The sequence below is a fragment of the Centroberyx affinis genome, unplaced genomic scaffold (assembly GCF_046629955.1).
Source record: "Centroberyx affinis isolate AG114_WGS23_722 - 3 ecotype Tasmania unplaced genomic scaffold, CSIRO-AGI_Caff_v1 ptg004783l_1, whole genome shotgun sequence".
NCBI lineage: Eukaryota > Metazoa > Chordata > Actinopteri > Beryciformes > Berycidae > Centroberyx > Centroberyx affinis.
Genome location: NW_027282322.1, coordinates 3,734 through 69,263, shown reverse-complemented (window position 1 = coordinate 69,263; position 65,530 = coordinate 3,734). Strand labels below are relative to the sequence as shown.

The window sequence follows — 65,530 nt, the reverse complement described above, 5'->3', positions numbered from 1 at the left end:
CAGCGGCCCCACCAGCACCCATACCTCCAAAGCCTGTTTCATCTGCCCCATCCGTCACCTTCCCCATAACCAAGGGCATCGATAAAAAAGGCAGGCCCGTCATGCACCAAGGAGGTCGCACCATATGCAACAACTTCAATGATGCCGGTTGCAACATGTCCCAGTGCCGCTTCCTCCACGTCTGCTCCTTCTGCGGTGGTGGCCACGCTCGCCCTGCATGCCCGCACAACCCCACTCCGCAGAAGCTAGGTAGGCACCTTTCGACACCTATTAACATCCCTGCCTTGGCAGCAGCTCTTCGCAACCACCCCGATCTAGCTTTCGTCAAGTTCCTCCTAAACGGATTTAAAGAAGGTTTCCACCCCGGAATTTCCGCACAACCTTCCATTTCTTTCGAGGCCAAAAATCTTCTGTCGGCCTCAAACGAGCCAGAGTTAGTCGATAGTCTGCTCGCCAAGGAAGTTAAAGAAGGCTTCATGATCGGCCCATTCGCTCATCCTCCTTTTCCTAACTTCCGCATCAGCCCCCTCGGTATCGCAACCAGGAAATACTCCGGAAAGAAACGCATCATCATCGATCTTTCAGCACCCCACGGCAGTTCCATCCCTAGCATCAACAGCTTGATTCCGAGCGAGGACTTCTCCCTTAACTACGCCACCATCAACCATGCCATTGCCCTCATTAAACTCGCCGGCAAAGGGTCGTGGCTCTCAAAAGCGGACATCACCAGTGCCTTCAAGGTTCTCCCTATTCACCCCGACTTCTGGCGGTTCTTCGGTGTCCGCTGGCGAGGTGCATACTACTTCGCGGTCAGGCTCACTTTCGGGTGCAAAAGCAGCCCCAAAATCTTCGACACCCTGTCCGAAGCCCTCTGCTGGATCCTGTCCAACAACCATAAAATCCCGTTCCTCGTCCATCTCTTGGACGATTTCCTTATCATTTCCCCTCCCTCATCGCCACCCGCTTCTGGCCTGGTCACTCTGACTTCAGTTTTCTCCGACCTCGGGGTTCCCCTGTCTGCAGAGAAAACAGAGGGCCCCTCCACATCCCTCGAGTTCCTCGGAATCACTCTCGACACAATCCTGTTTCAGGCTTCTCTCCCAGTCGAAAAGCTTAATCGAATCAGCCTTCTGATCTCAAATTTCCTGCTTGCCCCGTGCTGCTCCAAACGCCAACTTCTCTCCCTCCTAGGCCATCTCAACTTCGCCCTTCGCATCATTCCTCAAGGGCGGGCCTTCATCTCTCACCTGCTATCCATCGCTTCTTCCGCCCCATCTCTCTTGACCTCCATCTCCCTGGACAGTCCAAGCCGCGCCGAACTCCGTCTGTGGCTCAACCTCCTCGCCAACTGGAACGGGATCACCTTCTTTTATGATGACCATCTGACTCACCCGCATGACATCAACCTGTACACGGATGCAGCTCCTTCCGCCGGTTTTGGGGGTTTCTACAACGGCAGATGGTTCGCAACAGAATGGCCCCCAGAGCTCGCAAACGAATGCCAGGTCGCTTCCTCCGCTCTCTTCGAGATCTACCCCATAATAGCCGCTGCTATTCTGTGGGGTCACGAATGGTCCCGCAAGGCCATCCTCATCTACTCAGACAACCTCGCAGTCGTTGACATAATCAACAAAGGACGCTCCAACTCTCCATCCATCATGCCGTTCATGCGCCGCCTCGTCTGGCACTCCGTTACTCACCAATATATTCTCCGCGCAGCTCACGTTCCTGGTCATTCCAACGCCATCGCTGACTCTCTTTCTCGTTTCTCGTTTCAGAAGTTCAGAAGCTTGGCACCTCATGCAGATCCCTTCCCAACACCGGTTCCTCCATATTCAGCACTGACTTTCAACTTGTAAATCCTGTCCTAATACCCCTGATCGTCGAATCCCAGAACTCCATCATCAACAGCCTATCACCCACAACCCTATCATCCTACTGGACAGCTTGGAAACGTTTCCGCTACTTTCACGTACAGCATAATATAACCTTCCCGTCATTCGATCTCATCACCCTGACTAGCTTCATCACCTACGCCCATTCCGCGATGGCCATCAAAACACACACCATCAAAGTTTATCTTAGCGGCATCAGCTTCTTCTCCAAGCTCATAACCGGCAGTCCAAGCCTAGCTTCCAGCCATCCCCAGATAACCTCACTCCTCAAAGGACTCCTACGTCAAGAGCCAGCAAAAGATCCTCGCCGCCTTCCTCTAACTGCCGACTTACTGTCAGCCTGCATCCACACCATCCGCTCCGGATATGGCACTCCCCACGTAGCTCGAACCCGAGAAGCCATGTTCCTACTCGCTTTCTTCGGTTTCCTCAGATGCTCTGAATTCACCACCTCAACCATCCACTTCGACCCACGTCGCCACGCTTGCATTTCAGACTTGTCTCATTTTTCAGAAGACACCATGGTATTCTACCTAAAACAAACCAAAACCAACCAATCCGGTCCGCCTACACCCATCTTCTACTTCCAAGCCCAATCGCCACTGAATCCCTTCCAGACCCTCGCAGACTACTCCGCGTTCCGGAAATCCCAGAACGCAACACCTTTAGATCCTCTCTTCATCTCCGAATCCGGACAAGTGGCTACTCGATTCTGGTTCCACCATCACCTCCGCCACGTACTCTCCTTGTCCGCCATTTCTCCCGTCCACTACTCCGGACACTCCTTCCGGATCGGAGCCGCCACTTCAGCCTCCCGCAATGGCGTCCCAGAACACTTCATTCAACTCATGGGCCGCTGGTCTTCCCAAATATATCACCGCTACATCCGTTCAGATCTCAAAGATCTCAGATCCGCCCAATCTCATCTCCTTAAGTAACTGGAGGTTTTTGGGGGTCCGTCATTGCCCGGGCGCTGCGGCGGATTCCCCAAGAAGCCTCCCCACAACGCATGCGACTACCAGAACCACGCTCATCATCGTCCTCAATAAATCATTTAAATACATCTTGTTGATGGTGTGGTCCTTGCTAGTGAATTGAAGCTTACCTAGCGAGTTTCAGGAGCAGGACCACACCTCAACCGCGCCTCTTCCGGCACCCCTTAAATATACCATCCTAACCCTCTGTTCCCCTTTCGCTCTCGTATTCTGCGCCCCTCCACCCCGCCCTATTCTTTCTTCCTCTCCTTCCTCCTTCTTATAGGGTCCTGAGGGGGTCCGTCATTGCCCGGGCGCTGCGGCGGATTCCCCAAGAAGCCTCCCCACAACGCATGCGACTACCAGAACCACGCTCATCATCGTCCTCAATAAATCATTTAAATACATCTTGTTGATGGTGTGGTCCTTGCTAGTGAAATCACAAATTAAGAAACTCATTCGCTCACATTTTTGCTACAGTTGCTGCAGTGAATATGGTGCAAAACACATTCACACATCATATCAAATAATGTGAAGTTACAAAATTTGCACATCTGCAAATTTGTATGTGAATTCATGCAATGAGAGTTGCACACCTGTAGAATATTTTCTCACAAATACATTTTTTTTCTTGGATATTTTTCTAGCACAAACTCAAGTCAATAACTACAGCTGCTTGAAACTGCCACTACGAATCTCAAATGCTGTTTTTTCGCTCACAAATGACAAGTTCCGTGCATTCTCACTTTTGCACCACATATCTCAGTGAAATCTGGATTTGATGATTTGTGCACCTGTAGCAAGCCCCCAGGAACAGCTCTGGGCTGTGCGGCGATTTTGGCATAGTGGCCAAGCTCGGTATTGCAAGTCACGTGACGCCATGGGGCCCAAAAAGACTGTTTCCCATAGAGATACATGGGAAAAGAAACGCCTGTAAAACTGGGAAATCTGGGAAAATGTCAAAATGGAGTCTTAGAATTATCAATTTTTAAATCATTGGGTCTGTTTTTCTTTGGAAGCCACCAAGAGCCGTATAAAGCTGTATTTTCTGGAGGTCCGTGAACGCGCCTCTGGGCCACGGGAACGCTCCGTGCGCATTCACCGCTTTACTTCCACTGTTGGAAAGCTATACAGCTAACGTTAGCTGATTGTTAGCAGAGGCTTTTAGCTGTTTGTGATCAAACTAGATCACATTAAACTGTAATAGGCAAGACTTCAGACCAGTAACGGATGGTTTCTAATTTGTTTTTGTTTCTCTCCTGATTAAATAGGTCGCTTACAAGCTAGCTAACGTTATAACATTGCTGTAGTTAACCAGCATATGCAGTTCTATGCACCTACTTACTATTGTATATTTATTTACATCTCGAAATTCTCAGTTTACAGACTATGCCTATGTACTTTTCTTTATCCTATTAAAGTTATGAATATTTTTGGGCTTTGATTATTCTAATTTCTTTTACTGTCTGTAAATTTATATTTAGATGTCCAATTTGAGTTAACCTGCTTGAGTTACTGATAATGTCTATTATGTAAATGACATTGAGTCTTCTTCCAACCAGAAGTGTTTCTGGGCACTGCATCAAACTTATAGAAATTTAGCTACAGAATCTAGATAGTATAACACTTGCAAACTCAAGTAAACATTGGTGTGACACAACAAACCTAGAATATTCCTAAATAACTAAATATCTAGGACTTTTCAATGCAATATGGTTTTAATAGGATAAAAACTTGGTAAGAGCATCATGAGTTTGATTTCTATAATCAGTTTCAACTGATTGAATTTCAATAAATTCAATCATTCCATACAAATTCAGAAAACAGAATTTAAATTCAGTCGTCTGCTGGAACAAATCTCATCACTTTCAATCTAAGTCATTTACACAAACACAAGATCTCAAGTCAAGACTTTAGAAACCTTTTCAAGTCATCAAAGTACAAGTCAGAGTCAAGTCCCAAGTCACCAGAACCCAAGTCAAGTCTCAAGTCTTCTCTTCATGCGTCATGTCAAATCTCAAGCAGTTAAAATTGTGACTGAAATTGTGATTGTGAGTCCCCATCTCTGCCTGGCAGCCGTGAAAACATTTCAAACCAAAGTGAATAATTGCCTGACTGTGGAGTTTTCACTCTGCTGTAAAAGTGAAAGTTTATAGGAAATGTGCTCATCAGCCTCATGAAGCCCTGATCAGCTTCATACAGATCCAACCTGCAGATTCACCATGAAAACTGGACTGGTTCTGCTGGCAGCATTCTGATTCAAAATAATTAAATCTAGTGCTTTAACAATCAAATAAAATCAAACCTCAAACTCGTAAAATGAATTAAAAAGTAAAAACAAAAAGGCACAAGATAAAAGGATAAGAAAAAGAAGGATAAGTAAAACAAATATAATAGTAAAAAGAAGTGATTTTAAAGATGATCGATATTCTGCTGGTCTAAGATCCTCAGGCAGGTCGATCCGAAACCAAAAGTCCTGTCGGTCCCGTCTTCAGACTTTGGAGTAAGGATCTCAGGATGATCTGGTTCATAGGAAGTGAGGCTCTCATGCTTGTCTAACTAGCTGTGTGTGATGGTAAAGTATATTAAGCGTATTGTGATGGTGAAGTATATGCAGTGTGTTAGTGTGAATGTGTGCTGTCTCTCCAGCTGTGCTCAGTGTGTGTGACGGCGTTCGGTCCGGTCCGGTCCGCTCTGCAGTGGAAACCCGACCAACCGGAGGAGAACTAGTGACCGCTGGGTGGAAGGACGCTACGGAGCCAGGCGGTAACGCAATGCACAGCAAATGCAGCGCAACGCAACGCAACAACGCAATGCAACACAGCGCCGGAATGCAACAGCGCTATGCAACATTGCAACGCGACACAACGCGACAAAAGACAACGCAACACCGACTTGCAAAACCGCACCACAATGCAACACTGCAATGGAACACAGCACCGGACTGCAATGCATCACATCACGTCACATCGCAACACCGCAGTGCAATACACCGCAACGCAACGCAACGCAACACAACACAACACAACACAACACAACACAACACAACACAACACAACACAACACAACAACGAGCTGTATCACACAACCCAATGCAACGCATTGCAATGCAAAGCATCACAACATAACACAACCCTAACCCTAACCCTCATAACACAACACATCATAACACCTCAACTCATCTCAATTCAACACAACTCAACAGAACGTAACAACACAACTCAACACAATAAAACTCAACACAACTCAACAGAACGTAACTCAGCCTAACTCAACACAACTCAACCTAACTCAACATAACTCAACAGAACGTAACTCAGCCTAACTCAACCTAACTCAACCCAACTCAACCCAACTCAACATAACTCAACAGAACGTAACTCAACCTAACTCAACACAACTCAACAGAACGTAACTCAACCTAACTCAACCTAACTCAACCCAACTCAACCTAACTCAACATAACTCAACAGAACGTAACTCAACCTAACACAACACAACTCAACAGAACGTAACTCAACACAACTCAACCTAACTCAACCCAACTCAACATAACTCAACAGAACGTAACTCAACCTAACTCAACACAACTCAACAGAACGTAACTCAACACAACTCAACACAATGCAACTCAACATAACTCAACAGAACGTAACTCAACACAACTCGACATAACTCAACAGAACGTAACAACACAACTCAACACAACTCAACAGAACGTAACTCAACACAACTCAACACAATACAACTCAATACAACTCAACAGAACGTTAACTCAACACAACTCAACTCAACACAACTCAACAGAACGTAACTCAACACAACTCAACACAATACAACTCAACACAACTCAACAGAACGTTAACTCAACACAACTCAACTCAACACAACTCAACAGAACGTAACTCAACACAACTCAACACAATACAACTCAACACAACACAACAGAATGTAACTCAACACAACTCAACACAATACAACTCAACAAAACTCAACAGAACGTAACTCAACACAACTCAACACAATACAACTCAACACAACACAACAGAATGTAACTCAACACAACTCAACACAATACAACTCAACAAAACTCAACAGAACGTAACTCAACACAACTCAACCTAACTCAACACAACTCAACATAACTCAACACAGCTCATCACAACAGAACTCATCTCAACACTCAACACAAGGAAAGTGGACACGATTAAGAGCTAGGGGAGAGATAGAAGGGATGTTTTGCACAACTGACACAACACAACTGACCTGACCTGTTGAAGAGGTTGAATCTGCTCTGTCTCAGGGGAAGGCGGCTACATAAAGGTCTGGATATAGAGTGCAAAGGTGGAGCGACTGTCTATGCTCCGTTTGACATGACGCTCAAGGGCAAGGTCATCGTTTACACCGACTGGCATCAACCTCAGCGGAGAAGGTCGGCTCGTCTCAAATGTCTTTACAGAACATCTGAAACCAAATCGATCCGTTCCTTCAGTCAGCTTCAGATCCTAACACTCATTTCACCAATCAAACCCAGAACAAGGAATTGTTACTGGAGTCAGAGTCACTTTAATCACCAAGTAGAACAGAGTTTTGTTGTGTCAAACTGGGAATATGTCTACACATTACAAGTTCATTCCAAATGAAAAGTCCACCATGTGAAGAAAATCACTACTGATCTCAAGTCATTATGAAAAAGCAGCAGCTTATTGGCTGTGACAACATCGTCTAATTTTAGAAAATGGGATCAGATTTTTTTGAAACTCGCAGTAATTAAATTGAAGTTTCTGAAAATGGATATATAGCACTTGAACAAACACTAAATACTAGAGCGCTCTATGAAATGACTGCCTTATCAGAATCAGATTTATTGCTAAGTAAGTTTTCACAATACAAGGAATTTGCCTTGGTATGGAGGTGCATACAATAAACATATAAATTGAGAAAAATAATAGGAAAATAATAGGGATAGGTTAAGAGGAAGTACTGCAAGTCAAAAAGTCAATAAACATAAATAATACAGATTATGAAAAAAAAATACAATAAAAAATATAATGAAAATATAATAAAAAATATGTGCAATATATCTGTTTTTTAAAGTGAATGAAAAAGATGTACAGTTTGTACAAGAATGTGCAAAATATTGACCAGAGAATGTGCAAAGGTTAACAGCATGGAGTATAGAGGGGGGGATAAGGGTCCGTGTCAGTGGGGGTCCCGGGGCTTGTTGATGAGGCCAGCTGCAGACGGGAGCTGTGGCGTTTTTTTTTGGTACTGATGGACCGCAGCCTCCTGCCAGAGGGGAGCGTTTCAAAAAGTTTGTGTCCAGGGTGGGAGGGGTCGGCCACAATCTTTCCTGCTCGCCTCAGGGCCTGGAGGCGTACAGGTCCTGGAGAGAAGGTAGATTGCAGCCAATCACCTTCTCAGTGGAGCGAGTGATACGCTGCAGTCTGCCCTTGTCCTTGGCAGTGGCAGCAGCGTACCAGATGGTGATGGAGGAGGTGAGGATGGACTCAATGATGGATGTGTAAAAGTGCACCATCATCATCTTTGGCAGGTTGAACTTCCTCAGCTGCTGCAGGAAGTACATCCTCTGTTGTGCTTTTTTGGTGAGGGATGTTCAGCTCCCACTTGAGGTCCTGGGTGATGATGGAGCCCAGGAAGCGGAGGGACTCCACAGTGTCGACTGGGGAGTCACTCAGGGTGATGGGGGTGAGTGGGGCTGGGTTCTTCATGTAGTCCACAACCATCTCCACTGTCTTTACAGCGTTGAGCTCCAGGTTGTTCAGTCCGCACCAGGACACCAGGCGGTCGATCTCCTGCCTGTAGGCTGGCTCATCCCCACCGGAGATGAGCCCAATGAGGGTGGTGTCGTCCGCGAACTTCAGGAGCTTGACAGACTGATGACTAGAGGTGCAGCTGTTGGTGTACAGGGAGAAGAGTAGAGGGGAAAGAACGCAGCCTTGAGTGGAACCGGTGCTGATGGTCCGGGAGTCAGAGACGTGTTTTCCCAGCTTCACGTGCTGCTTCCTGTCTGACAGAAGATGTCAGACAGCTGTGTGTGACATTAATCACACAGCAGAAGAAACTCATCAGTGGTTTTACTTTCCAGGCGATCAGAGAACTTGTTTATCACTGAATGTTGTTGAAATATCAAATATTGACAAACCATGTTTGTTTGCTAAACTGTGTTTCCAAGGGTTTGCAATAAAAGTTGCAGAATTACAGAGTTGACCCAGTAAAGCAAAGCAAAAACGGAACATAACAGTCCAAATGTTGAGCAACAGACAGACTCCACTGCCAAAATACTGTGTGAACCAGAACTGACAAGGATCAAACGGAACATTGTGTCGATATAAGAGAGGAGTGAAGACAGACTGGATTAGATCACAACCAACAAACAACAGGATCTACAGAAACAACATGCGTGCAGCAGGCTTCCTGATCACAGCTCTCCTAGCTGGTAAGAAGGATTTTAATTTACCCTCCACTTTTCATTTTTTGCATCATATACCATTTCCAAATATATATACCATTACCATACTATACATATTCATATACAGTATATATAACATAAAATATATAGACACCATCATATACCATGCTATGTCATTATTATCATAATATCATCAAGGAAAACAGCAGTTGCTCAGAGGGAGTCAGGTCGATATTTCAGTCATGATGTTTTAATTGAAGCTTCAAACATCGTCATCATCATCATCATCATCGTCATCATCATCATCTGAACAACAGTATCATTTGACCTCTACTTTTGTTCTTCTGTTCCCAGCTTTGATCACAGTCAGTGCCGGTTTACAGTTTGGTCAGTTATGCAGTGGAAACCCCACAAACACCATCAGAGGTTCAGACATTAAGGGAAGTGGACACTATGGAGCTCCTCGGTAACTTTACACTTCCTGATGTGGTCATCCATCCAGTTCAACTGGTCTAGTGCAAATGTGTCCTTTGGATTTTACATTATTGTATGAATTAACATTATTGTTGTTGTTTCAATTATATAATACATTATTAATTTAACAATAATATCTTTTTTAATAATGAAATAATCTTTTTTATAGCAATTACAAACTGCTTTACGTGATGAAATAAAAATCATAAAAAAGACCGTAAAATAAAAAGAGAGATTTTAGACATGAAATAAGCCTAAAATTGATAAGACAGGCAAATACAGAAGCAAATTCAATAACAAGCTGTCTATGAAAATGTGATGATGCTGCAACATGTAAGTTTGCTGTTTTCCATTAACTGAAGTACTGGAGGGGGAAAACACAAAGGAGTTGACATTGAGTGTGCAGACGGTTCGGACGTCTATGCTCCGACAGACTTGAAGATCACCAACGCAGCTCGTCCTTACGTCGATGTGAACAAAAATGCAGCCATCAACAAAGGCCTCAATATCACTGCAGGAGGTCTGTCTGTTTCCACCATGTTGTTCTGAAACACCTTTATCTCTTTAATCCTCTCCTACAGAGTGAAATGAACAGGCTGAAAACTGACATTGTCACAATTAATTGAGATCTCCAGTTATTAGTAATTTCTAACTGAAGGCTAACAGTGATGATGATAAACTGTTTGGGTAATGATTTCCAGATTGCTGATTTTGGATTAGTTGATTGTTCAAACTTTAGCACAGTGGTTTTCCACCAATCAGGTTTCATTCCTACCGATCACTACAGCAGCTCATTTCACTTATTAGCGCACCTTCAGCCATACAGGAGGAACTAATTGGTGAAATGAGCTGCTGCAGAGAAAACCTGCAGATTGTTGGACCTCCATGGATCATGATGGAGAACCACTCTGCTCATTAGAACCACTGCTTTGTACCACCATCTGCTTTGTCTCCTCCAGACATTTGCTTTAAGCTGTGGTACATCCGACCCGTGAAGACCTACGGCACGGTGCAGAAGGGTGAGAAGATCGGCACCATGCTGCCCATGCAGAGCGTTTTCCCAGGAATCACCTCGCATGTTCACGTCGAGATGTGTGACAAGTCTGATCCCACAAGCACCATTGACTTTCTGAACACGGAGGATACTCAGGACAAAGGATGGCTCCACTGGGATTTCGGGCTAGATTACTCACGGTGGGTTTGATGGTTTCCATTGAGACAGGGGGGGAGGCTGCCAACCAAAACATCACAGTTCAATCCCTGCAGTAACCAATGTTTGTTCATCAACAGCAATGTGTCCTGTTGAAGTGTCCTTGAGCAAGACGCTAAAATTTAAAATATATATGTAGAGGATGATAGAACCAGTTAAACTCAGATGAACCACAATTTCATTTGTGAAATAGTTGATCTGTTTCAGCAGATATCTAATGAAGATTGTAGTAAGTAACATTAGAATTATGCAAGTTACACAGCAAAGGCTCTTTTCAATAAAAGCATTGACAGTATTCCTGACATTTTTTTTTCTTGTTGGTTGCTTTTTGTTGGTGATTGTTGTCTTTTTGGTGATCATTGACTGGAGGTTTGGGTCGGGGTTTGGGTGAGGTTTATATTGATTTTTGTCTAAGGCCCAAAGGCTCTTGGGTCTAACTCCACTCCGACAAAAAAATATTAGTCTTTTTATGGCATTTGCCAGTTAAGGAACAAATGTCCCGCAACTGGTTGGACTGCACAGGAGGGGCAGCGGACGATGACCCAAACCAAACCAAACCAAACCAAACCAAACCAAAAACAAACCCCACATCCCAGTCAGGTGTGTACAGTCAAAAAACATGAACGCACCACAGGACCAGAGTCCAAACCAAACCAGAGCCAGACAGGCATCCAGATTCCTTACTGAACACAGTAAAGATAAATTATTGATAACAGAAGAACTGTTAGACAGTGACAAATAAATGTTAATTATATGGGTTTCAAAATTGCAGTCCTAAGTTGAAAACTATCGAAGGCTCCAGGTAAGCAGGACCTCAGAGTCTGGATGAGTTCAGCTAAAACACAGGAGGCAGACATAAGGGCTTTGTGGATAATAAAATATAGACAGTACATAAGCACAAATACACAAAACTAAAGTCTAAATCTAGTAGAAGTCATTCAAACCAGCAGCACTGTGCTTAACAATGCTTCACTGTAACCCCAACCATAAATAAAAACAAACAAGCAAACAGTAGACATGTTGTCCCACCAGTGATGTAGTTCCACCCTTGGGTCAGTCAGTGATTGCTGAGTGTTCTTGAAATATGAGTGAAACTGTATAAGCATTTTCGTATTTTGGTATGGGACAATGAAAGGACAGATTGACCATATATTTCTGTTGCCTACTCTCCTCAGAATTAGGCTTACAAGTTATATCTTGAAATGTAGTAACTGTAATTGTCCTGTTTTTACTCAATACAGTACAAAATATAAGAACTACAATACGCAATAAATACAATCCGTATATTACACAATGTACACTACAATACAATTTATAATACATTATACAATATAACATACAACACCAGGAGCGTGAGTGTTATGAATAATATAAATGCTAAATGATAAGTGATATATGGTATTGCACAGTAGGTAAGTGGTAATATGATATAAGTAGTAATGAAGGTTGCATTGCCTCTCATTGACCTTTGAGAGGATTGTACTTGCTGCCTTGGAGTGAAGTTGTCATTTAGTTGTGTTTGTGCATGTTTCCTTTCTTTAGGACGTGCATCAAGTGTTTTTGAAAATGGTTTTTGTGATGGTGGATCTGAGGAACTGAGGTAATTGTTCCTTAACTGATTGTGATTTCATTTCTTTACTGTAATATGAATTAATTCCATCAGATGGGGCGGAGACACTTCCCACTTCACTGCTTTCCAGTATGGCTAGTTTAGCCGTAGTAGCAGCCAATTCAGTTTCCATTTCCAATTGTTCCTTTTTTCTTCTCAATCTTTCCTGCTCCAAATGCAAAAAAGGCTTTTTCAGCCTTTGTTCTTAAACATGCAGAATTTGTGGTTGAAGCTTTAGAATTAGATAATAATGATAATAATAATAAAAATAATAATAATAACTTTATTTGTATAGCACTTTTCATACAGACTATGCAGCTTGATGAGGACCATCCTTCTTTTCACTCTCCATTTCACAACATTTTTTAGCATCCACCAACCATTTCTTTATATCATGCAAGAAATTCTTATTTGCTTTACTTTTAGGTTCAAACCAAGGTTGTTGCCTTTTGTATTCTTCTTCAGGCCGTGGAACTCCATCAGTGAGTTGTGGGTTTCAGCAGCATCATCACACAGCTTATTAAACTCATTTTAATTTAAATTTAAATTACATTTAAAAGTTTTTCAACACTGCAAACAATATCAGTTGTTATTTGGAGAGATAACAGATTATCAATCCATAGCTTGATTTTAGAGGCTTGATTTAGGTTTAACTAAGCATAAAACCTTTTGCAGTTAATTTTCTCTCTCTTTTTTCAACATTACTTTTTGCAACACTCTCAATAGGAGTAACATCTTCAGCGTCAGCCTTTTTTCCAAAATCAGCAGAGCCATCTCATTCAATCACAAACGGCAGATAATTCCTCCACTTTCCATTCCATACACATAGGCACGCAATCCAGCCCAGCAACAATGATATCCAGCGCCACAATCCAAAGCACCAATGCAGTCCAATTTCCTTATAAACCAGTAATCATTCAAATAGGCGCAGATTACTCGCAGTTTAATTCCGCTTCAGACAAACAGGCAGCGATAAAACAGACTGGATTATCTGCTGTGTCTCGTTTACCTTGCTCTTCCTTGTTTGCAGCGCTGCTTGGTGAAGAGAGGAGTTGTTCGCAGTTCCTTTTGACCCATGCGATGCCAATCCAACCAACAGCCTCCTTCCAGTAGTGCCGTTCATTCCTCCGTACAATACGGTTCTTACTTGTGTAGTGACTATCCAAAAAACAAATTTAATTAATCACTTAACGTAAGGAATGTTCTTCACTCGTATCCACTTAAAATAAACAATGTCAAAAATAACTGTTCTTCTTTGGGTGATGTTCTCATTTATTGCAACAATTGAATATTTACAAAAACAGTACTTTACCACTTATGAATGAAGTCTTGTTTGATGCTGGGTTTGAGACAAAGACGGATTACGGTAAGAACCGTGTGCTCCCCGTCACCTACAGGTTCATACTGATAACCTGTTCATTTAAAACACCTGTTGCTGTGCTGCCTGTCACCACGTGAGCAGAACCTATACCAGGCCCTAGTGGTCAGAGTGAGCTATATACAAACACATATAATATTCAAATTCAAATGGCTCCTACAGTTGGTATGGGTCTTGGTCTTGTCTTGGTCTCGACTACAACACTAGATTTTGTGTTTGTAACATCATTTTCTGGTAGATGACAAAACATGAGGCGAAAGCATGAGGATTTTGAATGCGAGTATGTGGGCTACATAGTATAGATATACAGTAAATATAGATATAGATACACATAGATATAGATATGAGTATAAATATCTATTTTCTGTATGGGTTTATTGAAGGAACAGGTGCATACTAAAATGTCTTTTAGGTTTGATAGGCTGATATTATCCTGTAGGGTTGCTATAGCAATCATTCAAAATATCCATGCGCATTATCATCTAATAGTTTGTATCAGCTGCTAATTTCTTCTTGGTATCTGGGTTACACAAAGCATTTTTAATGAAATCCATACGCTTATTTACTCATTGCAGCATGCCTTATGGGAAGATTTTAGTTCATACAGCATTCAGTATAATTTCCCTGTGATGGATTACTTGAATCTGTGTTAAAGTAAGTTTTGGTTATAAATTGAATGGGGGCACGTCCCGGTCAGAATTAGGATATAAAGGGTTAAGGTTTGGAGAACGATTGGATATGGACAGAGTCTCTCTGCTGTTCAAGATTATGAATTTACTGCTGAAATGTAACATTCTGAATCAATTGAACGGGACCACAATCTATCTAAAGTCGATGCAGTTTTGTGGAGGTTAAAGGTTAAAGGTTAGCGCTTCCAGAGAAGGGAGCGACAGCAGGATCCAGTCAGGTGGTTGAAGATTCGGACAGTTTGCAGAAGACGTACGACGGCTCTCCAGGTAAAATCCTTTTTGTTGATTTCAATACATTCCATTAAGAGGTACTGTATCTGCTCCATGTGTTCTTACACAAGAGGGACCAACTTTGCTCTACAACTACCGACACTCGAGCCAGGTGTGTGATAGAGCAGTGGTTCTCAACGTGGGGTCCAGGGACCACCAGGGGTCCTTGAGGGGGTTCCAGGCGGTCCCCAGCAAGTTGATCAAGTGTTAAACTTCAGAAATATACACAATTAGAGAATGAGTAGAAGAATGATAATTTTGATCAGTTTCACTTTTATCTCTTTACCTACAGTACAGTCTTGGAATTCTGGACAAAATCGTATCTAACAATAAAAATATTCTCAGTTTGGGTCAGAGAAACAAAATCTTATCAAATCTGGGTCCATGGCTCTAATGTGTTCTAAATTAGGGGTCCTTGATATGAAAAAGGTTGAGAACCATTGTGATAGAGAACTGCTTTGGTGTTTTGGTGTGGTGGAAGATCCTTGGTCGGCTCTTTGAATTTGAGCACAAAAAAGTGGTTAGGGTCAATTCATGAATGAACTCATTAAATCCAATTCAACTGAAGAGTTGAAATTGGAATTTGAAAAAACCTACAGGAAAGAGTTTGAATTGAATTGGAATTTCAGGAGGGATTACACACAGTGTTATACTGTATATTATCAACACTGAATATCAACAACAATAAATGAAAATGAGTTGAGGATTGATCCTGCAGAACATATAATCATCATAATCATCAATCATAATCCATACATTATGATTGAATGTGTTTGACTTTTTGTACTGTCTTTTATTTGATTCATATTGTTTCGATTTATAATGTTTAGCGAGTCGAGACAAACTCTCTTAGAAGTGGAATTTCATGGAATTTAATGGAAATCAGTTCTGTTTCCTGTCATTCCAATTCAATTCACATTCTGTTTCCTTACAGCTAGGAGACTTTCACACTCACACTGACACTGCAGGAGCTTAACTGAGTTTAACATGAATTCTCTATTCAGTTCATGAATGGACCGAACGCTGCTGCAAACATCACAGACTCCTCGGACACTTCTGGGTTTCCTCAGCAGGAGGGATTACTGCAGCAGACCGGGGGCCAGGGACACAAATCTTCTGGACCTTCATCAGCTGTCAAAGTCCAGAACAACAAGAGCCTCCATCAGAGAGTGCAATGACCTGATGGCGATCTTCCAGTCACAGGAGGGACTCGTGTTCTGGCAGAACACTGTCACTAGTCAAAGCCTGCAAATCATTATCAGCTGATCCCTTTTACTTATAGATCTGACATTCTATACTATTAAATCGTCAATGTTTTACTAATAAATTTGACATTGTCTTACTCACTGTGTTTACTTGGATCTTACCAAGATCCCACGCTGTTTCGTAGCAACAGACCACAAAAATTGAAACTTCTCCCAGTTTAATGCCAAACAGAATTTCACATTCAAATCAACAAACTCAAGTAAATACAAAGTCAATAAAATTCAGAATTGAGGTTTCCAGTATTAAAGAATGCTATATTGAGAGTGTTTGAAAGGGTTTCAGTATAGAAAAACAAATAAATTAAGTTGTGTGCATAGAACATTACCTGCTGGTAAATAATTATTAATTCCATTTTTTATTAATTACAAGAGTGGTAAAATCTGATGCTTCGGGGAACAAATGATTTCTGATTTCTTGTTTTTGCTCCAGGCATTTTGAAGCTCTGTCCGGACTGTGCAGGATGTGGGCGGGATCGCTGGTGGCGTCCGGCTAGGTCCAATGTGAATTTGTCACTTAAAGCGGTAAAGGTTGTGAATTTGACAGTGGCAATTTTGCATGATATGACTGATGCTGATGATTTTGCGGAGTTTGTTTTTGCTTTGAACCGAAAGAGATCCTCCCCAAGCTGCAATGCAGAAAGTCAGGATGCTTTGTATAAAGCTTTTAATAAGCAGGGCAAGCAGTGTCTGATCAACATTATGTCAACATTAGTTCAACTTGATGTCAACAAAACGTCTGTTGAGTTTCCATCGTTCATTTGAATTCAAACCTTAACTCTCCACACATGAGGAATGCAGTGCTGAGCGCTTCAGATCCATTCTTCATGTAGAGGCACATTTTGTCAATAAAAACTGCCGGCCTCCCTTCATATACTTCTCTTTCAGGTTGAAGATTTAACAGAGAGCATGATGACTTCATCACACAAAAATAAACACTGAAATTAAGGGGATTTTTTTTTTATGAAGTAATGAAATTCCTGCACCTACTAATCACAAACACTAAGGCCTGTGGCAAATTTGGATTCAACAAACTGTATGTTTGTGCACACACCTCGAGCAAAATTGACTTGGTCACACCTCAGCTGTGTGACCAAGTCAATTTTACTCAAGTCTATGAAGGTATTATTGGAGCAAAACAACTGAGCACCTGTGACAGTGGAATTTGTAGTTGTGGAAAATAGTCACACGTGTGTATCAGTAAATTTGAAGTCACAGAGAGAAATGCTTTAGGAGTTGCAAACTTGTAGAATTTTTTTCTCTCCCACAAACACAACAGTTTCACCTTCTCAAATTCTTCATTTACAGGTGCACAAATCCTGTTCTATGAATCACAAATTAAGAAACTCATTCGCTCACATTTTTGCTACAGTTGCTGCAGTGAATATGGTGCAAAACACATTCACACATCGTATCAAATAATGTGAAGTTACAAAATTTGCACATCTGCAAATCAGTATGTGAATTCATGCAATGAGAGTTGCACACCTGTAGAATATTTTCTCACAAATACATTTTTTTTCTTGGATATTTTTCTAGCACAAACTCAAGTCAATAACTACAGCTGCTTGAAACTGCCACTACGAATCTCAAATGCTGTTTTTTCGCTCACAAATGACAAGTTCCGTGCACTCTCACTTTTGCACCACATATCTCAGTGAAATCTAGATTTGATGATTTGTGCATCTGTAGCAAGCCCCCAGGAACAGCTCTGGGCCGTGCGGCGATTTTGGCATAGTGGCCAAGCTCGGTATTGCAAGTCACGTGACGCCATGGGGCCCAAAAAGACTGTTTCCCATAGAGATACATGGGAAAAGAAACGCCTGTAAAACCGGGAAATCTGGGAAAATGTCAAAATGGAGTCTTAGAATTATCAATTTTTAAATCATTGGGTCTGTTTTTCTTTGGAAGCCACCAAGAGCCGTATAAAGCTGTATTTTCTGGAGGTCCGTGAACGCGCCTCTAGGCCATGGGAATGCTCCGTGCGCATTCACCGCTTTACTTCCACTGTTGGAAAGCTATACAGCTAACGTTAGCTGATTGTTAGCAGAGGCTTTTAGCTGTTTGTGATCAAACTAGATCACATTAAACTGTAACAGGCAAGACTTCAGACCAGTAACGGATGGTTTCTAATTTGTTTTTGTTTCTCTCCTGATTAAATAGGTCGCTTACAAGCTAGCTAACGTTATAACATTGCTGTAGTTAACCAGCATATGCAGTTCTATGCACCTACTTACTACTGTATATTTATTTACATCTCGAAATTCTCAGTTTACAGACTATGCCTATGTACTTTTCTTTATCCTATTAAAGTTATGAATATTTTTGGGCTTTGATTATTTTAATTTCTTTTACTGTCTGTAAATTTATATTTAGATGTCCAATTTGAGTTAACCTGCTTGAGTTACTGATAATGTCTATTATGTAAATGGAATTGAGTCTTCTTCCAACCAGAAGTGTTTCTGGGCACTGCATCAAACTTATAGAAATTTTGCTACAGAATCTAGATAGTATAACACTTGCAAACTCAAGTAAACATTGGTGTGACACAACAAACCTAGAATATTCCTAAATAACTAAATATCTAGGACTTTTCAATGCAATATGGTTTTAATAGGATAAAAACTTGGTAAGAGCATCATGAGTTTGATTTCTATAATCAGTTTCAACTTCAATAAATTCAGTCATTCCATACAAATTCAGAAAACAGAATTTAAATTCAGTCGTCTGCTGGAACAAATCTCATCACTTTCAATCTAAGTCATTTACACAAACACAAGATCTCAAGTCAAGACTTTAGAAACCTTTTCAAGTCATCAAAGTACAAGTCAGAGTCAAGTCCCAAGTCACCAGAACCCAAGTCAAGTCTCAAGTCTTCTCTTCATGCGTCATGTCAAATCTCAAGCAGTTAAAATTGTGACTGAAATTGTGATTGTGAGTCCCCATCTCTGCCTGGCAGCCTTGAAAACATTCCAAACCAAAGTGAATAATTGCCTGACTGTGGAGTTTTCACTCTGCTGTAAAAGTGAAAGTTTATAGGAAATGTGCTCATCAGCCTCATGAAGCCCTGATCAGCTTCATACAGATCCAACCTGCAGATTCACCATGAAAACTGGACTGGTTCTGCTGGCAGCATTCTGATTCAAAATAATTAAATCTAGTGCTTTAACAATCAAATAAAATCAAACCTCAAACTCGTAAAATGAATTAAAAAGTAAAAACAAAAAGGCACAAGATAAAAGGATAAGAAAAAGAAGGATAAGTAAAACAAATATAATAGTAAAAAGAAGTGATTTTAAAGATGATCGATATTCTGCTGGTCTAAGATCCTCAGGCAGGTCGATCCGAAACCAAAAGTCCTGTCGGTCTCGTCTTCAGACTTTGGAGTAAGGATCTCAGGATGATCTGGTTCATAGGAAGTGAGGCTCTCATGCTTGTCTAACTAGCTGTGTGTGATGGTAAAGTATATTAAGCGTATTGTGATGGTGAAGTATATGCAGTGTGTTGGTGTGAATGTGTGCTGTCTCTCCAGCTGTGCTCAGTGTGTGTGACGGCGTTCGGTCCGGTCCGGTCCGCTCTGCAGTGGAAACCCGACCAACCGGAGGAGAACTAGTGACCGCTGGGTGGAAGGACGCTACGGAGCCAGGCGGTAACGCAATGCACAGCAAATGCAGCGCAACGCAACGCAACAACGCAATGCAACACAGCGCCGGAATGCAACAGCGCTATGCAACATTGCAACGCGACACAACGCGACAAAAGACAACGCAACACCGACTTGCAAAACCGCACCACAATGCAACACTGCAATGGAACACAGCACCGGACTGCAATGCATCACATCACGTCACATCGCAACACCGCAGTGCAATACACCGCAACGCAACGCAACGCAACGCAACGCAACGCAACACAACACAACACAACACAACACAACACAACACAACACAACAACGAGCTGTATCACACAACCCAATGCAACGCATTGCAATGCAAAGCATCACAACATAACACAACCCTAACCCTAACCCTAACACTCATAACTAGACCCAAACCGAATCTGCGGCATTTTTTTGCATTTTCTGCGCTTATTGTTTTTTAAAATCTGCGGAATTCTGCGGAGTGGATTTTTTTGCTGCTTAGGTGTACAACAACCATATCGCAACATAAAAAATGTGTTTTAGAAGTTCTAGCTACTTAAAATGTGTTAAATCAAGATGGGAATACTTCAGTATTTGTGAAAATTGAGAGAGACAGCACAATAGCCATGAAGTTTACAATTTGTATTATCAATATTATTTTAAAGTGTCCAATATTATTAAATATTACTATCTTTAAAGTGTAAATACAATAAATATATTATAAATATACTATAAATACTTTAAATAAAGCAAAAGTTGCATCAATAAATAAATAATCTCATGTACAAACAGGAATATTAACAAGCAAACATTTAAGCTGTTTAAGAAATACAATTGTGTGTGATACAGAGACAGAGATGGATGGGAAATGTTTTGGAGTGTAAAATGAACACTGAATTTAAAACTCATACGAATACAGTAAGTAAGTAAGTAATTTATTTTTAAGTGTCATGCGCCAAAGGTGCTCAGCCCGCATGGCCTTACAAGACACTACAAACATAACAAAAAGAGCAATAACATAGTGAGCGCGAAAGAACAAATATAATACACCTCCATACATGTCAAACAATGTCAAACCAAATATGAGCACAGTCCTGCTTCTTAAACATTACAGCTATAAAACATAACTTAGACACATCTGAGGCACAGACTGTGCCTCTAACACATCAAACATAAAGTGCCCCCCTACGCTGTTGGTAGGCATTTAACACAAACTGAACTGCATTTCATTTTCAACCTCTCCCAGATCACAGAGGTAACATTTTCTATTCTCCTCTGGAATTGAGTGGAGAACATATGAAAGACAATAACAAAGAAAACAAAAGTTTACCCAACCATCCATTAAACAAAGTTAAAGCTGCATGTCATGGTGTGAGTGTGTATGTGTGTGCAGTTATGTGTGGGGGGAGAGAAAGAGTGAGGAGAATGGGGGGGAGATGGGTGGATCTCAGTGCTACTGGGTGCTGTTGAATTTTGCAATGAGCAGCATTTTGACATTGTTTTCTGTCAGGCTCCTTCTGTACTGGGTGAGAAGCTTCGCATAATGTGAGAACAGCCTCTCAACATCCACTGAGGTAGTAGGGAGGTGCAAGAAAATTGCAGCGAGTGGGGCCAAAGTTGGCATCCTGTCCTCCCTCGCAGCCCACCACTCCATCTGCATCTGATTTGTCCATGCAAATGTAGCGGTGCCATTCCTCTGCTGATACCTGGCTGAGAACAGGGATGACCTCCACATAGTCATTGATGTTGTTCCTGCCACCAGCCACCTTGGTTGGTTCAAAAACTGGGAGCACTTTGAAGAGGTCCATGCTGGGGTGCCTCTCCAGTACTGCGTGCAGCTTGGTGGAGCAGCTGGCCATGGCCTCCTGGAAGAGCACTGAGCAGGAGAGCCGCTCCTCCTCTTCCAGTGTGCTCAGCATCTCCCTGGTGCCAGGACGCCAGTCCTCAGCCTCTGCACTGCGCCCATACTCAAACAGCATCTGCAGGTCCTCCAGCTGGCTGAAGATGGTGGTGGCAGAGGGAGTAGAAGTCTCCTCCAGTCTGGTGAGCATGGCCAGGATCTCTGTGCTGTGCTCCACAATGAAGACAGCTTTGGTCTTCAGTTGAGCTCTCTTCTTCTCCAGCAGCAACTTCAGGTCCTGCACTGCCTTGGAGGAGAGTGGCAAGGTGGCAGTGAAGTCACTTAAGACATCTATGTGCTCTGCCAGATACTGCACCGCTTTGATCCAGGAGCCCCACCTGGTCTGCACAGCAAAAACAGGCATTACAGGAGAAAGACCCTGCTGCTCCATGAAGGCTCTCAGCCCAAGGCGACGCTGAGGTGCCTGGCAGAAAACCCTCTTCACCAGAGCACACAGCTGGTTGACATCTCCAAAGTTATCTGGAAAGACCTCCAGTACCAGGTTGAGGAGGTGAGCAAGGCAGGTGACATGCCTGGAGTTGGGGAAGAGACCCAGAAGGATGGTGTTGTAGGCCTTCTTCATGTAACTGGCTGAGTCTGTGACAAATGCCCAGACATCACTGAAAGCGACATTATTATTATTAAGGCAGGAGATGATGGCCTGTGACACTCTGCTGTAATTCACAGTGTCTAAAAAGACCAGGTCTGCTGCCACAGGTTGCTTTCCTACGGGCTGGAGGAGGATGGCCAAGACACACCGCCCACACGCATCTGTAGTCTCATCTGCAATGACATAGACTGCCTGTCCCTGAACAGCATCCTTAATGTCCTGTAGGTACTGTGGGAAGAGCTCTGGGAGGTAGTCTGAGCGGAGATGGGATGCCGCTGGAATGGACCCTCCCTGCTTACAGTGCCTTTTCAGGAAACCAGCAAACTTGGAAGCTTTCTCTAGGGGGACATCTGCTTCTATAAGGGTTCTGGTGAAGTCCAGCACAAAGTTCTTCCTCTCCACAGTAGATGGGACCTTGGAGAGACATGAGGCCAGAGTTTGTGTCCTAGATTGGACTGAAAGGAAGAGAAAATATGGGAATAGGAATAAAGGTTAAACTTGAAACATTTATTTATATTTTGAGTGCAACAGTTTAGATATGAGGGGTGGAAGTAATAATAAATTAAACACTGAATCGACTGAATAGCTATCAAATTCAATGGTGGATTGAATAAAATGTTATCATATTAAATGTTGTATCAAATAAAATCCAATTAAATGAAATATTTAAGTGTTAAAACCTACCAAATTAAATGATTGCATGATATGTTAGTGTACATATACATATGTGTGTGTGTGTGTGTGTGTATATATATATATATACACACACACACATATATACACATAATATTCTTATTGTCTTACTTTCTATTTTTATTGTCTTCTCTTTAGTTTTTCTTGGCATCAGAGAGGACAGCAAACTAAGAATTTAATTGTCCAGGGCAACTTGTTTTTCTCTGTGCATATGACAATAAAAGAACTTGAACTTGAACGTGAGGAAATTAAATCATTTACAGGTCAATTTATCATTGTATTTGAGTGACATTTATTTATTCACAAGCAATTTAAACAATTCAATGTACTGCATTTCTAGTCACCACTGCTTCTTATAATGAATTGGTGCTTTCACTACCATGTTTAATTCAGCGCTGCTTTCAGCACCTACATCAAAATCACTTGCAAGGACCATGGTAGGAGATGGTGAGGGTCAAGACAATTTGAACGATACATGGTGAAACCACGACTGAATCAAATAAAGTGATGTTTAAATTCCATCACTGTGCAATCATTTAATTTGGTAGTGTTTTAACAGCCAAATATTTAATTTAATTGCATTTTATTTGATTCAACATTTAATTTTATTGGTTTTATTTTATACAACATTTAATATGATCACGTTATTCAATCCACCATTTAATTTGATTAAGTGTTTAATTTATTATTTTTGTTACTTCAGTATCCCTCGGCCTACATGACCTAGCGCACACACACACAAACATACACACACACTCACTCCCCCCTTTCCCATCCACACCACACACTTTCCACCTAGCCCTGTCACAGGATAGATTGAAAACGACAAAACCCAGCACCATCCTGTGACAGAGCTAGCTTTCCATCCAAGCATGTCAATAACTATGTAAATGACTTCAGTTAGGCCTACTGTACAGCCACTATTCACTCACTCCCAACTATACACTCCACTAGCTAGCTAAATTCATTACTGTATCTCAGTTTCTGTAGCATTCAAAATCTTGCCAACTGAACTTATGTTGGTTGTACATAATTAACAACAAAATCAAACAAAATCTAAGTAAGTTAAGAATGTAAATAAAAGTGCTGCTTACCCAGCCCACTGGCCTTTCTGTTTTTGTGTCTCAGAGATCTCAGATGCTCCAACACAGTTTGCCTCCTCAGGTAGTCCACAGAGTGCTGACACACCTTACAGAACAGAACCCCTCCATCCTCATACATCTCACCGGTGAATTCATTGGCCCTGTCCTTGGCTGTTATTTTAGTTGCCAAATGCCTCTTCCTCAGCTCCTCGGGAGTAAATCTGATCTTTGACATATTTTTGTTTGATTTGGTTATGTTTTCTCCGTCTTCTGGACTCTCTCTGTCTCTCTCACCTATGTGTGTGTGTGTGTGTCTGTGTGCGCGCGAGTCCCGCCAGACGCGCCAGACGCGCGAAAGTCGAATTCTAAAAGCAGCGAGATGGTAGCGTCAGTGTTGCCTAGAAACATTAGGCGAAGAAATTGGAGGACGATTTAAAACATATAAATTCAACACAGGGGCTTTAGACGGTCTGCTGACTCCCTGATATTTATTTTGACAGCAGTGCGTTACCTTTCAAAGGATGGCTCTGTAACGGTAACCTGTCTCACTCCCTCCGTGTGTGTGTGTGTGTGTGTGTGTGTGTGTGTGTGTATACCTTTCAACACCATGGACAGCGCCTCAGCAAACGAAAAATGTTGTCTCCAAAAATCCACCAAAACAGACGCGTGGTTCATTGTTTATGTTTTTTGATTGGGTTAGGTATTAATGAGCGGGACAGAACATGATAAACATCTTTGTAAGCGCTGAAAACAAGTGTAATACTATTATTAGTAGGCTATTTTAATTGTGGTGAAAACCGGGACAATTTGGTAGTAAATGTTGAAAACCGGGGCTTTTAGTGTTTTACAGATAGGCCTATTTGTCGGGACTCGGGACACCCATCTTGAAACCGGGACAATCCCTGACAAACCGGGACGTTTGGTCACCGTAGTCTGTGTGTGTGTGTGTGTGTGTGTGTGTGTGTGCGTGTGTGTGTGCGTGTGTGCGTGTGCGTGTGCGTGTGTGTGTGTGTGTGTGTGTGTGTGTGTACGGGCGTCTGTCTGTGTGTCGCTGTCGCTATGCTGCCTCCTCCTGTAGCACCAGAAAAAACACTAAAACATTAAATTAAAGTGAGTAGTGGCGGTTTGCATTCTAATTCCGCGGAATTTCTGCGGAGTCCTCGTCGGAGCTCTGCGGGCGCAGATTCCGTGCGGGCCTGCTCATAACACAACACATCATAACACCTCAACTCATCTCAATTCAACACAACTCAACAGAACGTAACAACACAACTCAACACAATAAAACTCAACACAACTCAACAGAACGTAACTCAGCCTAACTCAACACAACTCAACCCAACTCAACATAACTCAACAGAACGTAACTCAACCTAACTCAACACAACTCAACAGAACGTAACTCAACCTAACTCAACACAACTCAACAGAACGTAACTCAACCTAACTCAACACAACTCAACAGAACGTAACTCAACCTAACTCAACACAACTCAACAGAACGTAACTCAACACAACTCAACCTAACTCAACCCAACTCAACATAACTCAACAGAACGTAACTCAACCTAACTCAACACAACTCAACTCAACACAACTCAACAGAACGTAACTCAACACAACTCAACACAATACAACTCAACACAACTCAACAGAACGTTAACTCAACACAACTCAACTCAACACAACTCAACACAACTCAACACAATACAACTCAACACAACACAACAGAATGTAACTCAACACAACTCAACACAATACAACTCAACAAAACTCAACAGAACGTAACTCAACACAACTCAACCTAACTCAACACAACTCAACATAACTCAACACAGCTCATCACAACAGAACTCATCTCAACACTCAACACAAGGAAAGTGGACACGATTAAGAGCTAGGGGAGAGATAGAAGGGATGTTTTGCACAACTGACACAACACAACTGACCTGACCTGTTGAAGAGGTTGAATCTGCTCTGTCTCAGGGGAAGGCGGCTACATAAAGGTCTGGATATAGAGTGCAAAGGTGGAGCGACTGTCTATGCTCCGTTTGACATGACGCTCGAGGGCAAGGTCATCGTTTACACCGACTGGCATCAACCTCAGCGGAGAAGGTCGGCTCGTCTCAAATGTCTTTACAGAACATCTGAAACCAAATCGATCCGTTCCTTCAGTCAGCTTCAGATCCTAACACTCATTTCACCAATCAAACCCAGAACAAGGAACTGTTGCTGGAGTCAGAGTCACTTTAATCACCAAGTAGAACAGAGTTTTGTTGTGTTAAACTGGGAATATGTCTACACATTACAAGTTAATTCCAAATGAAAAGTCCACCATGTGAATGTCATTATGAAAAAGCAGCAGCTTATTGGCTGTGACGACATCGTCTAATTTTAGAAAATGGGATCAGATATTATTGAAACTCTCAGTAATTAAATTGAAGTTTCTGAAAATGGATATAAAGCACTTTAACAAACACCAAATACTAGAGCACTCTATGAAATGACTGCCTTATGTGACATTAATCACACAGCAGTAGAAACTCATCAGTGGTTTTACTTTCCAGGTGATCAGAGAACTTGTTTATCACTGAATGTTGTTGAAATATCAAATATTGACAAACCATGTTTGTTTGCTAAACTGTGTTTCCAAGGGTTTGAAATAAAAGTTGCAGAATTACAGAGTTGACCCAGTAAAGCAAAGCAAAAACAGAACATAAAAGTCCAAATGTTGAGCAACAGACAGACTCCACTGCCAAAATACTGTGTGAACCAGAACTGACAAGGATCAAACGGCACATTGTGCTGATATAAGAGAGGAGTGAAGACAGACTGGATTAGATCACAACCAGCAGGATCTACTGACGCAACAGGATCTACTGAAGCAACAGGATCTACTGAAGCAACATGCCTGCAGCAGGCTTCCTGATCACAGCTCTCCTAGCTGGTAAGAAGGACTTTAATTTACCCTCCACTTTTCATTTTTTGCATCATATACCATTTCCAAATATATACACCATTACCATACTATACATATTCATATACAGTATATATAACATATCAAATATATAGACACCATCATATTCCATGCTGTCATTATTATCATAATTTCATCAAGGAAAACAGCAGTTGCTCAGAGGAAGTCAGGTTGATATTTCAGTCATGATGTTTTAATTGGTGCTTCAAACATCGTCATCATCATCATCATCATCATCAGAACAGCAGTACCAACCCTCTGACCTTTTGACCTCTACTTTTATTTTTCTGTTCCCAGCTTTGATCACAGTCAGTGCCGGTTTACAGTTTGGTCAGATATGCAGCGGAAACCCCACAAACAGCATCAGAGGTTGGGACCCCTGGGGCGCTGGACACTATGGAGCTCCTCGGTAACTTTACACTTCCTGCAGTGAGATCTGACGTAAATATCAGATCGAGAGTAGAATCAGGAAGGACAGGGGAAAAGAAAATTACAGAAAAACATGGGTTCACTCACAATGTTTTTGCTTTTATCTTTTGTATCTCGTCTGTACTTTTGCACTTTTTAATTGTAAATCTTTTACCTTTACAGTATTTTTATCACTCTGTAAAGCACTTTGAATTGCCCCAGTGTATGAAATGTGCTGTACAAATAAAGCTGCCTTGCCTTGCCTTGATGTGGTCATCCATCCAGTTCAACCAGTCTAGTGCAAATTCTCCTTTGGTTTTGACATTATTGGATAAATTAACATTATTGTTGTTGTTTTAATTTAATAATACATAGTACAAACTGCTTTACATGATGAAATAAACATCAGAAAAAAGCTGGTAAGATCAAAGAAAGATTTTAGACATAAAACAAGGCTAAAATTAATAAGACAGACAAATACAGAAGCAAATTCAATAACAAGCATCTATGAAAATGTGATGATGCTGCAACATGTAAGTTTGCTTTTTTCCCTGTAAATCATTAACTGCAGTGGTTCAAAAACACACAAGGGAGTTGACGTTGAGTGTGCAGACGGTTCGACGGTCTACGCTCCGGCAGACTTGACGATCACCAGGCGGTCTCGTCCTTACGGCGACAGTTCAGCCATCGACAACGGCATCAGCTTCACTGCAGGAGGTCTGTCTGTTTCCACCATGTTGTACAGAAACACCTCCATCTATTTAAATCCTGTCCTACAGAGTGAAATGAACAGGAAAAACTGCCATGGTCACATTTAATTATTAGAAATCTGCAATTGTTAGTAATTTGTAACTGAAGGCTAACAGATGATGAAGTCAAACTGTGTTTGATTGGGGAATGATTTACACTTTGAATTAATTGATTGTTCAAACTTTAGCACAGTGGTTTTCCACCAATCAGGTTTCATTCCCACCATTACTACAGCAGCTCATTTCACTTATTAGCGCACCTTCAGCCATACAGGAGGAACTAATTGGTGAAATGAGCTGCTGCAGTGAAAACCTGCAGACTGTTGGACCTCCATGGATCATGATGAGAACCACTCTGCTCATTAAAACCACTGCTTTGTACCACCATCTGCTTTGTCTCCTCCAGACATTTGCTTTTATCTGTGGTACATGGAACCAGACAAGACCTCAGGCGAAGTGAAGAAGGGTGAGAAGATTGGCACCATGCTGAACATGCAGGAAGTTTACTCAGAAATGACCTCGCATGTTCACCTCCAGAGATGTGACAAGTCTGATCCCACTAGATACTTATGATGGACTCACCGATGACATGATGGATTCACCTTGTCTTTATATTATGTGTTTTAATGTGTCTGCTAATTGCATCATAGCGATCTGTGGCAGGGTGTCTGTGTGTGTGTGTGTGTGTGTGTGTGTGTGTGTGTGTGTGGTTTCCATCTTGGTGTTTGACCTGAACAAGTTGGCTTAGCAGGATTTTTATGTATTTTTTCTGTTTTATGTGAAGCACATTGAATTTGCCTTGTGTATAAAATGTGCTGTATAAATAAAGTTTGCCTTGCCTTGTCCAGTTGGTTGGCTGGTTAGTTTTTTTTAGTGCAGGGAGGACCAGATGGGTGGAGGTCACTGCTTCAGCTCAGATAGTGTTGATCACACCATACAAACAATACTATTTGACTGAGCTCCGATTGATAATTTCATTAATTAAAACTTGACCAGTTGATTAGAACTCAGAACCAAAAAAACACTGAATCAGTGGGTTGATTCACTTGAAGAGTTGATTCACTTGAGTTGCTCATCTTTTCCAGGCCAAACACACACGGTACAGACTAACACAGTACTACAGGAAATACATGCTGGTAAGAAGGATTTTAATCCACACACCACGTTTCATTTTTCCTACATTTACAGATGCTGTGTTACATTCAATTCAACTTTATTGTCCCTCAAGGGAAGCTTGGTTTGCATCACATACCAATTCCATATATATCTATCATCATATTCCATACTATGCATATTCATATATATATATATATATATATATAACATTAAATATATTACATCATATACCATGCTGAACATATATCATTGCCATAATATCATCAAGGAAAGCAGCAGTTGCTCAGACCAGAGACGGAGTCAATATTTCAGTCAAGATGTTTGATTTAAGTTGGAGCTACAAACATCAATTTCATCATCATTTATTTATTTGTATATCACATTTCATACACAGAATACAGCGCAATGTACTTAACATATTGTACTTCAATAACATTGAGGTGCATTACTACACAAAGTAAAACCACAGGCATATGCCCATATTAAAAGCAGGAGAAAAGTCAAGTCTTTTAAAAGTACAGTAAGTAAATCCTAGTTAAAAGCATTGTTAAAAAGATGGGTTTGAAGTTGTCTTTTAAAAGTGTTTCAATAGCTCTAAGTGTTACGTGTGAGGAGGGGGGCTGGACCCAAACGCAAGACCGGCTCAGAATAGGGGTAACGAAAAGGCTTTAATGATAAAACAAGGCAACTAACAAAACTAAGGCAAAATCCAAAGACAAAACAAACAAAAGGCTAACCAAAAACAACCACAACCAGGCTGGCAGAACAAAAGGCAAACAGAACCAAACCTGGGTGGTGACCATCAAGGAGGAAGACAGGGTAACAAGGAACGAGGCATGAAACAGGCATGACAACAGAACACATAATAGAACACGACGAACTGGCATGGAGCACAAGGAACAAAGACAAGTTATACAAACAGACTGATTACACACGAGGGGCAGCTGGCTGGCAGGGGGAGAGTCCGGAAGGTGATTGGTTGGAAAGCAGGCTGGTGAAGGGGGAACAAGGTAACCGGGCTAATGGGCTGACGGAAGACAGGTGTGGTGGAAGCAGGAGGGGGAGAACAGGTGAAGAGGGGAAGTCAGAGGACATCTGGTGGACAGGTGGAGAATGACAGGACTGGGGAGTGAAGAGTGAAGGGAGAGAGGCAGGTCAGGAGGTGAGACACAAGGGCAGACAGGAAACACAGAAACAAGGAAAATACACAAACACAAGGGCAGGCCAGGGCAGAACCATGACACTAAGACTTTCTGGGAGGGAGTTCCAGAGTCTCAGGCCTTAAGAGCTGGAAGTTGCCTCAACATTTGGATTGGATTCTGGACCATTAACAGGTTGGAGTTACATGACCTGAAAGATGCATGACCTGCTGGGAAACATATCTAACAATCATATAGATCTAAAAATCTGTAAACAAATCTTAAAATCAATTCTAAAAGTCACAGGCAGCCGATGAAAGGATTTAAGAGCAGGTGTAATATGATGATCTGTCATTTTAGTGCGTGTCAGAATTCTGGCAGCGGCATTCTGAACTTGCTGTAGATTGGTAATTGATTTTATGGACAATCTGGCAGAGAGAAAAGCATGAACATGTTTTTCAGTGTCAGCATTGGAGATAAATTCATGTACTTAAGAAATATTTCTAAGGTGGTAATAGGCAGTTTTGCAGACATTGCTAATGTGGTTTGTAAAATTTTGATCAATGTCTAAGACAACTCCCTAAATTTATCCTTAAGAGAAAGAAAGTCTAGACAGACAGTCTTTCTCTGAGCTTTGTTGCCAACGGCAAGGACTTCAGTTTTATAGCTGTAGGAAGTTCTGAGACTTCAACATATTAATGATATCTATACAATTGATCAGGTTTATAATAGGACTCTGCTCATCAGGTGCCAGTGACATATACAATTGGGTGTCGTCTGCATACTGGTGGAACCCAATGTTATATTTGTTATTACCTCCGCCAAGGAGGTTATGTTTTCGGTGCCGTTTGTTTGTCTGTTTGTCTGTTAGCAGGATTACGGAAAAACTACTGGCCCGATTTTCATGAAACTTCGTGGAAGGGTGTAGCATGGGCCAAGGAAGAACCCATTACATTTTGGAGCAGATCCGGATTCGACTCACAAACAAGCAATAATAGCACAAACCTTGGCGGAGGTCTGCGCTCTCCAAGTGCCCCTCTAGTTACAGTATATGTCCCAGTGGGAGCTTATACAGATTAAATAATAAAGGCCCAAGAGCTGAGCCCTGTGGGACACTACATGATATGTCAACATGGTTACAGACAAAAGTGCCAAGTGCAACATAATATTCACAACCACTTAGATAGGAACTAAACCAATCCAAGACTGTGCCAGATAGGCCAACCCCGTTCTGTAGCTGATCAAGTAAAATCACATGGTCAGTTGTGTCAAAGGCAGCAGTGAGATCTAAAAGAACCAAAAAAGTTGACTTGAGTCACAATTTACTCTCAGGTCATTAACCACCACCACCATCATCATCATCATCATCATCATCATCATCATCATCTGAACAACAGTATCATTTCTTCTTCTGTTCCCAGCTTTGATCCCAGTCAGAGCCGGTTTACAGTTTGGTCAGATATGCAGCGGAAACCCCACAAACCGAATCAGAGGTTTGGACTTGAAGGGAAGTGGACACTATGGAGCTCCTCGGTAACTTTACAACCACTAACACTTCCTGATGTGGTCATCCATCCAGTTCAACCAGTCTAGTGCAAATGTGTCTCAAATATGATTTTTACATTATTGGATAAATTTGTGTTTGTGTTGTGTTTATTGAATTGTATTATCAGGCGGCTGGGCCTATGGCCTTTGCAGATTGGTCTAGTCCATTCCAAAACTACATATACTTGAGTTTGGGGTTGATTTCCCTAATGGTGGCGCTATAGCAACTGTCCAAATTTGAATCTTCAAAAATTCATTAGAAAATCAGCCGCACATGCTACAGGTGTGTAATTTCGTAAACTGTAAAATTAACTCTTTCAAGTTATTGTTTATTCAAATTTCACCAACATAAGTGTATAGCATCTTGATACATAGACAAATAATTCTATAAGATTTAAAATTTCAGCAAAAAATAAGCTTACAGTGCAAGAAAATGTCTAATGGTAAATGGTACTGTATCTACGACAAAATCTCACTTAATAAATGTCCAATCTTCATGAAAACAGATTAATCACTTTAGCAGTCATGGTAGATGAAGCATGTCAAATTTCAGAATTATATCTCAAAAAATGAATTTTTGACTAAATTTTTTATTTGGCTGTCATGTACACAATGGAGGTCAAGACAAATTCAATTAAAAGTTATTTTCAAACATTTTTACAAAAAATTGTGTTTAAAACATGGCATAATTTTCAGAAGCAAATTAGGTAACAAGCTGTCTATGAAAATGTGTTGACATTGCAACATGTAAGTTTGCTGTTTTCCTGTAAATCATTATCTGAAGCGCTGGAGGGAGCAGAAACCACAGCGGAGTTGATTTTGAATGTGAAGACGGTTCGGAGGTCTACGCTCCGTTCGACTTAACGATCACCAACCGGACTCGTCCTTTCGGAAACCCGACCATGGCCGCCATCAACGACGGCATCAGCTTCACTGCAGAAGGTCTGTATGTTTCTGCCATGTTGTACTGAAACACCTCCATCCATTTAAATCCTCTGTTACAGAGTGAAATGAACAGAAAAACTGCCATTGTCACAATTAATTATTAGAAATCTGTAATTATTAGCAATTAGTAACTGAAGGCTAACGGTGATGATGATGAAGTCAAACTGTGTTTGATTGAGGAATGATTTCCACTTAGTTGATTGGATTAGTTCATTAGTTCATTCCCACCATTACTACAGCAGCTCATTTCACTTATTAGCGCACCTTCAGCCAGACAGGAGGAACTAATTGGTGAAATGAGCTGCTGCAGTGAAAACCTGCAGCCTGTTGGCCCTCCATGGATCATGATGGAGAACCACTCTGCTCATTAAAACCACTGCTGGGTACAATCATCTGCTCTGTCTCCTCAGACATTTGCTTTCAGCTGTTCGCCATGAAACCACACAAAACCTCAGGCGAAGTGAAGAAGGGTGAGAAGATTGGCACCATGCTGCCCATGCAGAGCGTTTTCCCAGGAATCATCTCCCATGTTCACTTCCAGAAGTGCGACAAGTCTGATCCAACAGAGATCATCAGCTCTCAGGACTCCTGCTGGGACAGACTGTTCAACTTATTGTTGTTGTTTGGTGAAAAAGTTACATCCAAAATGTTGAGTTTTCTGTAACTAAGAAAATCATTCATTTTCAGCTGGACGACCATGCATTTCTCAGTTTATTCAATGGGTTTTGAAAAGGTTTCATTAGCCTGATGGTAGTATAACTTTGCCAACCCATAGAGGAGCATGTAAGGTTTTCACCTGACACTAGTACAAGTACACCAGTACACAGTACAGCACCAGTACATTCACACACAGTAACCCCCATGTCCTTTTGGTGATCATTGATTGGAGATTTGGGTTGGGATTATTCTTTCGATGGCATTTTCCAGTACAGGAACAACCATCCTCCAACTGGTTGTCCCGCCCAGGAGGGGCGGCAACAAGTAACCCAAACCCAACCTAACCCAAACCAAACTCAAACCAACCCCAAACCCAAACCAAACCAACCCAAACCAAACCAAAACAAACCCAAACTAAACCAAACCAACCCCAAACCAAACCCAAACCCCAAACCCATGACAAAAATACCATGACAGTCTGAGCTCCTTTCAGTCTGAGATGAATCAGCTTCTGCTGCTCAATATAAACTTCTCAACAAAGTCCCTTTCAACGAAAGTGGTATGGATTATGTTCTAATTTTTCAGGATTATCAGGCGTCTCAATATGAATATTTGGTGCCACCAGAGTTCAAAGGTCGTTGTTCTCACCTGGACAAACAAACTGGAGTAAAGGAGGAAACACAGTTCAGATAAACCGATCAGAACCTGCTGGCTGTGAACGCAGCCTCAGTTTCTTTGAGAGAGCAAGGAGATATGGGCATCCTGGTATTCCTTTATACATTTTTCCATTTTTGTATTTTTATGTGTTGTATTATACATATTATACAATTGCATTGTTAATAAAATCATATTTAATGAATGTCTGGTTTAAGGAGGTTTTACTTCCTTTTCTTGAGTTGGTGACTTGACATGGTATTTTCGAATCCTGCTGTACATAAAGCAGGTTTCATTTTACACTGTTTCAGTGTTAATTAGATGTTTAATCAATGACTCAAATCAATGAATTTGAATCAATGTTAAATGATTCTCATGGATTCTACATAGATATTATATTAGTTTGCTGTTGTTTCTGGGTCACATTTACAGTTTTTAACCTGCTGGACCGTGATGCTGCCGCCTCCAGCCTGGTCACCATCAGCTGGTTTAAAAAATATTCTTGGAAATGTATAAAACTAAGGATGGGATGATCATTTGTGATGTAAAATCATGACGATGTACATCGTGACATATAACAATGTTCATCGGACGTTCACCCTGTGAGCTCACTGTCTGCTGCTTACTGTAATCTGCTGCCTCTGCCCTTCCTTCTCCTTCTCCACCCATCACACAGTTTGACCAGCAGTGGGTGCAAACACATTGCAATGCAAAACTGTGAAGCCAAGAGGCAGACATAGCGGACAAGGAAGAGGATATTTGAGTAGAGCTTGGCCGGTGAGATGAGTGGCAGCGTTCTTTCACAGCAGCTCTGCAGCGACCAAACAGACCGCTGCAGCCGCCACAGCCAAACTCATGATGGATGTTCTGGATCGATATCTGCAGCAACAACAGTTACAGCAGCTCTGATGAGCCCAGACATCCCATCAAATGTGAGAGACTAAAGAGACAAACTAAAGATGTATATTTTTTTTAAACATTTATTTCACCAGCTAAGTCCATAGGGAGGAGGGGGGGGGGGGTCTTGTTCACTCTCTGCATTGAATACTCATGCTGCATGTTATTCTTGAACATGTGAACAACCACAGATCCTGTAGCCTACAGGCCCACGGTGTTCACTTCAAATTCAGTTCAATTCAATTCATTTCAATTCAATTCAATTCAAAAATTCCACTAACGTTACTTAAATACCGCAAGGTAATAACGTGACCTACCGTTAAGTTTGTAGGGGAGAAGAAGACGAGTTATCAGGTTACTGTTTACAAACAGTAGAGAGGAGAGTTTGGAGCAAATTGTGGAATGTTTCACTTTAGTTTTCACAACAGGAGGCTCTGTCTCCCGTTGCTCATCTCTGAGCCACAGCTGCCCTCTAGAGGCCGTCTCAGGAAGCGTTACTGACTGCTGACTGACTGACTCCTTGCCTGACCTGAATATGCCTCTCGATGCCCTCGCCTGCACGGTGGGAAAACTATCAAAGCGACTGCACAACTTTATAATCAGTACATATTACATACTATTGTGTATATACACAAGTTTTTATCCAAGCACGTGATAACCTCTGGGGTAAATGTGTGATGTGCACACCAAATGTTACACATAACCTCAGAGTAGATACCTACACAAGTGCATTCAATTTAGTGAAGATAGCACAATGTGTTCATGAGTTATGGCAATTTTCATATCATTGACCCCGCCCACAACATTTGACAAAAGTTTGGAAGCCAATTATAGAAAAACGGTTTGGAATATCAAAAATCTTTTGATTGGTATCATGCGAGTCCAGAGATGATGCATACCAAATTTGGAGATGATTGCCTCAATGGTCTAGGAGGAGTTTGCAAAACAGGTTTTTGAGAAAATTCAAAATGGCGGAAAATTTAGTCAGACGGAAATGGGCGGGGCCTATATGGATAGATGCGTAATGAATTTTGATCTATGCATTATGGTTCAGAAGTTATTGCCCAAAATGCAACACTGGTTGTTATAGCGCCACCATCAGGTCGATTGGTGTCGTTTTTTTTGCCTGAGTAGTGGCTGAGACTTTGAACGTGTCTGGCAAGTTTGGGACCTGTAGTCCTCACGGTTTATGAGACCCAGATACTTTTACGGCAGAAATTGAATAATAATAATAATAATAATAATAATAATAATCTGAACAAAAACAATAGGGTTCCCAGCACTACGTGCTTGGACCCCTAATAACAATATTCAGAAACTGATACTACGCAGGGCCCAGCCATTGAATAAGATATTTAGGTTAATGGTGTTTAGAGGTAGAAGGACGGCCTGGTGTTACATTTACTATTGTAAATTGCGAGCGATCTCGATCTTGATCTTGATCTCGTACTCTTTCAGTCTCAGTCTTGTCTTGGTCTTGACCATAAAAAGTCTTGATCTTGTCTTGGTCTTGGTTGGTATGGGTCTTGGTCTGGATTTGGTCGGTCTTGGTCTTGGTTGGTATGGGTCTTGGTCTTGTCTTGGACTTGGTTGGTATGGCTCTTGGTTTTGTCTTGGTCTTGACAGAGACGGTCTTGACTACAAATCTGAGATTTTGGGTTTGTAACGTCATTTTCTGGGTTTCCTCAGCAGGAGGGATTACTGCAGCAGACTGGGGGCCAGGGACACAAATCTTCTGGACCTTCATCAGCTGTCAAAGTCCAGAACAACAAGAGCCTCCATCAGAGAGTGCAATGACCTGATGGCGATCTTCCAGTCACAGGAGGGACTCGTGTTCTGGCAGAACACTGTCACTAGTCAAGGCCTGCAAATCCCCATTTGACCCCACATTGAGAACCACTGAAGTAATGCATGCTCAACAACCTTTACTGTATGAGATGTATCCTAGAGCAGTTGCATGCTTTTTACTATTAAATCATCAGCTGATCCCTTTTACTTATAAATCTGACATTCTATACTATTAAATTGTCACCTGATCATGTTTTACTAATAAATTTGACATTGTCTTACTCAGTGTGTTTACTTGGATCTTACCAAGATCCCACGCTGTTTCGTAGCAACAGACCACAAAAATTGAAACTTCTCCCAGTTTAATGCCAAACAGAATTTCACATTCAAATCAACAAACTCAAGTAAATACAAAGTAGACTTGTGACATCACTACTGCAATTAAATCAAAAGCACTGGGCCTCATTCACAAACTGTGCTTATGTACAAATCTGTGCTTAAACTGTGTGTACGAACGTTTTACACACAAATCCAGGATTCATCAATATTTTCTCACCTGAATTTGTTAGTACTCTGCGAACAAATTTAGAACTGCCTCAGACCATGCGTACGCACAAATGATTGAAGGCCCGGCTGTCTTGGAAAATGCAAACACACACCTTTTAACTAAATGCATAGCATATTAAAACCGCATTCATTAAAAAAGGCTTTAATAGACAACAATATTTAAAACCGTTAATTTACTAATGCATTGGCCAAATGTATTAAATAACCATGAAATTGATGCCCTTTCATCCTCATCAATTATTGTCATAATTAAAATATTCAACTATAAAAACTGAGTGTCCCAGTCCTAGCTTACAATGGAGTATGAGAATGTCCATATTGAAATGTAACAGTTTTGGTTTTCATTGTTTTTATTGACTTGGCCTATAATGATCAGCTACTCCCACCAATTTCTAGTGCCATGAAATTGTGCATATGTAGCCAATGTTAATTGGTAGCCAACTGGTTAATTGGTTACCTATTAAAAGGCATGCAGGGTATATAAAAGATTCCGATTTACCTCCAAGCAAGTGTTAAAATGGCATATCTAGCCTCGCTGGAAGATATTGCAGCCCGTGCCTTCAAGAGAGAGCGCATCTTCAGAGTCCCACCTTGTCTCCTCCCAGAATTAACTATGCAAATGATTATAAATACCCCCCCTCTTGTCACCTTCTTGTCAAAAACGATGGTGAATGTGCCTGTGTTCAGTGCCCCCCTCTCCAAATATTTCCAATGTGCTTTTACGCATGCAGTGTTTTTGTAAATAAAAGTAAAATTGCACAATTTAACTGATTCAAAGATTAAAAACAAAACCATATAATGAGACATGTCCCAGTGTTCGCAGCATTGCCGCTCCAAATATGGCAATGTGCTTTTCCATTTGTGGCATTTCTTTCTACACTATTTTTTTTTGTTTGTTTTACGCACGGATTGCCTTTCCTTTCTTACCGTTCAGTCCCGCAGACAGCGCACAGCTTCGGTGGTTTGTGTGAGCAGGTACTACACACAAATCGTTCGGACATCACACAGTTGTTACTGCTTTTTCTTCCCAGGAGAGATGGATCTGTGCGCCTCACCTCCTGTGTGCCATGGATCTCTGTGCGCCTCAGCAACCGTACAGTCCCCAACGTTCGTTAACATCTCCATGTCACATAAACAGCGATTTTACTGCCAATCTTGGTTTTGACATTGTGAGTTAACGCCTGATGTCATCTGTGGGAAATTAGTTTCACTAGGTTTTCATTGCGCTCAATTATGAAATAAATTACTTCTGGGTGAAAGTCCTTGCTGGATGTCATCACTTTCACCCTCATTTCTTGGAAGTATCCCACTTATGGACGCTTTCTCCATGATACACCTCTAGGCAAACGTATTTCCTTATATAGAGAAATGGGGGCGTGGCAGTATGCTGATTGCAAATAGCGGGCATGCGCCTGTCAATTTAGAATGATTCTGATTCACTAACATACGCACGCTGGTAAGAACAAAATTGGCCGGTGCGCACGTGTCATGAATCCGACAGTAATTTTGCGTGCACACTTATTTTATGCACAAAGTAAAAACATTTCTACGCACATATTAGTGAATGAGGCCCATTGTCATCTCAGATAAAGGCAGAATGGTAGACTGTTTTAATAAGCATTTGGCCTTTGTAGCTGCCAGGCGACAAGTTAGACCTCAATTGTTACAGGCCCATATCCATCTTGCCTTGCCTCTCCAAAGTCTTTGAGAAATTGGTCAACAAACAGCTCACCCACCACCTGTAGTCCCACAGTATTCTCACCACCAGTGAGTGCAGTCTGGCTTTAGAACCGGCTATGGGTGTGTCTCTGCAACACTTAAAGTGTTAAACAACATCATATGTGCCATTGACAGCAAAGAGTAGTGTGGCTGTATTTATTGACCTGGCAAGGCTTGACAGGCTCAAGGAGATGGGATTCACAGAGGAATGTCTGGCACGGTTCAACAGCTACTTCTCTGGTCATGTACAATCTGTGAGAGCTGAGGGTTTCCTGACCCACTGTCCCTGTCCATGGGTGTCCCTCAGGGGTCCATTCTAGGTACAACCCTATTCAAGATCTACATAAATAATGTTGCTCATGCTGCTGGCAGCTCTCACATCCACCTGTATGCTGACGACACCATTTTGTACACATCCAGCCCCTCCCTGAACACTGCCCTGACTTCCCTGCAGCACAGCTTCAACAGTATCCAATATGCCTTCTCCAACCTTCACCTTCTCCTAAATACTAAAAAAACAAAATGCATTGTCTTCAACCGGAACCTACCCCAAGTTGCCTGCCCCTTCAAAATCTCCTCTCTGGATGGATCAGAACTTGAATTTGTCAACTCTTATAAATATCTGGGTATCTGGCTCGACAGTTCACTCTCCTTTCAAACTCACATCAACACGCTGCTCTCCAAAGTCAGAGCAAGAATTGGTTTCCTGTACCGTAATAAAACATCTTTCACCCATTCTGCAAAGCACACCCTGGTTAAGATGACCATTCTCCCATGCCTGGATTATGGCGACTTAATCTACAGGATTGCACCCAAAAACTTTCTCAATAAACTGGACAACATCTATCACACTGCCATCCGCTTTGTCACCGGTGCCCCTTTCAACACTCATCACTGTAACCTGTATTCTCTAGTCAACTGGCCATCACTCCATACCAGGCGTCAAAGCCACTGGTATCAGTTCATTTATAAAACTATCACTGGCAAACCCCCCCCCCCCCCCATACCTCCGCTCACTACTCAATATTTCCATCAGTAACCGCAATTTACATTCTGACAAATTCATTATTATGTTCATTCCTAAAGTCTGCACCTCCTTTGGCCCTCACTCATTCCAGTTTTCTGCTCATAGTGACTGGAATCATTCCGTTACCCTCCTTTAATAACTCATTACAAGCAATAGTTTCAGATCACTGCACCTGCTTTTGAATTTGCTTCTTCTGGTCCATAGTACATAGAATTTTGTAGTTGTATATACTGTATATATTGTGATGTCTTAAATTTGACTAATGTTGTTATGTACTTGCTGTATTTATGTGTTAATGTCTTGCACCGACTTGCCTTCTGTTTCAGCCTCTTGGCCAGGTCGTCATTGTACATGAGAATTGGTTCTCAACTGACTTATCTGGTTAAATAAATAAAAAAAAAAAGTCTGTTGCACTCTAGCTTGCCTTCTCTGCCTTCTGCTCTTGCGCGGTTGACCAACTCCTACGACACTAGATAGCTCAACAGCATAAGGCAACTGATCCCAACCCAACTCTAACTCTGGTTCTGACTCAGTCTGGCCTTGGACCTGGTGACTGCTGCCATGTCCTCACTGATGACACTACTTAACCTTCTGGCTGGCAATGAGTTCCAGCAGAACTAGCACGTCCCTACCTAGGACAACCTGGTAAGGGAGACTGTCCAAAACCGCTACTGGAATACAGGGATACTCTTGACTATCAACCTGAATGGGAACATTGGCTATCGAGTACTCCACCTGTCACCATGAGCACACCAGACTTTAACTTTCCCTGCCAAAACATGACATCCCTAGGAAGACAGTCCGGTCTGACAAAGGTGCGGTTACTGCCTGAATCTAACAAGGCTACATAGGATTTGTCTTCTATAAAGACATGGGTTGTATACTCTTTCCCATCTCTGCCTGGCAACTCAACCTGATCTAGGTGCTCAATAGGGAACTTGGGAGAGAAACACATGTATGTTCTAATCGCTGACCTGGACAATCAGCCTTAAAATGCCCTGGCTGACCACAAGAGTGACACACAAAGGAAGGATTGAGTCTGGTGATGAAGTAACCTTTTCGGGTGCGGCGGATGGCAAGAAAAGCTTCGGCCATTTCAGCTGCTTGTTTTGATGTTCTGGGGTCACGCTCCTTGATCCACGTGTGCAGATCTGGGTTAAGGATTTTCAAAAACTGCTCCATGATGATGGCATCATCAATCTCCTTCATCTTTGTCTTCAGAAGCATCCACTCCTCATACAATTCTTGCAGGCAGGGCTGTAGCTCTTTGGGAGTTTATTCACTCCACACTACACAAGAGCGGAAGCGCAGCCGGCAAGTCTCTGGGCTGATCTCGAACTTGTATAAAACAGCCGCTTTGACCATAGCATAGTTTAGCATAGTCCATTGACTCATTCATGTCCATACCGATATAGGCAGCTTGTGCCTTGCCAGTGAGAGGAGATGCAAGTTGCAGGGGTCATGCTGTTCCTGCTGCACTTCCTGCTGGAGCTGGGTGAACTGGTGCTGGACTCTTTTCCAACGGTCCTCCTGGCACCTGCCCTCCTGCTTCCATCTGATGTCCCTGTCAGACTGCTGCTGCTAGAGCAGACCTGGGCATTATATGGCCCGCGGGCCGGAACCGGCCCCCATAATGGTTCTGCCTGGCCCGAGAGGTCTAAGACAAACCACACCATTTTACTTAAGAATGTAAAAATGAGATTGAACCTAAATTGGCTTTTATTTTGAAACGCTTGTGTCGTGAGTGTGCTTCTTCCTGTCACCGTTGACATTGACGTGAGTGATGTTTGAAGTCATAGCGTCATCTGCTGACGAGAGGCGGGCCGGCTGAGGCTCTTCTCATTTTGTTCGTGCAACGCAGTCGATGGCGGTACAGTTTGGGGTCGCCTTCCACACAGAATAAGCGCTAAAAAGCAAAAGGTTGATGCCGAATGTAGACCGTTTAAGAAATCATGGACTGGCAACATGGCTTCATACAACGAAGCTTATTGTTTTTTGGCATTGACAATCCACAGTGGATTATCCAACAAACAAACTCAAGTTCTCATATATTGTGGAAAAAAACTAGGCTAACGTGTGCATGTGTGTATATGAGATGGTGTACTGGTTTGGATTTTTTTTTTTCATCAGGTTTGTTTGGTTTTATTTTTCAACCTTGCTTTTTGGACCTGCAGTGCATGTTTTATCTTTTGGCATGCTGAGAGATTTTTTGTCCATTCCTGACCATTTTTACCCAAAATGGTCAGTCCTGTACAGTAGGTTCAAAGACTCCTGCATATAGCTTAATTTTCTTAATAAGATGCTGTTTGGAGTGATTTTCAATATAATAAATGCTTTAGAATAAGTGCACAGTATGTTTTTCTATAATTTAATCTAGTGATAAAATTAGAGGTTACGGCATGACAAAATTTGTTTGGCCCCCAGCAACAATCTGGGTTTCTCATGTGGCCCCCCAGGGAAAATAATTGCCCACCCCTGTGCTAGAGGGTCCTCAACAGGCTTGACAGTTCAGAGATGGTCTTTGGTTCCAGGGGTTGACCACCTGTTGCCCCCTGCTGGTCATGATCATCTACGGGTTCCTCTGTCTGAGTCTCCATCGCATGCTGACCTCTTCTGCCTTTAATCATGTTGCTCTTTACCACCCCCTACAGGCCTGGAGCCACCACTGCCACCACTTGTAAAAGAGCGGCCCAGCCAAAGGGTCTAGGAAGTGTTTGGACGCAGACTCAGGACAAGGTCTTAGAGGCTTATTGTTTATTATTGTTTTATTAGGATCCCCATTAGCTGGCAAGTTAATGACAGCTAGTCTTCCTGGGGTCCTCAGAAAAAGCAATAAAATACAAATAATCAATAATAAGATAAGAGAATACTTAAGACAACAATAATAATAAAAGGAAACAAATGAATTTAAACTAAATCCATTGAAAAAACCAAATAAATAAATACATGTGTAATTACACGTGTAACATAGGTAAAAGAAATGAAAAATAACAAAACACCAGGTGTTCCACGTCATAAAATCTTCTTACAGCAACAAAAGAAAACAAGGCATGTGTAAACCCGATGACTGATTAACTTAGAAGAACTGGAATCAACGGAAATGTGTGGAATGAATATATACATACAAACGGATTAGAATGGGAAATAAGATATATACATGACAAGTGTTGGCCTCCCGACCACTTTGTCACAGGCAGCCATTAACAACAGCATCAACCTCAGCGGAGAAGGTTGGCTCGTCTCAAATGTCTTTACAGAACATCTGAAACCAAATCGATCCGTTCCTTCGGTCAGCTTCAGATCCTAACACTCATTTCACCAATCAAACCCAGAACAAGGAACTGTTACTGGAGTGAGAGTCACTTTAATCACCAAGTAGAACAGAGTTCTGTTGTGTTTCTTAAAGTGAGATAAAACTGGGAATATATCTACACATTACAAGTCATTCCAAATGAAAAGTCCACCATGTGAAGAAAATCACTGCTGACCTCAAGTCATTATGAAAAAGCAGCAGCTTATTGGCTGCTGACGATCGTCTCATTTTAGAGAATGGGATCAGATATTTTTGAAACTCTCAGTAATGAAATTGAGGTTTCTGAAAATGGACATAAAGCACTTTAGCAAACACCAAATACTAGAGCGCTCTGCGAAATGACTGCCTTATGTGACATTAATCAGACAGCAGTAGAAATGCATCAGTGGTTTTACTTTCCAGGCGATCAGAGAACTTGTTTATCACTGAATGTTGTTGAAATATCAAATATTGACAAACCATCTTTGTTTGCTAAATTGTGTTTCCAAAGGTTTGCAAAAAAAAAAATTACAGGATTGCAGAAACGATCCTGTAAAGCAAAGCAAAAAAAGAACATAAAAGTCCAATGTTGAGCAACAGACAGACTCCACTGCCAAAATACTGTGTGAACCAGAACTGACAAGGATCAAACAGCACATTGTGCTGATATAAGAGAGGAGCGAAGACAGACTGGATTAGATCACAACCAACAAGATTTCCACTGGAAGCAACAGGATCTACAGAAACAACAGGATCTACAGAAACAACAGGATCTACTGAAACAACATGCATGCAGCAGGCTTCCTGATCACAGCTCTCCTAGCTGGTAAGAAGGATTTTAATCCACACTCCACTTTTCATTTTTTGCATCACATACCATTTCCAAATATATATACCATTATATACCATACTATACATATTCATATATACTGTATATATAAAACATAAAATATATAGACACCATCATATACCATGCTATGTCATTATTTACCATAATATCATCAAGGAAAGCAGCAGTTGCTCAGAGGGAGTCAGGTCGATATTTCAGTCATGATGTTTTAATTGAAGCTTCAAACATCGTCATCATCATCATCATCATCATCATCAGAACAGCAGTACCAACCCTCTGACCTTTTGACCTCTACTTTCCTTTTTCTGTTCCCAGCTGTGATCACAGTCAGTGCCGGTTTACAGTTTGGTCAGATATGCAGCGGAAACCCCACAAACAGCATCAGAGGTTGGGACCTAAAGGGAGCTGGACACTTTGGAGCTCCTCGGTAACTTTACACTTCCTGATGTGTTCATCCATCCAGTTCAACCAGTCTAGTGCAAATAAATGGATAAATTAAATGGATAAATTAACATTATTGTTGTTTTTTAATTTGCTTTACATGATGAAATAAACATCATAAAAAAGCTGGTAAGATCAAAGAAAGATTTTGGACATAGAACAAGGCTAAAATGAATAAGACAGACAAATACAGAAGCAAATTCAATAACAAGCTGTCTATGAAAATGTGATGATGCTGCAACATGTAAGTTTGCTTTTTTCCCTGTAAATCATTAACTGCAGTCGTTCAAAAACACACAAGGGAGTTGACGTTGTGTGTGCGGACGGTTCGACGGTCTACGCTCCGGCAGACTTGACGATCACCAGGCGGTCTCGTCCTTACGGGAACAACGTCGCCATCGACAACGGCATCCTCTTCACCGCAGGAGGTCTGTCTGTTTCCACCATGTTGTACAGAAACACCTCCATCTATTTAAATCCTGTCCTACAGAGTGAAATGAACAGAAATTTGGCATGGTCACAATTAATTATTAGAAATCTGGGTAACACTTTAAAATAAGGGTCACTAAGTTAAGGGTTAGTTAATGCTTAATAAGGGTTAGTTAATGCTTAATTAACAGTTAACTAATGTGTAATTTACTAATGGTGTTCATGTTAACTAAGGTATTAATTTATACATTATTTAATAGTTTATAAAGATGACTATTAAATAATGTATAAATTAATACCTTAGTTAACATGAACACCATTAGTAAATGATTACCAGACACATTAGTTAACTGTTAATTAAGGGTTAGTTAATGCTTATTAAGCATTAACTAACCCTTAACTTAGTGACCCTTATTGTAAAGTGTTACCGAAATCTGCAATTATTAGTAATTTGTAACTCATTTGTAACCACCATTACTACAGCAGCTCATTTCACTTATTAGCGCACCTTCAGCCAGACAGGAGGAACTAATTGGTGAAATGAGCTGCTGCAGTGAAAACCTGCAGCCTGTTGGACCTCCATGGATCATGATGAGAACAACTCAGCTCATTAGAACCGCTGTTCTGTCTCCTCCAGGCGTTTGCTTTAAGCTGTGGTACATCGAGCCGGTGAAGATCTCCGGCACGGTGCAGAAGGGTCAGCGGCTCGGCACCATGCTGAACATGCAGAGCGTTTACCCAGGAATCACCTCCCATGTTCACGTGGAGAGGTGCGACAAGGCTGACCCCACAGCCATCGTCAGTATTTAGGACACTTGACACGTGTGTCCTGTTCCAGCAGATATCTGATGTAGATTGTAGTATATAATTATGTAAGTTACACAGCAAAGGCTCTTTTCAATAAAAGCATTGACAGTATTTCTGAAAAATCTTTTTCAGTCTCTTATTTGTTCATTTTGTTGGTGAATGTTGTCTTTTTGGTGATCATTGACTGGAGGTTTGGGTCGGGGTTTGGGTGAGGTTTATATTGATTTTTGTCTAAGGTCCAAAGGCTCTTGGGTCTAACTCCACTCCAACAAAAAAATATTAGTCTTTTTATGGCATTTGCCAGTTAAGAAACAAATGTCCTGCAACCGGTCAGGCTGCACAGGAGGGGCGGCGGACGATGGCCCAAACCAAACCAAACCAAACCAAACCAAACCAAACCAAAACCAAACCAAACCAAAACCAAACCAGACAGACAGGCATCCAGATTCCCTACTGAACACAGTAAAGATCTAGATCATGATAAATTATGGATAATAAAAGAACTGTTAGACAGTGACAAATAAATGTTAGTTATATGGGTTTCAAAATTGCAGTCCTAAGTTGAAAACTATTCAAGGCCTCAGAGTCTGGATGAGTTCAGCTAAAACACAGGAGGTCTAAATAAAGTCTAAATCTAGTAGAAGTCATTCAAACCAGCAGAACTGTGCGTAGCAATGCTTCACTGTAACCCCAACCATAAATACAAATAAATAACAGTGATTGCAGGGTCCAAGAACACTTTGAAGAGACAGACAGACAGACAATACATTACAGAAGGAAGACAGACAGACAGACAGACAGACAGACAAAACATTACAGAAGGAAGACAGACAGACAGACAGACAGACAGACAAGCCATATTGCTCATTGCACTTTGTTCAATTTATTCACAATGGCCAAACTTTCTATTGGAAAATAGTATGCCTCTTGTTCTTTACACAGTTTATGACTTTGGAAAAGACGAGCCTGGATGTGAACCAGACAGATGCTTCACCCACTGAGGCAAACACTTCTGATAGCTTCTTTAAAGACAAAATAACTAAAGGGAGAATTATTATAATACTGCAGCATATTATTGAAAGCGCTAACTTTATAGCACGTTATAGCTCTCTCCATTAAAGAGTAAATTAATACTAAATCACATGGGGCAGAACACTGCTGCTGCACCGCTCTATGGGTTTCAAGTCATGTTTACTCATATCGCCCTTTATCACAAGCTTGTCTCAAAGGGCTTAAAGGAATAGTTCACCCAAAAAAGAAGTCATTATCTGCTCACCCCCATGCCAGTAGAAAATCGGGTAAAGTTTGTTAGTCCATACAACAGCCCCGGAGATCCCCAGAAGAAGTACAAGCAGCTTTCTCCAAAACAACTGAAGTTGCAGGGGAACTGTCTTCAGACTTCAAAAAATAACCATAAATTGCCTCCGTTCTTACAGCATAATCCAAGTCTCTTGAAGCCAGCAGATTTACACCATTATTTAGCTGAAATCGCCACTCTAGCTGTTGTTTCAAAAAACGTCACGGTTGCACAACCCGGCCTCAATAGGTAAGACTAGCTCGAATTAGCAGAAACAAGACTTCTGGTTTGGCTGTTTAGCCTTCAAAATAAAAGCGCGAGATCTGAAAATATGTAGAAATACCGTTTTAAACCAATTACTTTGTATTTAATTGTCAAATTCAATAAGTGTGCACCCATATTAATGTTTGATGCCGTAATAATAATTATAAAAAAAAGTGCCATTTTTAACTATAAACGCTGCATGTATTACACTGTGCAGAATACATATAAAATGGAGACTGTGGGCATTGTGGACTAACAAACTTTACCCGATTTTCTACTGGCATGGGGGTGAGTAGATAATGACTGAATTTTCATTTTTGGGTGAACTATTCCTTTAACATACCCATTATATACCATACTGGATCATATACATACTACAAAGACCTCATATAAAATACACAGACAGTCACGCCTATGGGCAAGTCAGAGTTTCCACTCCACCTGACCTGCATGTCTCTGGACTGTGGAGCGAAACCCAAACAGACAGGAGAGACAAACTCCACACAGAAACGCCCGGGGCGGAGATTCAAACCCACAACCTTGTTGCTGTGAGGCGACCAGTCTGGGAACCCGTCGTCTATCGGTCTGACGACGATCAGACTCTGGGGGCGACGGCCAATATTTCGGGGTTGCCAGCGGACATCCGGGCCAAGACTTCCTCTTCCGTGAGCCGGTCATCGTTTACAGTCCGATTAGCAACTTGAGACGCGAGAGTCGAATGTTTCTCCACACAAAACACAAACATTGATACTTTCTGTAGGTGTTTTAGAGCTGGGAACATTCAAGACGCTAGACAGGAGTTGATGAATGTGTTTCTGCTGTGAGGCTGAGACACAGAGGCATGTTTGTCTGTGTGAGAATACTCTCTCTCACACACACACACACACACACACACACACACACACACACACACCGTAGCTATTTCTTATTTTTCTCAGAGCAGTGTTGAAGTTTGGCATCCTCTGCCGTGGAAACCGTCCAATAAGATTAGAGGAAGTGACAGATGGGGACAAGGACACTATGGAGACTCGCACTGGAAATAGTATGGTGTGTGTGTGTGTGTGTGTGTGTGTGTGTGTGTGTGTGTGTTAGTTAGTACTCAGTTGATCAGCTAACAGCCCTGCAGATACGGACCAGGCTGCTGCTCCTCAGAGACAGAAGGTTCCTCAGTGACGCAGCATCAAAGAACGAAGCTTTCCTAAAAATATTTCCTTCACAGAACTCATCTGTTCCTTTCATTTCACCGGGAGGATCCGGGGGGTCCAGGACATTATTCCATTCAGGAACAAAACAAGTAAAAAATGTGTTACAACAAAGTAAAACGCTCTTGCTGCTCAGAGTGCCAAACACAGAAAAGCCTTTTCTGTCTTTTTGTCTCTAAAAATACTTCTGACAACTCACTCAGGCACCAAACTGTCCAAGTTTCAAACAGTCAGCTGCCACGAGCTCCTCAGCTTCTTCCTCACTATCCATTTCCTGCCAAAGCAGGAAGTGAGCTCAGGTGGGTCGAGGGCGGAGCTTCAACACTACAAACACCTGACAGCACTGACAAACAGGAAGTTTATAAAGAAAAGATAGTAGCTGTGTGACGGCTGCACCAAATCGCAGCACATAAAAGTGTCAGTAAAGTCCGATCTCACTCCCTTACCTCACCTCTCTTTTCCTTTGTTCACATTTGGTTAGTTTGTGGCACGTTTATATTCACAATACACATACACAAACCACATAACGACACGACACATAGGTTTTGTTTCAATAACATGCTCAAACTTTATTAGCATTATCGATATTACATGTTTCTAATTTGAGTGCACGCATTTTAGTTAAACATGGTTTTATCATTTTGCTGTTAATTACTTTGCATTTATATAACCTTAACTCTCTTCCATCCAAAGTGTCAAGACGCACTGAACATTTGGACTGCACTAGTGTACCGGAAGAGGGGTGTCGCCTTTGTTTTAGTTGTGTACATGTATTTATTTAGTAGTTAAAACTTGATTGATAATTAATTTAAATGCAAATGTCTTTATATTAAGTAAGTTATTTACTTATGCTAAATTTATTTGAATGTAGTCATCTTTTGTTTAAATTAATTAATCTGTTCCCCTTTTTGTGTAAATGTACCTGGCCAGGTCTATATATACTCTCAGTTTGCCATTTGTGAGTAGGCCTCTTGTTCAGTTACATTTTTTTGTTTAGTTACTTGCATTATATTTTGGGCCCACAACAGTTATGTTTTCATTATCTTTTTGTAATTCACAACTGGTTTTGTTACCTTTTTGCCTTTTTTTGAGTAAATAAAACCCTTAATTTTGCACTCTGTTTTGCGTCCTCGTGCCTGCTTGCTCGGTCCATCACAAGCTGATTATCAGATCCAAGGAAGCCGAGTCGATACTTGTGTTCTTGTCGATAAAGTTCTTCCCGAGTCGTCTTGTGGAGACGATCTTCTGATGAGAGAGAACAGAGAAGCTGTGTGACTGTGTGACTGTGTGATTAATGAAGACACACAGCTGTTCATTTTCCCACCTGTTAACTGGCTCTGTACTCTGAGGGGGTTAGAGGGGGTCCCCAGCAAATTGATGAAATGTTAAAATTCAGAATTATTTCATTTACAAGAAGTTAACACAATTAGAGAATGTAGAAGAATGACAGTTTAGATCATAGTTTCTCTGTTATCTCTCTGCCTACAATACAGACAGTCATGGAGTTCTGGACAAAATCATATCTGACATATCTGATTTTGTCCGAGAGACAAAATCTCATCAAATGGGGGTCTGTGGCTCTGATGTGGACTAAATTAGGGTCCTCGATATGAAAAGCTGCTCGGAATCTTGGGGCTTTCGGTTCGTTCTCGTCGGTCAAGTCTCCATCCGATGCTTCCTCGATATTTTAAGGTTGGCAAGGAAACTTCCGGGTTTCCTATCCGTCTTCGGTCCAGTCGTTCTTTTGTTTTGGAGTCGTGCTTCAGCGGTTAGATATTACGTGAAATGCGTCACGGAGGACACGAGAACGCACAAGAACGTGTCTTGATAATCGGCCAGTGTGTTGAGCGTCCTGCTGCAGAGCGTTTGTTACAGGTTGTTATTTGCTGAGACGGAGATTCTGTGCGTACTCCTTGAAGAATTCTCAGAGCATACTCGCCAACTCTCCCGATTTTCCCGGGACACTCCTGATTTTCATCGCCCTCTCCCAGTTTCCTCCTGGGTCACAATTCTCCCGTATTTCTCCTGATTTATGACAATTTTTTTTCCTTTTTGTTATCACAACCTGTTTCTGGCGTGTATAAGCCCTACGACTCTAAAATTCTACTGTTTCCATCCGGACAACGATACAGCTACACTGAATGTATCGTTTCCATGGCGACGAGAGCGGCTCGCCTCGTCCTCCTCCTTCTTGACGGAGAGAGAAATGGAGAGTTCGAAGAGAAAGAAATACTCGTGTAAATTTCAGACGTCAGTCCTGGAAAGAAGAATTCCCATTTGTTACGGAACGTTTTAAAGGAAAGGGGCATTTTGTAAAATCTGCCACTTCGATTTTTCTGTCGAGCACGGGGGGGGGGGGGGGGGGGTCGCACCGACGTGAATCACCATGGAGAGGCTGAGGAACAGAAGAAGGTGATGACAGGGCACCAGGGCCAGCAGAGCATCAGGCCTGCTTGGTAAAGGCAGACCTGATGCAGCAGTATATGCTGAGACTAAGATGGCTGTTAGTGGCCAAACAGAAAATCCCCTTCACCTTCACTGATGAAATAAGTATTTAACATAAAAATGCTGTTGCAGTCTACTTATTATTTTGTTATTTTCATTCTTTAAAAGTCACCAGAATGCAGGAAACAAAGTCTATGAAACTCAAACCCCCAGACCCCCCACTTTGGTTTTGAATTCCTCCCTGTTTTTGAGGTCTCAAGGTTGGCAAGTGTGTCTCAGAGCCGATTGGGCATCTGTGTGACAGGCGTTTGCACGCAGCCAATGAAAATGCAGAATCAGCCTGAACGGGATCAAACGAACCTCAAAAGCCGTTTCAAAGCGCTTCACGCCGTCGGGAGCAAACAGTTTGCACCGTAGCTGCAGGGTTTGAACGAGGCTCGGGTCAGATCGTCTCCTAGACTCCAACATGAAGACTTGTTTAGTTGGTCGGCAGGTTAGTTATTTACTGCAGGGAGGACCAGATGGGTGGAGTTTACCGCTTCAGCTCAGACAGTGTTAGATCACACAACAGTGCATCAAACTGAATTTCAGATTCTCTCTGTCTAAACTTTCTGGTGCGCACTGCTCCACCCATCTGACACGTACAGTGGACTGAAACAAACCATACAAACAATATTATTTGACTGAGCTCCGACTGATAATTTCATTCATTAAAAAGTTAGATTAAAACTCAGAACCAAAAAAACTGTCACTGAATCAGTGGGTTGATTCACTTCAACTTAAAGATGATAAAACAGAACAGATAAAAACAGCAATAAAAATAAAGATGACAAAGGAAAAGGTCGATCCAGCGGAATCAAATGAATGGAGTCGTTCATCTTTTCCAGGACAAACACACACATGGAGACTAACACAGTGCTACAGTAAATACTACATACCATGGGCAGTATACTATATACTGTATCACAGTATCACAAGTAATATATATGTACATTTCAGATCATGTTTCATTTCCAGCAATAAAGTCGATTTAAATAAAGTGATTTCTTTGCCTGACAGGTTTTTCTCTTTGTACAGCTAAATGTATTTGCTCATTTGACATTCAATGATATGAAATTCAAGTCAGTAGCTTCATAATTTGTCCCAAGAGGGCTTCCATATGCTGCAGATGTGGAAGTGTTTTGGCTGACACACACGTGGGAAGAGTGAACAGTGAAAATGTACAAACTGATATCATAATTATCCATGAAGCAGCAGGCAGCCGGTGGAAATCTGTCCCACACACACACACACACATACACACACACACACACACACACACACACACAGGATCCGACTGGAAACACTGGAGGGCAGCAACGACCAGCGGATCAACAGCAGCTCAGCAGCAACATCCAGCTGCAACACAAACAGGCTGCAAACAGGCTCTGAACAGGCTGCAAAAAGACTTCATGTAAGAGTATGTAAAGCCTTTTGAGACATGCTTGTGATAAAGGAAAGGCAAAGCGAGTTTATTTATATCGCACATTTCAGCAACAAGGCAATTCAAAGTGCTTTACATAAAACATTAAAAGCAGCGAGAGTTCATATATTGCATTAAAAGAATCAAAGTAAAATAGAAAGAAAAAAGAACACAACCAATACTCCCACTTTTAGATGCACATTGTGAGTGAACCCATATGTTTTTCTGTAATTTTCTTTTCCTGTCCTTCCTGATTCTACTCTTGATCTGATATTTATGTCAGATCTCACTGCCCAAGGCAGACGAGAATCATAGATTCTCCTCTTGGTCAGAAACCTCACCATCCACAGATGGAAGAGAATCATACAGGGTAAAGCTCTGTCCCTCCACATATAGTGTTCACTGTGCAAGTAAGCTTTACCTGGACGAGACCAATGAAAATTTGTACTTGCCCGTGTCAGCTCTGTTGGGATCCTGAACAGAAAGAGTTAAAATGAGAATAAGACGGGTATAAAATACAAGAATAAAAGTTACAGTGCAGTGTAAGAAATGAATAATTATTTGATTTAATAAAAGGCAGCGGCGAACATAAAAGTCTCCTCTATCAGGGCTATAAAAATAAACAAGACTAGATTAGACTAGACTAGGCTACAAACCGGCGGCAAACAAGTTGCAAGCAGGCTGGAAACAGGCTGCAAGCATCTTACTCCAGTAGAAGTTCTGTTACTTTGCTGATATTTGACTTCAGTAGAAGTAAATGTACTGGTGTAAAAATGTCCTTCAGTAAAAGTAAAAAGTGTGTGATTTAAAATGTCCTCAGAGTAAAGGTTCCTGAGTTCGTCTTTAGAACAGAGAACGTTGTCAGCTGTGATCTTTTCCATGTGATTGAAAGCGATGGGCAGAGCATCTGAAATCATTGGCTGTAGTCTTTCCTCGCTTGCATCACTTTATTCCACCAGAATAATCAGGAAGGCTAAAAATATCACCACAGATCCCTCTCATCCGGCATATTACCTCTTTAATCTGCTCCCATCAGGTAGAAGATACAGGAGCATGAAGTGTAGAACATCTCGCTTCAGGGAGAGCAGCTGCCTCAAAGCCATCAGGCATCTGAACTTGCACTGATAATCTCTAAATGCACTTAACCAGCACTTTACCACGGTGTGCACTTTACTATGTGCTGGATAATGTGCTGCTTTCTGGGTATTGTGCTGTAAATGTAATTTCTGTGTGTTGTATATTGCTGTTTTACTGTTTTACTGTGTGTATATTGTGTGCTGCTATTGCACTGTTGTTGTAGGAGAGTGAACCAAGACAAATTCCTATCAACTATGTTGACATGGCAATATAAATTATTGAATCTTGAATCTTCTAAAAGGAGAGAGGACAGAGTTCAGACTAGATTCTTTCCACTGGAAACATTAGAAATGAGAAAATAAAGTGCAGAAACAAAGTAAAGTCAGATTCCTCTTCTCACTGTGAATGGATCCACAGTTTGTCAGTTTACCTTGATCCGGTTTCTGTTGCTGATGGAGAGACACACAATCTGTTCTGTGATGGATGGATTTAAAAACTGCAGGAGAGATGGACTGGAGTTAGACTGCTGCCTTCAAGTCCTGTCAAAAAGATCGTAATTGCGAACGTGCGTTAACGAGGTGAAAATGACACAAAGGGAGAATTTTCTGTGATGCTAAAGTCGCTGAGGAGTGACGTTCAGAGGCAGAGAGAAGTCTTGTCAACACCTGATGGTAAATGTGATGAAAAACAACAGTTGGTTAGTAAATTAATTCATTAATTAAAACATAACATTAAAACAGAAGGCTTTTCCTTTGTGTTGCTTTTAATGGCTCTTTGTTGTTCAGAAATACTTTATCAGAAATACTTTATCAGAAATACTTTATTGATCCCCGAGGGGAAATTGAGTCATGCTGCAGTTGCTCACATTCTAGAAGATAAATATATATAAGCATACAGAAATGATAAGAAAAATAGAAATAAGAAAATAAGAAATATGTAAAATATGTGCATTATACTACAATATATAACAATAATAATATAGAAATAAGAGAAATAAGAAATATGAACAAATATGTGCATCATACTACAATATATACATCAGCGTAAATAATTAAATAATTATTGCACATTTGAATTATTGCACAAAATTATTACCAGAATCAGTATTTACCGTTGCTTTGTTTCATGCACTTACTATTTACCCTGTGGCACTTTGAGATTCACTTGTAATGAAAAGTGCATTACAAATAAAATGTATAAAATGTATTATTAAAACATCCACTGCATGGCTGATGAGTGTTTTCCTCTTCATCCTGCTGCCGTTCCTCTGTCCTGCTGAAATAAAACAGCCGCCAAAAAACACGACACGACAGAGTCCATCGTGTCGCTTCTGACCGAAAGCACCGAGTCGTATTTCGACCTGCAGACTTGTAAGTAGAGCTTATGAGGATCAGCTGAAGGCAGAATAATCCTGACAGGCTGAGACAGAGTGTGAAGTCACCAAGCTGCTTTTCACATTCTAACACAGTCTAACAAATAATAAAACGTCGCCTTCTGCTCCTTTAACGTTCACCTCAGGAAAGGAAGTGGCATTTCAACACCTGTGTGTGTTTAGGGAAACATATCCTCGTGTTAACAGTCTGTAATCTTGTACTAGCCTGAATGCATAAATAGTTTTTAAGCGCGTTCACATGAGAATTTGTGATGCGTCAGGAAACAGACGACATCCCCTGTATGTCAGTGAGTCAGTCTGTGTGTTGACGGATCACATGGACTGACAGGAAAATATTTGCCTGGGTCCAGACCTTTGACTCCGCCCACTCCACCAGCTGACTGATTCTGGTCTGGCATCGTGACATGAAACAGAGGTTTCTCGGTTGAAAAACGATCGGTCCGATGAGCGCCGGGGGGGGGGCTAACGATTAGCCAATCAGAGCCACGGGGGCGGGACTAACGCCGTCGTCAAGCTGTTGTCAAGCTGTGCACCGGAACCAAGGAGGAGTAATAACAACAATGGAGACGCTATAGACAAGATAGACGCTGCTATCCAGGCTGTTCTGAATCCATTAAAAGTACCAATTACTTTGAAATCCGAAATACTTTGTTTTTACTTGGCTCCGTGTCGTCAAAGATGCTCTATACTTTCTGAACCGTCTCTGGTGTCGTCATGGCTACGCATCAGTGTCGACTTAAAATGATGTTAGATTCAGGCGGATACGTCGGTCTCTAGTGATTGGTTAGGGAAAATCGAATCCCCCTCCCCCACGGAAATCGGTTAGAGTGTCAGACTGAAGATGGAGACGGAGTGGAACGAGTTGACAGTTCTGTCAGATATCAGACAAGGAAAATATCACAAAAACATCTCGACCCAGTCTGTCAAAAAAGTTGAAACTAGTTGAACTTAGAGAGACGTGATAAGGTCTGGTGTTTATTTATCTATAAAGCCTTTACTGGAAAATGACCTTCTGAAATCAGGACAGTGTGAGACTGGAACTCTGCTGGTTCAAGTTCCTCCAGTTCATTCTGAACTGAAAGACTTTTTTATCTTCTCTGCTCCAGATACACAGAACCATCTACAACGCTTCCTAAACACCAAAACTCTTGTAACCTTTGGACATTTTAGAAACATGCACTAGTTTTTTTTTTTTCTGGTAACACTTTACAATAAGGGTCACTAAGTTAAGGGTTAGTTAATGCTTAATAAGCATTAACTAGCCGCGATTAACTAAATGCGCGAGCGTGTGCAGAAAGAGGCGAGATAAAGGAAGTGAGTGAGTGTTTACATGACAAACTTTTATCCATCGACCGGATTATGAAAGGGTTAAACAGCCTCTCAAACGGAATGAAATTTCATTCGGATCGGCCAGTTTATTCTGATTGAGGCGTTTATATGATGCATTTTTATTCTGATTAAAAGTCTCCATGTAAACGCAGCTAGTCGTGTTAACTAGTCAGTGTGCTGGATGTGGTTTACTGAATGTTAACGGTGTTTTCTGTGCTGGCCTTGCACACTGAAGCGTCCCTTCAGACAGTAAATAACTTTCTGTTTCTATCTGTTTGTGGATCTGGTACAGGAGGAAAAACTGTTGAGCTCAGCAGATGAAAAAGAGAACGAATAAATCAGAGAGAAGAAGCAAAGAGACTAAACGTGTCAGGCTGGGAAAACTACAGCATCTGTCTTCTAACATACAACACGCTGTTTCATACATGATCGTTCTGTCTTTTCTCTCATTCCTCTAGAGAGAGAGAGAGAGAGGGAGGGAGAGATGGATTTATAGATAGATAGATATTAAAGTACAACAGCAGAGAGGTTTGTTAAAGTTAAGGATTTATCAGAGCGATGTGTGAGGAATAAAAAACCTTTTGTGAAGCGCTGAGTCGACTGCTGGGACTTCCTCACTGCTGGTGATGCAGGAACTGAAGCTGATTCTGGATCAGAGGGTCAGAGAGACAGAAACAACTGAAATGTAAGAAAGTTCACTGCCCATCAAAAGTCTCAAGACACCTAGCTTTTGAAAACGTTTAATAAATAAACATGTTTTCTTTCTTTCTCTCTTTTTCTTTCAGTTTGTTGAGAAAAAAAAATCATACATGCAAATATTTGTGAGGATAACACTAAAACAATTAAACTATACGTTCATCAAAAAACCCTTTCTTCATGCCGACAGTCAGAGACGCTCTGCCATGAGAAACCAGAGAAGAAGAGAGAAGAAGAAGACACTTGAAGCTGAACATGAACATGAACACTGAACATGAAGCTGAGCATTGAAGAAACAGATCCAAAGTATCAGGAAATAGATATTTGATGTTAACAAAAGCATTGCAGGCATTTTTTCCCCTAACTTCTTCATTGTAAAATAACAGAGAAAATCAAATCGTACGTTGAAAATTTAGAAAAGGCGAGGAGTCCCCAAACTGCTGACAGGCCGTGTGAATGTTCTAAAAATTAAGTAAAACCCTGAAAATAAGAGGAAGAGGAGAGCGGCAGGATGAAGAACAGAATTTTACCAAATAGCATTTTTATTGATAGAAGAGAACACAGCGGAGGGATACCGCTTAGGAGAGATAGTTCCTGTGTGGGAGACCGGATCTATTTTTAATTTCAGTGTAAACCAAGAATAGAAATGCAAAATGAGGACGGATCCACAATGCTTTATTGTCTTAAAAGCTAATTCTGTTGTTGAATCTGTTCACAAATGTATTAAATGTCAGTTTTCTGTCTATTGGACCAATTGTTGTTAATGTCACATTATCGTGGTTGGTAACTGAATCTTTGGAAGAGAGAGAGAGAAGGAGAGAGAGAGGGAGAGAGAGAGAGAGAGAGAGAGAGAGTTCTGTAGTTATAATCCGTCTCTCTGTTTTATTACCTGGTGGATTTGCCATCCGGCCGCACTGTTGGTTTAATCTCCTAACCAGGTATCGCCTCGCTCGCCCTGCTGCTGCTGCTTCAATTAAGGCTGAGAGAGAGAGAGAGAGGGAGAGAGAGAGAGAGAGAGAGAGAGAGAGAGAGAGAGACACACACACACACACACACACACACACACACATATATATACAGAGTGGTCTAAGGACTAATTGGAAAGTTAGATCACCCTGGCCAATCTTCAGTCATCAAACAATCTTTCACAAACACACACACACAAGCACGCATACACACACACACACACACACACACACACGCATACACACACACGCACGTGCGAACAAACACAAAACATGTGTTTACTGTTTTCTGCCATTTTCTTGTTGTTTTTATTTATTTATTTCATTTTATTTAATGAATTGTATTGTTTTTTTCCATCTCATTATTGAATTGTACTATCCTTGACGCTTTGGCAATATTGCTCATCTGACATTCATGCCAATAAAGCATACTGAATTGAATTGAAGAGAAAGAGAGAGAGAGAGAGAGAGAGAGAGAGAGAGAGAGAGAAAGAGAGAGGTGGCTGATAGAGACAGATGGAGGGATAGATGGAAAGATGTTTGCGTACATGAGAGCAATCACAAGATAAAAGGAGAAAATGAAGGAGAGCTGGAGGAGAGGAAGACTGTTGTCCTGCTGTTATTCTGGACGCTTTGCTTGCTGTTTATCATATTTTCATTCATTTTACCTCATATTTCCACTCTGGTGTTGTGTTCATACTTGTTTTAATCATTTCTCCTCCGTCTCAGTTTGTTCTGCTGGTGTTTTGCCCTCATCACGCTGCGATTCAGATGTTGTCATACTTTTATTCATTTCTGCTTAACACATTCTGGTGCTGGAACTGTCAGTTGTGTCATGTTTAATAACCCTAATTTCCTCTAGTCCTATTCACAGTCTGTTTTTCTTTGCTATTTAATTACTATTTGCTGCTAGCCTGATCTTCAGACTGAATGTCCATTTGGTTCCCACTCCATCATCCAGCTGAGATTTCCTCCTCATTAGCCGTTTTCTGTGTGTGTGTGTGTGTGTGTGTGTGTGTGTGTGTGTGTGGGGGGGGGGGGTTGATTTTCCCCAAATCAATAACTAGTGACTGACCTATCGGCTGCTCTGACATCTTCAGTCACATGATGCTCAGCCTCTGCATCCTAACAACCACAAATATTGTCTTTGCAAAGATAATTTGTTGGTTAAAGGAATAGTTCACCCAAAAATGAAAACTCTGTCATCATCTCCTCCCCCTCATGCCAGTTGAAACTCAGGTGAAGTTTGTCCATATAACACACTACAGCTAACTACTAATGGTGTATAGGTCTTTCTATTCACAGTGTGATTGTTTGTCTGTTTTTGTTTTGGAGCTCTAAAGAACAGGTCCCCATTGACTTCAGTTGTTTTGGAGAAGGCTGCTACCAAGTTGTGCTGCAGCCTCCCTGTGTGTTATATGGACTAACACATTTCACCTGTGTTTCATTTGGCATGAGGGGGAGGAGATGATGACAGGATTTTCATTTTTGGGTGAACTATTCCTTTAAAGGATCAGGCTGGTGTTTTTTAATGCATTTCTTACAGTCAACAAATCCTGTGAAAATAACAAAATCAGCAATGATTTTGTTTTGCTAACAAGTCTCGTCCATGTAGCCGGTGCCCAGTAAAGCCTCATGTCCCAGCAGCCACAGAACATTGTATTAAAAAAAAGATTAAAAACAATAGCATATAACAAAAGCATATTTCTTTCATCGCGATGCACCGGGCCGGCCGAGTCAAATTTATTTTTTGGCCGTGACTGCTAACGCGTTTCGGTATTACACCTTCATCACAGCATATAAATAAATTTGTGAAAATGAAGTGACGTCTTCTTCGTTATATTCTTTTTTATTATTTGTGTGCTGCTTTCTTTCAACTCTAACTCTTATCATTGAAGCCCAGCACCCAGCTACAAAGTACTGTAGCCTTTTGGAAGAAGCACACCTGTTTCTATTTTATATTATTGTCACTTTGTAATGACATTTTTAAATTGTTGTTTACATTCTAGCAGCCAATGGCATCGCTGGAGAGATTTGAGTCTCAGAAATAAACAGAATTCTGCACAGTCAGGCTTTGTTGTCACTGAACTTTTATTGATCACATCGTATCCTGGTTGTATTGATCCTGAACCTCAGATCAGGTATTGAATCGTATCAGGAGAGAAGCAGATCGTCCATCATACTGATTATTTTATCCCTGTTTGTCTCATCTGTCCGGTAAACGCTCTCCTCTCCTCTGCGAGTGTTAATGTGGAAGTTTCTACACTTCAGGACACAGCATCAGTTCCTGAGAGTCACTCTGGGTGTTTGGGCTTTTAAACACCAGCAGCTCCTCGCTCCTCAGCCTGTGTCCCACATCCAATTATCCAATCTGGGAGTAATTCCAGTGTTAGAGGACTATTCTAGGTTTCACTTCACCTATTATCTGTTTTTCAGGCTGCTGCAGTTTTTCTGTCCTCAGCTTGGCTTTTGGTGCTCCTGTTTTTATCTGTCAGGTTATTTTTTCTTGTTCCTATCTCCCAGGTTCCAGAGGGCTGAAGTGGCTTTTAGGGGAACAATTGTTGTTTTATATTGGTTTGGTGAGTTATGCTTTCCTGTGTCCTATGAGCCCAACTCGTTTACGTGTCTTCATCCCCCGTCCCATTTAGGAGCCCAGTGTCCAGGTAACAGCAGGGAGGGCCAATGCCTATACTTACCACCTCGAACTTTGCTTGAGTCCCAAGTCAAGTCCCAAGTCTAAATGTAGATTACCAAGTGAAGTCCAAGTCATTAATGTCAAGTCTCAAGTCTAAATGTAGAACAGCAAGTCAAGTCAGAACAAATCAAGAGTCCAGTATCAATTTAATATCTTAAAGAAAACTAAATATCTTGGACTTTCCAATGCAATATGGTTTTAATAGGATAAAAACTTGGTTTGAGTTTGATTTCTATAATCAGTTTCAACGTCAATAAATTCAATCATTCCATACAAATTCAGAAAACAGAATTTAAATTCAGTCGTCTGCTGGAACAAATCTCATCTCCCCGCTGCTGCTGATCCTGCAGCTGAATGGAAAGTGAAGGCAGAGAGTCAGCTGCTGTACACCTGTCCTGTTTATTCCTGATTATTTTATTTCTGTCAGGTTGAGGGTCGGTAGGTCAGTGATGGATCATGTGTCATGGAGGACCGAGAGTCTGCAGGTTTTCATTCCAACCAAACACCACAGCAGCTGATTTCACCGATTAGCAAACCTTTAACCAGAGAGGAGGAGGAACCGATAAGTGAAATCAGCTGGTGCGGTGTTTGGCAGGAATGAAAACCAAGGTGGCTCTGGGCTGAAGCCGGGGACACATCACATGTTTCTGAAGCCCGGTTTGAGACCGGGCGGTCGGCGGTAGTCCTGGGTCTCGCTGTTTAGTCGCAGCTGTAATCGTTGTGTGTGTCGGACTGAAAGGGAGCGTATCTATGTTCCCAGGGTCCTGTGTTCCCCAGATTTATATGGCACATAATGGGAACATGACAAAGGGTCCTATGTTCACAGGGTCCTATGTTTAACCCTAACCCTAACCTGCATAGCTCTGATAAAAAGCCCTTCTGTTCTTTGAATCAGTTGTGGTCAGAGCTCTGGGTAAACATCTACACACAACCAACCTAACCCTAACTAACCATATTAAGCGAATACAGAGCTGGGGAACATCTTTTTCAGGTTCCCATTATGTGCTATATAGACCTGAGGAACATAGGACCCTGGGAACATAGGACCCTTTGTCATGTTCCCATTATGTGCCGTATAAATCTGGGGATCATAGGACCCTGGGAACATAGGATTGACTCCGGACTGAAAGACTCAAATCTCTCTCCTGTGGTTCCAATCGGCAACGTCACGATTACATCAAACATGTTTGATTTTATCGGGGCTCGTCTTTGCATGATCCTGTGGTTCGTGCTCACAGAGAGTCAAATCTTAACGGCAGTTTTCAATAGCCAATGAAAACGGAGATTACAATAGACGAAGAAAGAGGGAAAAATACGGAAGTGTAAACACAAACACATCAACACTGAGGCAGGAAAGAAAAAGAAACCTGAGTGTGTTCTCAGTCTTTTTTCCATGCAGCACAAACCATAATTGCTGCAAGCCGTACGGGCTGCATGTTTATTTTTGGTATCAAAATATTGTGGAAAAATATGTTCTTGTGAGTGCAGGTGAACCACGGAAAACAGACCACAGTCTTTTGTTTACGGTCTGTGGTCTTTTGGTTTGTGCTCCTCAGAGACAGCTGCTGTTGTGTGTGTGCATCAATAGAGACTGAAATCTACAAATTTCTGTTATTTCTGTTAAATGTTCTCAATCTTTGAAAGAATAAGTGCAATCAGAATGAGCTTCTAGCTCAGTAGTTTGGTGTTAATTTGATTCTGGGAAATCACAGACCTCAAGAATGAAGTGTTCCTCCATTTTTCTAACTCTGTGACAACAGAACAAACTCTCATTCAGTGGAGGAAGAAGTACTGAGATGTTTTACTGCAGTAAAAGTAGCAATACAACAAAGTAAAGATACTCCATTACAAGTAAAAGTCCTGCATTCAAAATCTTACTTAAGTAAAAGTACATAAGTATTGGCAGCAAAATGTACTTAGAGTATCAAAGTAAACGTACTCATTATGCAAACTGTCCCCATTTAGGGAGTTATATTTTTCATAAATTATTGGAATATTAATACGGATTTATTGACATACATGTACATGTAAGCAGCATTTTAAAGTTGTCAACGTGAAGCTAATCTTAACAATTTAGCTATACTTTTGGGTAGTCTAATCTATAACAATGCTATTTTATAGTTATTTTATAAAGATGATCAAATGTTTTAAATATAAAATATTGATCTGAAAAGTAACTAGTAACTATAGCTGTGTAATGGAGTAAAAAGTACAATATTTCCCTCTGAAATGTAGTGGAGTATAAGTACAAAGTAGCATAAAATGGAAATACTCAAGTAAAGTACAAGTACCTCAAAATTGTACTTAAGTACAGTACTTGAGTAAATGTACTTAGTTACTTTCCACCACTGCTCTCAGTTCCCTGTCAGCCAACATGGCGTCCGCTGATTGGTCAGCTGTGTGGTGAAACCGCATCGCGACGTCAAAACGTTCGGCCGTGTGTGTGTGTGTGTGCGTGTGTGTGTGTGTGTGTGTGTGTGTGTGTGTGTGTGCGTGTGTGTGTGTGTGTGTGTGTGCGTGTGCGTGTGCGCGTGCGTGTGCGTGTGCGCGTGCGCGTGTGCGTGTGCGTGTGCGCGTGCGTGCGTGTGCGCGTGCGCGTGTGTGTGTGTGTGTGTGTGCGCGTGTGTGTGTGCGTGTGTGCGTGTGTGCGTGCGTGTGTGCGTGTGTGTGTGTGTGTGTGTGCGTGTGCGTGTGCGTGTGCGTGTGCGTGTGCGTGTGTGTGTGTGTGTGTGTGTGTGACAAGCGGGAATGCCACAGTTTCAATTCCGCCTGTGTATGTAAATACAACTAAAGTCATGTGCAAAGGCTAAATTCATTTTCTACACCAGTGGTTCTCAACGTGGGGTCCGGGAACCACCAGGGGTCCTTGAGGGCATCCCAGGGGGTCCCCAGCAAGCTGATGAACCGTTAAACTTCATTATTTCATTTACAAGAACAATTATAGAATGTAGGAGACTATTTTGATCATAGTTTCACTGTTATCTCTCTCTACAATACAGATAGTCATGGAGTTCTGGACAAAATCATGTCTAACAATAAAAATATTCTCAGATTTGGGTCCGAGGGACAAAATCGCATCAAATGGGGGTCTGTGGCCCTAATGTGGACTACCTTAGGGGTCCTTGATATGAAAAAGGTTGAGAACCACTGTTCCACACTGTGACAGAACACAGTGAGTTCTGTTCTGTCTGCAGGGCTCAGCTGCCTGAGCTGCAGCAGGGAGCTAACAGTAGAAATCTAACAGTAGAAATCTAACAGTAGAAATCTAACAGTAGAAATCTAACAGTAGAAATCTAATAACAGTAGAATTCTAACAGTAGAATTCTAACAGTAGAAATCTAATAACAGTAGAATTCTAACAGTAGAATTCTAACAGTAGAAATCTATCAGTAGAATTCTAACAGTAGAAATCTAACAGTAGAAATCTAACAGTAGAAATCTAACAGTAGAAATCTAACAGTAGAAATCTAATAACAGTAGAATTCTAACAGTAGAATTCTAACAGTAGAAATCTATCAGTAGAATTCTAACAGTAGAAATCTAACAGTAGAAATCTAACAGTAGAAATCTAACAGTAGAAATCTAACAGTAGAAATCTAATAACAGTAGAATTCTAACAGTAGAATTCTAACAGTAGAAATCTAATAACAGTAGAATTCTAACAGTAGAATTCTAACAGTAGAAATCTATCAGTAGAATTCTAACAGTAGAATTCTAACAGTAAAAATCTAACAGTAGAATTCTAAAAGTAGAATTCTAACAGTAGAAATCTATCAGTAGAATTCTAACAGTAGAAATCTATCAGTAGAAATCTAACAGTAGAATTCTAACAGTAGAAATCTAACAGTAGAATTCTAAAAGTAGAATTCTAACAGTAGAAATCTAACAGTAGAAATCTATCAGTAGAATTCTAACAGTAGAAATCTAACAGTAGAAATCTAACAGTAGAAATCTAACAGTAGAAATCTAACAGTAGAAATCTAATAACAGTAGAATTCTAACAGTAGAATTCTAACAGTAGAAATCTAATAACAGTAGAATTCTAACAGTAGAATTCTAACAGTAGAAATCTATCAGTAGAATTCTAACAGTAGAATTCTAACAGTAAAAATCTAACAGTAGAATTCTAAAAGTAGAATTCTAACAGTAGAAATCTATCAGTAGAATTCTAACAGTAGAAATCTATCAGTAGAAATCTAACAGTAGAATTCTAACAGTAGAAATCTAACAGTAGAATTCTAAAAGTAGAATTCTAACAGTAGAAATCTAACATTGGAAACTAATAACAGTAGAATTCTAACAGTAGAATTCTAACAGTAGAAATCTATCAGTAGAAATCTAACAGTAGAAATCTATCAGTAGAAGTCTAACAATAGAAATCTAACAGTAGAATTCTAAAAGTAGAATTCTAACAGTAGAAATCTATCAGTAGAAATCTAACAGTAGAAATCTAACAGTAGAATTCTAACAGTAGAATTCTAACAGTAGAAATCTAACAGTAGAATTCTAAAAGTAGAATTCTAACAGTAGAATTCTAACAGTAGAAATCTAATAACAGTAGAATTCTAACAGTAGAAT

General features: G+C 41.2%; 2 protein-coding genes and 1 pseudogene across 2 annotated transcripts; all 3 read left to right on the top strand.

Annotated features, from left to right (window-relative positions):
• Nucleotides 1-5,386: 5,386 nt before the first annotated feature.
• LOC139666062 (leukocyte cell-derived chemotaxin-2-like) lies at nucleotides 5,387-16,691 on the top strand (annotated as a pseudogene).
• Nucleotides 16,692-19,748: 3,057 nt separating this feature from the next.
• LOC139666061 (leukocyte cell-derived chemotaxin-2-like) lies at nucleotides 19,749-28,827 on the top strand (the record flags this gene model as incomplete). Its single annotated transcript, XM_071545153.1, has 4 exons — nucleotides 19,749-19,843; nucleotides 26,107-26,235; nucleotides 28,185-28,222; nucleotides 28,661-28,827. Coding segments are annotated over 4 exons (429 nt in total), but the record flags the coding sequence as incomplete, so codon positions are not given.
• A 15,403-nt stretch (nucleotides 28,828-44,230) lies between these two features.
• Nucleotides 44,231-46,130, top strand: LOC139666060 (leukocyte cell-derived chemotaxin-2-like). The gene is made up of 4 exons (XM_071545152.1): nucleotides 44,231-44,426; nucleotides 44,766-44,877; nucleotides 45,174-45,319; nucleotides 45,958-46,130. Exons 1-4 carry the CDS (start codon nucleotides 44,387-44,389, stop codon nucleotides 46,128-46,130), a joined length of 471 nt encoding a protein of 156 aa, XP_071401253.1. The 5' UTR covers nucleotides 44,231-44,386.
• Nucleotides 46,131-65,530: the final 19,400 nt, after the last annotated feature.

What these genes read in the sequence shown, in the direction of transcription:
- LOC139666060 (XM_071545152.1), top strand. Translation starts at nt 44,387, where the DNA reads ATGCATGCAGCAGGCTTCCTGATCACAGCTCTCCTAGCTG. An exon ending in GGACACTTTGGAGCTCCTCG is followed by an intron (nt 44,878 to 45,173) that starts GTAACTTTACAC and finishes CATTAACTGCAG; the next exon opens with TCGTTCAAAAACACACAAGG. An exon ending in CATCCTCTTCACCGCAGGAG is followed by an intron (nt 45,320 to 45,957) that starts GTCTGTCTGTTT and finishes TGTCTCCTCCAG; the next exon opens with GCGTTTGCTTTAAGCTGTGG.